Source organism: Talaromyces atroroseus (assembly GCF_001907595.1).
Source record: "Talaromyces atroroseus strain IBT 11181 chromosome Unknown scaffold_23, whole genome shotgun sequence".
NCBI lineage: Eukaryota > Fungi > Ascomycota > Eurotiomycetes > Eurotiales > Trichocomaceae > Talaromyces > Talaromyces atroroseus.
The window spans coordinates 14,865-86,953 of NW_017971455.1; the positions used below are offsets into that span (position 1 = coordinate 14,865).

At 20.3% G+C, this 72,089-nt stretch overlaps 3 protein-coding genes across 3 annotated transcripts, besides 22 other annotated features; 2 read left to right on the plus strand and 1 right to left on the minus strand.

The window, feature by feature from the left end:
* Positions 1-6,717: part of a repeat region (Identified by RepeatMasker using a combination of RepBase library and repeat library created with RepeatScout) that runs on past the window's edge.
* A 111-nt stretch (positions 6,718-6,828) lies between these two features.
* Positions 6,829-8,579: a repeat region (Identified by RepeatMasker using a combination of RepBase library and repeat library created with RepeatScout).
* Positions 8,580-10,115: a repeat region (Identified by RepeatMasker using a combination of RepBase library and repeat library created with RepeatScout).
* A 115-nt stretch (positions 10,116-10,230) lies between these two features.
* On the minus strand, positions 10,231-13,291 carry UA08_09465 (hypothetical protein; the record flags this gene model as incomplete). Its single annotated transcript, XM_020265399.1, has 4 exons — positions 10,231-10,649; positions 10,708-12,271; positions 12,330-12,973; positions 13,045-13,291. 4 exons carry the CDS (start codon positions 13,289-13,291, stop codon positions 10,231-10,233), a joined length of 2,874 nt encoding a protein of 957 aa, XP_020115385.1.
* Positions 13,292-13,990: 699 nt separating this feature from the next.
* Positions 13,991-16,511, plus strand: UA08_09466 (hypothetical protein; the record flags this gene model as incomplete). The annotated part of the gene is made up of 3 exons (XM_020265400.1): positions 13,991-15,159; positions 15,218-16,457; positions 16,494-16,511. 3 exons carry the CDS (start codon positions 13,991-13,993, stop codon positions 16,509-16,511), a joined length of 2,427 nt encoding a protein of 808 aa, XP_020115383.1.
* Positions 16,512-16,619: 108 nt separating this feature from the next.
* Positions 16,620-16,674: a repeat region (Identified by RepeatMasker using a combination of RepBase library and repeat library created with RepeatScout).
* Positions 16,669-17,294: a repeat region (Identified by RepeatMasker using a combination of RepBase library and repeat library created with RepeatScout).
* Positions 17,082-24,611: a repeat region (Identified by RepeatMasker using a combination of RepBase library and repeat library created with RepeatScout).
* Positions 24,611-26,809: a repeat region (Identified by RepeatMasker using a combination of RepBase library and repeat library created with RepeatScout).
* Positions 25,830-35,276: a repeat region (Identified by RepeatMasker using a combination of RepBase library and repeat library created with RepeatScout).
* Positions 35,277-35,466: 190 nt separating this feature from the next.
* On the plus strand, positions 35,467-37,349 carry UA08_09467 (hypothetical protein; the record flags this gene model as incomplete). The annotated part of the gene is made up of 3 exons (XM_020265401.1): positions 35,467-35,557; positions 35,771-36,435; positions 36,486-37,349. The coding sequence occupies 3 exons, from the start codon at positions 35,467-35,469 to the stop codon at positions 37,347-37,349; spliced, it is 1,620 nt and encodes a 539-aa protein (XP_020115384.1).
* A 536-nt stretch (positions 37,350-37,885) lies between these two features.
* Positions 37,886-43,770: a repeat region (Identified by RepeatMasker using a combination of RepBase library and repeat library created with RepeatScout).
* Positions 43,678-44,115: a repeat region (Identified by RepeatMasker using a combination of RepBase library and repeat library created with RepeatScout).
* A 224-nt stretch (positions 44,116-44,339) lies between these two features.
* Positions 44,340-44,454: a repeat region (Identified by RepeatMasker using a combination of RepBase library and repeat library created with RepeatScout).
* Positions 44,455-45,502: a repeat region (Identified by RepeatMasker using a combination of RepBase library and repeat library created with RepeatScout).
* Positions 45,503-51,275: a repeat region (Identified by RepeatMasker using a combination of RepBase library and repeat library created with RepeatScout).
* Positions 51,146-52,520: a repeat region (Identified by RepeatMasker using a combination of RepBase library and repeat library created with RepeatScout).
* Positions 52,288-52,580: a repeat region (Identified by RepeatMasker using a combination of RepBase library and repeat library created with RepeatScout).
* Positions 52,581-52,680: 100 nt separating this feature from the next.
* Positions 52,681-52,716: a repeat region (Identified by RepeatMasker using a combination of RepBase library and repeat library created with RepeatScout).
* Positions 52,717-53,073: 357 nt separating this feature from the next.
* Positions 53,074-53,500: a repeat region (Identified by RepeatMasker using a combination of RepBase library and repeat library created with RepeatScout).
* Positions 53,499-54,507: a repeat region (Identified by RepeatMasker using a combination of RepBase library and repeat library created with RepeatScout).
* Positions 54,497-55,658: a repeat region (Identified by RepeatMasker using a combination of RepBase library and repeat library created with RepeatScout).
* Positions 55,413-60,932: a repeat region (Identified by RepeatMasker using a combination of RepBase library and repeat library created with RepeatScout).
* Positions 60,933-70,204: a repeat region (Identified by RepeatMasker using a combination of RepBase library and repeat library created with RepeatScout).
* Positions 70,196-72,089: part of a repeat region (Identified by RepeatMasker using a combination of RepBase library and repeat library created with RepeatScout) that runs on past the window's edge.

A 72,089-nucleotide genomic window follows, 5' to 3' on the forward strand; every position in this document is an offset into this window, starting at 1 on the left:
TATAATTAATACTAAAAAAAGACTAAGCCAAGTATTTTAAGAAATTAAGATTAGAATAGTAACTTTATTTAAAGAAGAATATAGAATCCTTAAGATATATCTTACTTAAATATAACTTTATTTTATATATAATAGTAAATAAATTGTAAATAAATCTAATAAAATACTAGTAGTATTAAACTTTCTTAATAAAGAAATTATAAAGTGATTTGCTCTATATATTATTAATTAATATTATATATATAGTAATGAAGAATAAAGGAACCCTAAAATAATTATAATATTTTCTAGTTATTAATACTACAAAGAAAAACTTAATTAATTATAAGAAACTATTAATAAGAAAATTAAAGTTATTAATAAGATTTAATATATTAAATAATAAACCTTAGTTGAAGAATATATTTTAAATTCTTATAAATATTAGAAGGACTTTTATAGAATAATTAAAGATTTAGAGATTAGTTCTATGAAGGACTAAAGAATAATATTAAAAATTAAATCTTAATAATAATATTATAACTAGAAATATTTTAAGTAATAATAAAAGTAGTATCTTAGATTAATTTAATTATATATACCTAATAAATAGAAAAAAAAGAGTTTAAATAAAATAAAGTAAACTTATATTAGAAATAGACTAAAGATAAGGATGGAGATATAATAATATAATTAAATATAACCTTATTTAAAGAAAAGAAAGATAAATTAAGAAAAAATAAAGCTTATTTTAACTATAAAAAATTAGATTATTTTATAAATTAATACTAAAAGTTAAGAAAGAACTAGAAATTGGTTACTTTAAATTTAAAAGAGCAAATTATAATAATAATTCTACTAATTATAATTAATAATAATAAAACTAGTAGAATAGCTGATGATAAAATTAATTTTAATAAAGATTTAAAGCAATCAGTTAAAGATGAAGAATAATAATTAGAATAAATAATGAACTATGAATAAATTTGAGTAGAATAGATATAATAAATTAAAAAGTAGGAAATTTTAGAATAATTAAAGAAAATGTTTAAAAAATTAAGTAATAAAGATAAAAAATAAAAATAGAAAAGATTTAGTCTTAGAAGAAGTATTAAATAAATAAGATGAGTTAGTACTAATATAAAGAAGGGACATTAATCTTATAATTTAAAAAAAGAATTAATTAGCTAGGCATTTCTTATATATTATTTTAAAAATATTAAAGATTTATTAGAAAGATATAGTAAAGATATTGATTTAAAAAAAATTAATATAAAAGACTTTAATATAAAGGATATTTAAGTAAAATCTTTATTAGAAGAGTTACTTTATACTTAATTAATGTTGCAGGATAATAAGTTAATAATAATAATTTATAAGGACTTATATTAAGAATTAGATAAAAATTCTATTGAGAAAGAATTAAATAAAGTATAAAATAATATTATTTGGCCTTAAGAGAATAATTAGTATAGTTATATATTAGTAAATGTAACTTATTAAAAGAGATTTTAAAAGAAATAGAAAGATTATATTAAAGAATGTGAGCACTGTAAAGAATAGATATATTATATATACTAATAATATAGATAAATGCATATATCTCTAGTAAATATATATAAATATATATTATATAAGCGAGAATAATGCTTTTATAATAGAATAATTAAATATATAAAGAATTATTCTTATTATTACTATCTAGTATTAGGAGGAAATCTATATTAGAAAGTATATTAAATAATGTGTTATAACTTATTATGTGAAATATATCTTGTGGAAAAAAAATAAAAGAAATAGTTTCTAAAGATTTTAGAAATGATTAAAGAATTAAGACTTAAATATTTATAAGAAAGGATAAAATACTAGTGTATTTATTAAGAATCTATATATTCTTATTATAATGATATTATAATTACTAAATATGAAGTAGAAAGATTATATAAGTAGTATTATTATAGTATTAAGGAATATTTTAAATATTAATAAAAGTATTAAGAAAGGCATATAATTATAATGGAATTTATTATAATAACTATAGAATTAAAAGTAATTAGTTAAATAGTAATAATATTAGCAAAAATTAATAGAAAAAATATAAAAATCTTATTAGATTTAGAAGCAGTCTATAACTATATTAAAAAAGAATTTATAAAAGAAGTAGAACTGTTTATAATCTAGACTGATAAATAGATAATAATTATCTCTATTAATAAAGAAATAATCAATCAAGGCTATAAAAGGTAGATATTAAATGTTATTATAAAATCAAGATAATATATTATAATAATTATATTTAATATTATACTAGTATTAAAAGAATACTATAATACTATATTTGGAATGATATAGTTATAAACTCAAAATCTAATAATCAACTAGACTAAGAAAATAATAATTGTTAATAAAATAGTACTAAAGATATAAATAATTAAAAAGAATATTAAGGAGATTGTATAGTTATAAGAGGAATTAAAAAAAATTCTTAGTATATTATTAGAAGTTAAAAGAATAATATAAAAGATAAAAGAATAAAAATAGAAGATAATATTTATTAAAGATATTAAATATATTAATAAAAAAAATAAAGTATAAAATATAAAAAAGATATAAAATAGTTAGAGGGATTAAAGTAAAAAAAAAAAAAAAAAAATTAGAAATAATAATATAAAAGAAATTAAGATAATTTAATAAGTATAAATAATTAATAAGATAAGGATTACTAAAAAGATATAAAAAATAAAGCTAAAACTAAAAGAATTATATGAAAAGGAACTTATAAAAGTTTTAATAAAGTTATTTAAAAAGTACTATAAGTTTATTAAACTATTTATAAAAAAGGAATGGTGATTATTAATATATAATAAAAAATTTGAAGTATAAATTGAATTAAAAGAAGAATTTATACTATTATTAGTTAAGTAATATTATAAATTAAGAGATAAACTAAAACTTAAGAATAAATTTATTAATAAATTTTATAAAGTAATATATATATAATTAGAATATAAAAAAGCATTAGTATAATTAATATTTATTAATAAAAAAGATATAATTAAATGAATAATTATTAATTATAGAGCATTGAATAATAAAATAGTAAATAATATAAATAAGGCATCTTATTAAGAACAAAAAAGAGATCTATTATAGAGAGTAAAGATCATAATAGTTTTTAATATTTAATAAGGTTATTACAACCTATAAATAGCTAAAAATAATATTTAGAAAATAGCTTTCCTTATAGATAAAGAACTATTTGAATAGATAGTTATATTAATAGATTTAAAGAATCTACTAATATAATTTGCATAATACATAACATATATTCTATGGAAATATTTAAATAAGTTTATTGTAGTTTACTTTAATAATATTATTATATATTTATAAAATCCAGAAGAATATAAAGAATATATATAATTAGTTATGATAGTATTTATAAATAAAGAATTAACATTTAAAATTAAGAAATATAAATTTAATACTATAACTATTAATTACTTAGGAATAGTTTATATGCTAAAAAGATTAAAAATCTAACCTAAAAAGAAAAATATAATATTTAACTAGCCTATTCTAATAAATATTAATAAAATATAGTAATTTTTAAATGTAATAAGATATATCAGAAGATACTTAAAGAATTATATATAAATAATATAACTAATTATAAAGTTATTATGAAAAAATTAAGATTTTAATTAAATAAAATAATAATAATAAGTATTTAAGAAAGTTAAAAAATTAATTAGAGAAGTATTAATTCTTATGCTTTATAATCTAAAGAAATTAAATATGATTTAATTAAATATATTAAAATATATATTAGAGATTGTTTTAAAATAATTAGAAAATAATAAATAATTATAATTTATTATCTTCTACTCTAGGTAATTTATTATTATAGAAAAAAACTATAATATTTATAATAAAGAATTATTTGTAGTAGTTAAAATATTTAAATAATGAAGATATTACTTGCAAGAAGTTAAAGAAGAAATAGTTGTAAAAAGTAATTATTATAATCTAAAATACTTTATAATAATAAAAGAGCTTATTAATAGATAAGTTAGATAATTAAAGTATCTATTAAGATTTAAATTTTGAATTAAATATATTAAAAGAAAAGAAAATGTTATTGCTAATATATTAAGTAGAAGGATAAATTATATAATTAGAATATAATAACTATAAATAAATATACTAATAAAAAATAAAGATAAAATTTACTATAATAATAAAGTAATACTAGTAATAATAATTATAATAGAAAATAAAGGTTTTTATAAAAAGATGGTAAAAGCTATTAGAAATAATAAAATATTGTAGATAGCACTATATAATAATAAAGTAGTAATTAAGAATGGATTAATTATCTAAAAAGGATTAATATTAATATTATTTTTAATAATTATAGAAGTTATTTAAATAAATTATAATTTATTAATTAAAAGATATTATAGAATTAATTAAATAGTGAAAAAGATATAATGAATATATTATTTTCTAAGAATAAGAAAATTGGTTGAAAATTATATTAGGAAATGTAATAGTTATAATTATAATAAATTAATTAATTATTAATCTTATAAAAGGATGTAGATTCTAGAGATATTAATAAAAGTATAATAGAAAATTATAATAGATTTTATATAAGGCTTACTAGAGTTAAAAGATCTTATTTTAGGAATTATATATACTAAAGCTATTATTATTATGGATAAGCTTATAAAATATATTATTTTAAAGCTAATATTAAAGAATTTAATAGTATAATAATATATAATACTAATATTATAAGAAGTATTTATAATATTTAGATTATTAAGTAAAATTATATCTAATAAAAATAAGTTATTTATGTCTAAATTTTGGCAAATAATTATAAAAAATTATAAAATAGAATATAATTTATTAATTATATATTATTAATAGACTAATAATTAGACTAAAAGAATAATTTAAGTAATTAAATAATATCTAAGATATTACTTAGATTAGAATTAAAATAATTAGATAGAGTTACTATTAATTACTTAGTTTATAATAAATAATATTATAAATATATTAATAAGATAAGTATTATATTTTGTTAATCTAAAAAAAATTCCAAGAATAAGTTAAGAAAATATTAAATAAGAAAGAGTATTTAATAAAGCAAATATCTAAATAATATATATGTAATTAATGCATAGCAATTTATTAAAAGACATTAAATAAGTAGAAATAAAAATAAAGAGATATTATAATAAGAAATATAAAAATATACTAATATTTAAAAAGAGAAAGAGAGTTTATTTTTTATAATAAATATTAGAATTAAAAAGTTTTAATATTAAAAGTATAAGACTAAATAATAAATTTAATATAATTAAATTTAAACTATTTATTATTAAAGAAAAACTTATAAATAATAATTATAAACTTTAGCTATTAATAAAAATATAAATATATTTAATATTTTATATTTTATTATTGGAATTAACTACTAATCTAATAAATAAAGATAAAGTAATAGATAATAAGGAATATAAAGTTAAAAGAATATTATAGTATAAGTTAAAGAAAAAATATATCTACTATCTTATAAGATGGAAAGGATATAAATCTAAAAAAAATATATAAGAATCTATTAAACACTTAAATTACTCTAAAAAGATTTAAGAATAAAAATAAAAATATAATTAAAAAAGACAGAAGGATTAAAGTTAGTATTAAAAATAAAATTATTATTTTATAAAATAAAAATAATAATTAAAAGCTTTTTAGTCTCTTATTATTCTTTTATTTATTTTACTTTTATCTTTTCTTTTACTTTTTCTAATTTTTTTAACTTTTTAATATTCTTTATATTCTTTTAAAGAAATTCTCCAGCTTATTCTTTTAATAGTTTTTGCTATTTTTATAAGTAAAAAATCTTAATTAAAGCTTATTCTTTTTCTTCTTAAAAATACTCTTAAGCCTTAGAAAGGCACTTCTATACTATCTTAGATATAAGTATATTAATATAGTAATAGTTATTCACATAAATATATTTATTATAATATTTAAAGAACTCTACTTTAATATAAGTCTTTCTTAAATTATTATATTAATTATATAAAAAGTAATAAGTAATACTAAATTATTTAATATATAAGAGAAAAAAGTTTCTTAAGATTATTTTCTTTAAAGATATAATTAATATAAAATTATAAAATTACATATTTAAAATATTTAGAAAATTAAGATTAGTTATTTATATTTTAAGAAATATAAGCTATTTATTAAGCTATTAAGATGCTAGTTTTTAAAGAAAAAGATTATTAGAGAATTAGAATATTATAATTAATAGATTAGATTAGTCACTATAGGACTAATATATATTAGAATAAAAAATTATTTATAAAATCTTAGAGTTAGGGCATCAGAGAAATTAAAGGATTTTTATAATAACTATAATCTATATATCAAAGAAATCAAAGGATTTTTATAAAAGCTATAATAAAGGAAAGCTATATAAGGATACTTATTTATTATGTATTTAGTTTTCTTCTATTATCTTAAATTAACTATAATAACTTAAGTATATAATCTTTTATTAATTAGGATATTTATAGCCTTATTCTTATTTCTTTCATCTATCAAGATCTTTCAACCTTAGAAGCCTATTAACTTCGCCCGTTAATAGCTATCCTAGCTATACTCGACGGTAAACAAACCGAAGTTTCCGACAATAATTAATTATTATTATATAAATATATTATTCTCTAATTTTACTTAGAAGAAGTTAAGATATAAAATAAGATCTATCTTTAATAGAAAGAGGCTTATTTGAAATTCTTAAAAATAATAACTTAATTAAAGTATTTTAAGAAGTAAGATAATCTTCTTTAAAAGTATATAGATAAATTTATCTAGATAGATATTAAAGATATTAAAGAGTTAGAGAGATTAAAAAAAATAAAAGAAAAAATAAAAATAAAATAAATAAGAGAATAATAAGAGATTAAAGAACTTTTTATTACTATATTTACTTTATAAAATAATAACCTCATTCTTAATACTAACTTTAATCCTTTTATTTTTCTTAATTATACTTCTATCTTTATTTCTGAATTTTTTTAGAGCAATTTAAGTATCTAATAAATTTCTATATATCTTTTTTAGATTTATATTCTTTCTATATTATAAAATAATAAATATATCCTTTTTTTAATTTATATTATAATATTTTTTTAACTTTATATTTTTTATTATCTGCTGTTTTATTTTTATTTATTAGATTAATTATTAGTTTTGATAATAAGATATAAAATATTAAATATATTTATATTCTTACTAATAGCTGAAGTTTATAATTATTATTTATAAATTTTTCTTTAATAATAAATAATCTAAATTTAACTATATTAAATTTATTACTTAATCTTATATTTTTAATATTAAAATTTTTTAATCTTAGTATTTATTATAAAAAGTAAATTCTCTTCTTCTTTTTAAATACTAGTATATCCTTACACTTCTTATTATAATATCTCTTTATACTTATTTCTACTTATTTAATGTCTTTTAATAAATTGTTATGCATTAATTATATATATATTATTTAAATATTTACTTTATTTAATATTTCTTCTTATTTAATATTTTTTTAACTTATTCTTAGAATTCTTTCTAGATTAGTAAAATATAGTACTTATTTTATTAATATATTTATTATATTATTTATTATAAACTAAGTAAATAATAATAACTTTACTTAATTATCTTAATTTTAATCTAAGTAATATCTTAGATATTATTTAACTACTTATATTATTTTTTTAGTCTAGTTATTAGTCTATTAATAATATATTATTAATAGATTATATTCTATTTTATAATTTTTTATAATTATTTATTAAAATTTAGATATAAATAATTTATTTTTATTAGATATAATTTTACTTAATAATCTAAATATTGTAAATATTTCTTATAATATTAATATTATATAGTATTATGCTGTTAAATTCTTTAGTATTAGTTTTAGGATAATATATTTAATAAGTTTATCTATAATAATAATAGCTTCAGTGTATATGATTTCTAAAATAAGATCTTTTAATTTTAGTAAGTCTTATATAAAATCTATTATAATCTTTTATTATATTTTTATTAATATTTCTAGAATCTATATTCTTCTATATAATTAATAATTAATTAATTTATTGCAATTGTAATTATTATATTTCTTAATATAGTCTTTAACTGATTTCTTTATTCTTAGAAAATAATATATTTATTATATCTTTTTTATTGTTTAGTTAATTCTATAATGTTCTTTAATTAGTAAATTATAGTTTATTTAAATAACTTCTATAATTATTAAAAATAGTATTAATATTGATTCTCTTTAAATAGCTAATCTATTCTTAATTACTGCTTTATTATTATATAGTGCTGTTTGTAGTATTTTATTATTCTTAATAATTTCTATTATTTTCTTATGAAAATCTTTGCTTTTTATTATAATTATTGTTGCTAATATTATCTTATTATTATAGTGAATTCTATCTTTATCTTTTGTTAGTATATTTGTTTGTGGCTGCTATATTTTAATTGTATAATCTGCTTGTTACGAAATCAACCTGCATGACACTAGCATAGACTAGCGACTATTACGGAAAGGTGTTCTGATGGAACAGCACACATTACAACCAATCATTATCATGCACTACTATGAAGACAGAATCAAGGGATATAGGATTATATGATTAGTATATAATCTAGGTGATAATTAGATTATAGAAAGATTATATATAAAGAAAGAAATAATTATTAGATATATACTAAATATATACTGAGAGTATATATAAGATTATAGAAAAATAGATCTATATAAATATACTTTTTTCTTATATATTTAGAAATCTTCTATAGCTCTTTAATCTAAGTTATTTGATTATATATTAAAAAGATTAGTAAGGTAAATCTACTTAAAATATTATAATATTTTAAGGCGCTTTTTCTATTCTAATTATAATTAATTAATCTTTATTATTAATAAATCTAAATTATATCTAATCTGATTAACAAGTTAATTCTTAAGAACCTTTATATGATTTAATTATTATATTATACCTTAATATAGCTAGTAATAATTAAAATAGATCTAGATATATAACAAAAAAGCTATTATTTTAATCTTAAGAAATGATATCGGATAAGTACTATTATAAGAAGATAAGAAAGTTTAAATAAGAAGAAAGAATATTTATAAATTAATTTAAAATAATAAGAAATATAATTATTTTAAATATTAGATTAATAGCAACTTCTATTAATAAAGAAATATTTTAAAAATATATTAAGAAATTAGAAGCAATTATAGTAATAAAATAATTTAAGATACTAAAATTATAAGTCTTTAGTAGGAAATAAATAGAATTAAAGAATTTTCTTATATAAATAAATATATATATTATAATTAAAAATATAATATTAGAAATAGAAGAATCTAAGATAATCTTTATAATAACTTGCTTAATAGAAGAAGTCTTTTAATAGATTAAACTAATATTTTGTAAATACTATAATAAGGAAAAGAAAAATTAGAGTATTAATATTATAGAAGTATTAGGTTCTTATAAATAATTTAAAGAAAAATTTAAGCTAGTATTTAGAAATATAGATAAGATATAAAATATTAAAAGATAATTATAATAACTATATTAGATTAGATTAGTATAATAATTAGTAGTATAATTTAAGTAAATTATAATGATATTAAATTATAATAATGAAGTTTTTATTATAGTATTTAAGAATATGTTAAAAGAAGAAATATAAATAGAATTTATTAAGATAGATTAATTAAATAATATTAATAAGTTTATTAAATAAGCTATTAAAATTAATAATAAATTCTATAAGATAAGATAAAAAAGAAAGAAGATATAAGAATAATAAAGATATAAGATAAAGTTTATCTTTAGATATTAGAATTAGATAAATAAAAGATCTAAGTATTAAGATTCTTATAGATTATAATTAATAGAACTTAATATAATAATTAATAAGAAATTAAAGAGATAATTTGATAAAAGCAAGATAGAATATTTTAACTATAAAAAGAAAGAATACTATAAATAAGAATATAGAAGTTAATTTGAAGATGAAAGTGTAGGGATCTCCCACAAACTTTTTATTTAGCTATTCCGGTCAAATCCTTGTAAATCCTAGCCGAACGAACTTGCGGCGATAATCATTCTGCTCCCTGTCACCTCACAGCGCGATGTCCTGATACAGCCGCGTTGCAAATGTATTACAGTTGTTGGTCCAATATACGTACGGTCCCATGGTGTTCGCCAGCACTTGCCCTCTGGCCTGGATTTGGGCAAAATCCAGTCCCTGGCGTATAGGTCCCAGGTCGGAATACACCACCGTGAACGGTCCATACGTTCTCTTCGCATTATCTCCGTCCCAGGTGGCTGCTGAAGCCGTGCGGATCATGAAAATAACCCTACCGCCCTGAGCTCGAATATCGTAGGCATACCCCTGCCAGTCACGGTTGAGCGTGACGACCACGCGTTTGGTATTGCCGCACGAGTCGACATCTTCGGTCTGACGGCGCGCAACGGTGACATAGCCGGCAATGAGCTGGTAGTGCTCAGGGAGCGCAATCACGCCAGTGGGTGGCCATTCTGCCAAGGTTAGCCTGTATATTTAGAATATAGTCGAGTGGAGTGTTGCATGACTTACGAGCTTTGATGGCCCATCCCTGTCCATCGACCCAGTCGGTGTTTTTCTTGCTATGCACCGTGCTGGAAAGAATCTTGAACTTATTGCTGTCGACATAGTGGGTATTGGTCGGCACGGGGGCATCCGCGCGTTTCGCCTTGGCCTGGCAGGTTGGTTCGTCCTTGTCCCCTGTCTTGGTTGGAGTATCAGACTTGCTGGGAGGCCGATCCGGAACATCGGTCGGTTTTGTCGTGGGCTCACTGAAACTCAGCGTGTGCTTCTTTCCAAACACCTTGAATTCGGCCTTGCCCTCCTTTTCGATCCCCTTAACACACCCGTCGATGATGGCGGGAGTAGCAGCGATCTCGATAGCATCTGCAATTTCACCGAAAATGGGAATCAGGTCTTCAACCAGCTCCAGCGGCGCCAGCAGCGCGGGCACAGCAATACGACAGAATGCCTTTGCTGCTATATCTAATGCTGCCTGCTCCGCGGCAGCCTCTGCTGCAGCCTTTGCTGCATCCTCCAGGTCATCCTGGAGACTTGAGCTGGTCGGCTGAAAGTTGGCACAACAGAAGCTCTGCAACCCACCATGGCAGTTTTTGTCACCGGCTTTACTGTCATGCGAATTGGTATTGGTTGTCAGTTCCGTTTCGCCATCCGCACAGCCCCCAATGCAGCTCAGCCCGGCTCCGCGATACCCTCGCCATTGACAGGTGCCAACGTTGGTCTTGGAGTCGCAGCATAAGCTGCGGTAGGACTTGGAGGCGCAGCGGTTCGAGGTGCTGAGCTGGCCCGGCTGCCCATTGAATTGAGCCACCTCCCCAGTTCCTGGCTTACAGGTCTGTCCGCAGTCCGCAACGTAGCATGTCAACCCGGCCAGGCTATCCTTGGATGACTGGTCCGCGTCCGCCTGCTGGCTAGGCGTCACGCTCGTACCAGCCGCCGCAGCAGACCCGCCAAAGCCATTGTCAGCCGTTTGCGAAACCTGATCGACGGCCCAGACCATCAGGCCGCCGAGACAGCGGCTGTTGGCAAAGTCGCGCTTTTGCTTAAAGGTATCTCCATCGTCGTATGACACCCATTGATTATCGGCCCAGCTGATCCACTTCACCGCCGCGGTCTTGTCCCACACAGGCTGCACGCCATATTCGGTGATCACGTCGCTGATTTCCTCATAGTTTAGGATGCCGGAAGCCTGGGAGCAAGGGCCTGCATCTCCGCCGCCGGAGAACTGGCAGACACCGTTCGGCGTGTTGCAGTTTGGGTCTTCCAGCGTGAAGGATCGACCGTACCACCCCTGGCCCATGACAACCTTGCTTGAATCAACCCCGGCGCGCCAGAGGAGATCCAGCGCAAGATCGATCTCGGTAATATTGGTGTGGGGTGCGATGTACGGTCCGACATATATCGACTGCGCATCCCAGACGCCGTGCAAATCATAGGCCATCAGGTTGAACCAGTCGACTGAATCTTGAATACCCGGGAGGTCGAAGTGCTGGAGATACCAGTACGATGTGGGAAGGGTCACCGTGAGGCCATACTTCGTGCCAAATGCGGCGCGGATCTCATGGCAAAGTGTGACCTGGTGTCAATCATCAGTCTTCCTCTCTCCTCCGACTCGGCTATCACGAGTGGCTTACGAAGTTCTCTGTATCCGCGGGGACACCACCGCGATCATCCGCCCCGGGATATTCCCAGTCAAGATCCAGTCCGTCAAACCCGTATGTGTTCATGAATTGAATTACGCCATTGATAAACGCCTGGCGATTTGCGGCAGAGCTCGCCATATCGCTAAATGCTCTCTGTGTCGAACCTGGATCAGTGAATGACCAACCCCCTACCGAAATCCACGTTTCCAAACCGGGTTTATTGCCCTTCAAGGCCGTGAACCGGCTGTATAGCGACGCGGCGTTACCATCCATCGGGCTGATCTGGAAAGAGGTCGGGTCAAAAAAGGCGAAGGCGAAATTGATTGAGGTAAACCCATCCAAGTTAAGATCTTCCGGAGCAACCTGGTCACATGTGCGAGTATTTGCCCATGATTCATAGTAACCGATATTGCGCTTGCCCACGCTATTGCCCCCTGTTGAACAAGCCGGTCGTTTCACGCTGCCACAGCCACCATATTCCGTGGAGCAGGTCGAATATTCCGGATCATCTGGGTTGGACCAAACACAAAACTCGGTGGTAGATCCGCAGAAGCCGAATTCAGAGCAGCAGACGTTGAGAGGGCATGTCTGCTGGCCTTCAACAGCATACGGTCCGCATTCTGCCTTGGCGTCGCCTACAGTCGGTGTCAGAAGAAGAAGCAGACATGGGAAGCGAGAGAGAGAGTTAGCTCTTCTGGCAGCTCACAGTTAGATTGGCAACCTGTCCCGCAGAACGCAGCCGAATAACCGCACAGATTGTCACTGCCACAACAAGCTCCATTTGCGCAAGGCGTGGCGGCGTTGCAGGTTCCAGTAGGCAGATCTCGCGAGTGGAGGAGACCATGCTGATAGGAATGGTTTAGGGAACTACCGTGATTCACTTCGAAACGGGATTTTGCAGAAGTCAGCGACGCCTGGCCGGCGAGGACCGCTAACCAGACACTGGACCGCATGATTGAGTAGAAATCGGGATTGAATTGGAGGCAGCACGAAGAGATGAGAGTAAATACCACGAAGTTATGATTACTTCCAAGGTTGCATTCTCATTGAGGTATATTACTAGTAGTTAATAGCCAACCCGGCCGAAAAAGCTGAAATTGTCATTCCTTGGATGTACTAATTATATGCAAGACCATCATCTAGCCTCTGTGAGTTGCATAAGACGTACGTACTAGGCCCAGTAGTTAGATTAATGTAATTTAAATAGATCTAGCACTGTGGTCTAATGGGGCCGATTCTCGTATCGCCGCACACCTCGTGATAATTGCAGGAGTGCATTGGCTAAACAAGACCACAATGTAAGGAGTATTGCCACCACAAAAACAAATACATCCTGGCTGAATGGTGAGGCTGAATGGTGAGATTAACGGGCACGTGGTTTACGGTTACATTGAGGGGAGAGCTGAAGAGCAATCTTGCATTAGTAGTATCATAGCCCACTTCTTGAAGACGCCACCATCCATCTCACCGGTCAATAATACTTCTTCATTTGCTCGGGTACTCAGTAGGATCCCAGTGATGTGTATTTTATTGCTGTCTTGTTATCTTAGGGCAACGACTACCTAGGTAGGCGTCCATAATCCAAATTTCCTGCTCGAATCTACAACTTCTGTCTGCATCTACACACAGCCCAACTGCTACAGCTTCATACAATGCAGCACATTGTTCTGCTGACAACCGCTCTTCTGTTAGCAGCAGAGTGCACGGCTCAATCCAGTCTCTATCCGGCTGTGGATCCCACTGCTCTTGCGAATGCCTTCAATATCAGTCTGGCGTGTCTTGACGCCCTTAATGAGACCGTCGTTTGCGATGGAACCTTGCTCCAGATGGCTGGAGATGTCGACAACTACCTCTGGGACATTGACAATGTTACTGCCCTGTGCACCACGGATTGTCTCTCTTCCGCCGCCACCTGGTTTGCGGATGTACGTACCGAATGTGCAAATGATGCCATTGCTGTCAATGGCCGGCTAATCCCTCCTATGACAATCCCTGGGCGAGTTTTGGATGGCATGAACATTGCCTGTCTTTCACCAGACACGGACGTTCTCATGGATCCAGGAGTCAATGGCACCTTGTTAACCTCGGTTCTGCTTTCTGAGACCAATTCAACTGTGACAGCCGACTCAACGGTTCCCACCCCGACTCCATCAACCCAAGGAACGGTATCCAGCCGCAAACGGCAAGCCAGCCCTTCATATTGTCTGATAGAGTCCTACTCGTGGGTTGGGTCGGACATCATCCGCCCTCTCTGTCCTGATGGCGCAGCAACAACGGGTAACGACACCTCTCAATGCGTGGATCCTACCGACGTCCCACCAGAAAACGAGCGACTGGCCAATCTGTACCCTGATTCCCTCCTTTGCAGCGATTGCTTCATCAAGATGTTCTATCTTCGCGTAGCATCTCCATATCTACCAGATCTAGATTACTCTGATTATCTGGTGGGCCAGTTCTATGACATTGTCAGTGTCTGTAACAACACAGACATGCCGGACTTGCTCGTTCGACCGCCACCGTACTACGACTCTACGCTGGATATTTCATCTAATGCCACTGACACGACAAACCAGACCACCACAACGGCAACTGTGGCATGCAATCAGACACTGGGGTTGGCCGAGTTAGGCAATCTGACTGTCCCCGATCCGTCAGCTAATGGTACTATCTGGTGTGACGCGATATCGACTCTCTACAATGTTACCACTGGCGATCTCATCCTGGAATTCGGAAATGCCTTCTGTTTGCCAGACGTAAATTTCACTTCGGCCTGCGTTCCTGCGGGTTGCACCATGGCACAGGTTCCCCTGAATGCAACTTGGTCAGTTATCATCCGTCTACTTGTTTGCTTGCCCCTAACTGATGACTTGCTCGAGTAGCGACTCCATGTCCTCCCTTATCTCCACAGCAAACAACTCCATCACCTCGACACAATTCCAGACCTGGAACCCCAATCTCCTTGGCTTCTGCGACGATCTTGCCGCTGATCAGTACGTCTGCATCAGCGCCCCCGGCGGCTCGTATATCTCTCCCCCCGCGTCGAATGAAACGAGTAGCGATTCGTCTCAGGCACGAGGCGGCGGAGACGGCACTGGGACGGCAACGGGCAGCGGAAGTGTGGCCGGGGGTGGGCGCAACGCAACCTTCGTGTCCGCCGGCGAATCCCCTCCAACCCCAACACAATCCGGCATCACTCCATTGTGCACGGAGTACGCACAGGCGCAGTCCGGAGACGGATGCTGGTCTCTAACGACGTTGTGGCAAATCTCCGAGAGCGACTTCTATGCCTGGAATCCTGTTCTTGGGACTGCTGGCGAGAATTGCTCAACGGCGCTTTTAGCTGGTGACTGGTACTGCATTGGTGTGCAGGGAGCGACAACCAGCTCATCTGCACCATCTACCGCGACGACTACTCCACCAGCAGCAACTCCCTCCCCAGTACAACCAGGGATTGATCCTCAATGCACGGCATATGCGGAAGCTCAGTCTGGTGATTACTGTTCCGCTTTCGCTACAGAGTACAACATCACAACCGCCGAGCTGTACGAATGGAACCCTGTCCTCGGAGCCAATGGCCAAAACTGTTCACTGCAATTTCAAGAAAACACGTACTATTGCATTGGAGCAGCGTCTACCTCGCCGTCCACAACCGCCTCTACAATCGCTTCTACAACATCTACTTCCAGTCCCACCACAACGCTGGCAGTACCATCTCCCGCCCAAACCGGGATTGACCCTGACTGTACCGCATATGCTGAAGCAGTATCGGGTGACTACTGCTCCGAATTTGCAACCGCCAACAACATTACCCCGGCTCAACTGTATGCATGGAATCCTATCCTTGGAACCGATGGGGCCGGGTGTTCAACCGAATTCCAGGCGGATACATGGTACTGCGTAGGCGTGCCTTCCAGCTCGCCAGTCTCCGTTCCCAGTCCGGTGCAGAGTGGGATCGCAAGTAACTGCGACCAGTATGCGGAAGCTGTGAGCGGTGATACATGTTCTGGGTTTGCTGTGGCACATGATATCACCACAGCCCAATTTTATTCATGGAATACTATCTTGGGCACGGAGGGAGCTAATTGCGCTTTGGAGTTCCAGGCGAACACATATTATTGTGTAGGTGTTAGTTCGTGAGGGGTACTTGAATAATAGATAGTAGCAGTGGTGTAGAGATAGGAGATGGACAGTGACAAAGAATGAAACGATAGTATATGTTCATTTTAGTGCTGGATTATTAGGGCTTTAGCCTTCCCGTGATTGGAGATGTATTTAAACTTTTGACAGCGGATTATGACCGCTATTCCGAATACAGCATGTAATCCACAACTGTCACGCGCCTGGATCCACCCTAGTTGTCACTGGTTGTGTCGAGGTACAATACAATAAATGAACCACACAAAGGTTCATGAGAGTAACTTATTAATAAGATTAGACGTAGTTTAGACTTGTTAATAATAAAGATTAGTTATTTATAATTAAGATAGAAGAAGCACCTTAAGATATTATAATACTTTAAGTAGATTTGCCTTATTAATCCTCTTAATATATAACCAAGTAATTTAGATTAAAGAGTTATACTAAGTAAAAACTAAGTATAGAAATAAATATATTTATATAGTATTTCTAGTATATATTTTAATATATATCCTGGATATATATTAATATACACTCTAGTATATAGCTATAGTATATATTAGTATATACTATATATCTTCTTAGCAAGTATATACTTATTATATTTTTTTTTATATTAATTATAAGTCTATATATTTAGTGACTATCTTGCATATTAGTATATATAAATAATTAATTATAGTGTTAGCTATTTTAATTAAGTATTTTCTTCTAATAGTATTAGTTTCTATTTAATATTATATAAATTAATTTTATAATATTATTTTTCTCTTCTTAGGACCTTTATTTTTAAAGATATAAATAAAAAAACTTACTCTTTGTCGGAAACTTCGGTTTGATTACCGTCGAGTATAGCTAGGATAGCTATTAATAGGCAAAATTAATAAGCTTCTAAGATCGAAAGATCTCAATAGATAAAAGAAATAAGAATAAGGCTATAAATATCCTAATTAATAAAAGATTATATATTTAAATTATTATAGTTAATTCAAGATAATAGAAGAAAATTAAATATATAATAAATAAGCATCCTTATATAGCTTTCCTTTATTATAGCTAATATAATAATAGTTCTGCTTGCTCTATCTTAATTAATATAATTAATATAATAATAGTTTTGCTAGTTCTATTATTTTAATTCTAAGACTTTATAGATAATTCTTTATTCTAATATATATTAGTTCTATAATAACTAATCTAATCTATTAGCTATAATATTTTGATTTTTTAATAATTCTTTTCTCTAAAAACTGATATCTTAACAGTTTAATAAATAACTTATATCCTTTAAAGTGTAAATAATTAATTCTAACTTCTTAAATATTTTAAATATACAATTTTATAGTTTTGTGCTAATTATATCTTTAAAGTAAAATATTAATAAGAATAATCTTGCACTATATATTAAGTAATCTAATATAGAATTATTTTTATTTTATTTTTATTATTTCTTACTGAATAAGATTTATATAAAATCAGAAATATTATTACACTATAATAAGTATATATAAAACAATCATTATAAGTATATTTTAATAGCTTTATCTAATCTTATATAGAAAAAATTTCTTTATACTTAGAAATACTTAAAAGAAAATAGAGACAGGATAAATATTAAAATTAAAATTCTCTTAGTAAAACACACTTATTTTAATAAATAGCAAAAACTATTACAAAAGCATGCTAATTAATTTATTTAATTAGATATAAAAGATATTAAAGAGTTAAAAAGATTAGAAAAAATAGAAGAAAAGATAAAAGTAAAATAAATAAAAGAATAATAAAAGACTAAAAAGCTTCTAATTACTACTTTTATTTTATAAAATAATAATCTTATTCTTAATATTAACTTTAATCCTTTTATTTTTTTTAATTATACTTCTATCTCTATTCTTAAATCTTTTTAAAGTAATTTAAATACTTAATAGATTCTTATATATCTTCTTCAAGTCTATATCCTTTTTATTTTATAAAATAATAGATGTATCCTTTTTCTAATTTATATTATAATATTCTTTTAACTTTATATTTTTTATTATCTGCTGCTTTATTTTTATTTATTAAATTAATAATTAATTCTAATAATAAGATATAAAATATTAAGTATATTTATATTTTTATTAATAACTAGAATTTATAATTATTATTTATAAGTTTTTCTTTAATAATAAATAGTTTAAATTTAATTATATTAAATTTATCACTTAATCTTATACTTTTAATGTTAAAATTTTTTAATTCTAGTATTTATTATAAAAGATAAACTCTCTCTTTCTTTTTAAGTACTAATACGTCCTTGCGCTTCTTATTATAATATCTTTTTATTCTTATTTCTATCTATTTAATATCTTTTAACAAATTACTATACAATAATTATATATATATTATTTAGATATTTACTTTATTAAATGCTTCTTCTTATTTAATATTTTCTTAACTTATTCTTAGAATTCTTTCTAGATTAGTAAAATATAATACTTATCCTATTAATATATTTATAGTATTATTTATTGCAAATTAAGTAATTAATAATAATTTTATCTAATTATCTTAATTCTAATCTAAATAATATCTTAGATATTATTTAACTGCTTAAATTATTTTTTTAATCTAGTCATCAGTTTATTAATAATATATAGTTAATAAATTATATTCTATTTTATAATTTTTTATAATTGTCTGCTAGAATTTAAATCTAAATAGTTTATCTCTATTAAATATAATTTCACTTAATAATTTAAATATTATAAATACTTCTTATAATATTAATATTATATATTATTATGCTATTAAACTTTTTAATATTAATTTTAAGATAATATATTTTATAAGTTTATCTATAATAATAATAACTTTAATATATATAATTCCTAAAATAAGATTCTTTAACTCTAATAAGCCTTATATAAAATCTATTATAATCTTCTACTATACTTTTATCAATGTTTCTAGAATCTATATTCTTTCATAAAATCAATGATTAATTAATTTATTACAATTATAACTATCATATTTCTTAATATAATTTTTAACTAATTTTCTCATTCTTAAGAAATAATATATTTGTTATATTTTTTCTATTATTCAGTCAATTTTATAATATCCTTTAATTAGTAAATTATAGTTCATTTAAATAACTTCTATAATTATTAAAAATAATATTAATATTAATCTTCTCTAAATAGCTAATCTATTCTTAATTACTGCTTTATTATTATATAGTACTATCTATAGTATTTTATTATTTCTAATAACTTCTATTATCTTTTTATAAAAATCTTTACTTTTTATCATAATTATTATTACTAGTATTGCTTTATCATTATAGTAAATTCTATCTTTATTTTCTATTAATATATTTGTTTATAGCTATTATATTTTAATTATATAATCTACTCTTTTACTTAATACATCAGTAATAATATTTTCTTTTCTTTTAATATGTTTAATTTAAAACTTAAATCTTAATAAATACTCTGATTATTTAATTTATTTATTAATAAGCTTTTTAATTATTATAAAATACTTTAGATTATAGTGATTACTTTTTATAATTATTTCTTCTTTAACTTCTTATAAGTAATATCTTTATTACTTAAATATTTTAACTATTATGAGTAGCTCTCTATTATAAATATTATAATTTCTTTCTATGATGATAAATTATCTAAAATAGAAAATAATAGATCATAATTATTTATTATCTCCTAATTATTTTAAAACAATCTTTAATATATATCCTAATATATCTAGTTAAATTATATTTAATTTTTCTAGATTATAAAGTATAAGAATCGGTGCTTTTTTAATTAATTCCTTAATTTTCTTAAATGCTTATTGTTATTATTCTATTTAATTAAAATCTTAATCTTTTTATAGTAATTCTATAATTAGTTATATTATTTCTATATAATTCTTTAAGTATTTTTTAATATATTTTATTACACTTAAGAATTGCTATATTTTATTAATATTTATTAGAATAGATTAATTAAGTATTATATCTTTCTTTTCTAATTAGATCTTTAATCTTTCTAGTATATAAACTATTCTTAAGTAATTAATAGTTATAATATTAAATTCATACTTCTTAATCTTAAATGTTAATCTTTCATTTATGAGTACTGTTATAACTAATTATATATATTCTTTATATTCTTCTAAGTTTTATAAGTATATAATAATATTATCAAAATAGATTATAATAAACTTATTTAAATATTTCTACAGAACATATGTTATATATTGCGTAAATTATACTAGTAGGTTCTTTAAATCTATTAATATAATTATTTATTTAAATAGTCCTTTATCTATAAGAAAAGCTGTTTTTTAAATATTATCTTTAGCTATTTATAGATTATAATAACCTCATTAAATATTAAAGACTGTTATGATCTTTACTTTTTATAAGAAATCTTTTTTTTATTTTTAATAAGGCATCTTATTTATATTATCTACTATTCTATTATTTAGTGCTCTATAATTAATAATTATTTATTTAATTATATCTTTTTTATTAATAAATATTAATTATGCTAATACTTTTCTATATTCTAGTTATATATACATTACTTTATAAAATTTATTAATAAATTTATTCTTAAATTCTAATTTATCTCTTAACTTATAATATTATTTAACTGATAATAATGTAAATTCTTTTTTTAATTTAATTTATACTTTAAATTCTTTATTATATATTAGTAATTACTATTCTTTTTTTATAAATAGTTTAATAAACTTATAGTACTTTTTTAATAATTTTGCTAAAACTTCTATAAGTTCCTTTTTATATAATTTTTTTAGTTTTGGTTTTATTTTCTATATTTTTTTAATGATTTTTATCTTATCAATTATTTATACTTATTAGATTATCTTAATTTCTTTTATATTATTATTTCTAATTCTTTTCTTTTTTCTTTTACTTTAATTCTTCTGACTATTTTATAACTTTTTTATATTTTATACTTTATTTTCCTTATTAATGTATTTAATATTTTTAGTAAACATTATCTTCCATTCTTATTTTATTATTTTTTATGCTGTTCTTTCAGCTTCTAGTAATATACTAAGGATTTTCTTTAATTCCTTATATAGCTATGCAATTTTTTTAATATTTTTTTTAATTATTTGTGTCTTCAATGCTATTTTATTAATAATTATTATTTTTTTGGTCTAGTTAATTATTAGATTTTAGGTTTATAATTATATTATTCTAAATATAGTGTTATAATATTTTCTTAATACTAATGCAATATTAAGTATAATTATTATAGCATATTATCTTGATTTTATAATAATATTTAATATTTATCTTTTGTAGCCTTAACTGATTATTTTTCTATTAATAAAGATAATTATTGTTTATTTGTTGGTTTAGGTTATAAATAGTCTTGCTTTTTTTATAAATTCTTTTTTAATATAATTATAGGCTGCTTTTAAATCTAATAAGATTTTTATATCTTTTCTATTAATTTTTACTAATATTACTACTATTTAGCTGACTACTTTTAGTTTTATAGTTATTATAATAAATTCTGTTATAATTATATGCTTTTTTTAATATTTTTATTAATATTTAAAATATTTCTTAATATTATAATAATACTATTTATATAATCCTTCTACTTTATATTTAGTGATTATAATATTATTATAATAAGGGTATGTAGGTTCTTAATAGATATACTAATATTCTATTTATTCCTATAGATATTTAAGTCTTAATTCTTCAATTATTTCTAAGATCCTTAGAAATCATCTCTTTTTTTCTTTTTCTATAAGATATATTTTACATAATGAGTTATAATATATTATCTAATATACTTTCTAATATAAATTTTCTCCTAATACTAGATAGTGATGATAAGAGTAATTTCTTATATATTTAATTATTCTATTATAAAAGTGTCGTCCTTGCTTATATAATATATATTTATATATATTAACTAAAGATGTATATTTTTGTCTATATTATTAATATATATAATATATTTATTCTTTATAATATTTACATTTTTTAATATAATCTTTCTATTTTTATTAAGACCTCTCCTAGTAAGTTATATTTACTAATATATAACTACACTAGTTATTCTCTTAAAGCTAAATAGTATTATCTTATATTTTATTTAATTCTTTCTTAATAAGATTTTTATCTAATTCTCAATATAGGTCCTTATAAGTTATTATTATTAGCTTATCATCCTATAATATTAATTAAGTATAAAGTAATTTTTCTAATAAAGATTTTACTTAGATATTCTTTATACTAAAGTCTTCTATATTAATTTCTTTTAAATTAATATCTTTACTATATCTTTCTACTAAGTCTTTAATATTTTTAAGATAATATATAAAAAATATCTAGCCAATTAATTCTTCTCTTAAATTATAAGATTAGTGTCCTTTTTTTATATTAATATTAACTTATTTTATTTATTTAATACTTTTTCTAAGACTAGATCTTTTCTATTTTTATTTTTTATCTTTATTACTTAAATTACTAAGTATTTTCTTTAATTATTCTAAAGCTTCCTACTTTTTAATTTATTATATCTATTTTACTTAAATTTATTTATAATTTATTATCTATTCTAATTATTATTCTTTATCTTTAACTAATTACTTCAAGTCTTTATTAGAATCAATCTCATTATTAGCTATCCCGCCAGCTTTATTATTATTAATTAAAATTAATAGAATCATTATTATGATTTACTCTTTTAAACCTAAAATAACCAGTTTCTAGTTCTTTTTTAACTTTCAATATTAATTCACAAAATGATTTAGTTTTCCATAATTAAAATAAGCTTTATTTTTTCTTAATTTATCTTTTTCTTCTTTAAATAAGATTATATTTAATTATATTATTATATCTCCATCCTTATTTTTAATTTATTTCTAATATAAGTTTATTTTATTCCTTCTAAACTCTCCTTTTTCCATTTATTATATATATATAGTTAAATTAATCTAGAATATTATTTCTATTATTACTTAAGATATTTCTAGTTATAATGTTATTATTAAGATTTAATCTTTAATATTATCTTTTAATTCTTTATAAAACTAGTCTTTAAATCCTTAATTATTCCATAAAAATCTTTTTAATATCTATAAGAATTTCAAAATATATTCTTTAACTAAGATTTATTATTTAATATATTAAATCTTATTAATAGCTTTAATTATCTTATTAATAATTCTCTATAACTAGTTAAGTTTTTCTTTATAGTACTAATAACTAAAAAATATTATAATTATCTTAGGATTTCTTTATTTTTTATTATTATATACTTAGTATTAATTAGTAATATATAAAGTAAATTATTTTATAATCTCTCTATTAAGGAAGCTTGATACTACTAGTACTTTATTAGATTTATTTATAATTTATTTACTATTATATATAAAATAAAATTATATTCAAGTAAGATATATTTTAAGAATTCTATATTCTCTCTTAAATAAAATTATTATTTTAATCTTAATTTTTTAAAATATTTAACTTAATCTTTCTTTATTATTAATTATAGCTTATTTTAATTCTTTAATATATTATAATAATACTACTATCTCTCTATTATTAATAGTTATAGTATTCCTATTATTAGTATTAGGAATTTACAAATTAAAATTTAGAGTTACTAAAACTAGGATTTAAGATATTATTATTATTTATTTTTAAGACTTTTCTTTTAACTAAGGGTCTTAAATTGTTAGAAATTTTAGTTTGATTATTATTAAGTATAGTTAAGATAACTATTAATAGATAAAGTTAATAGATTTTTAGGATTAAAAGATCTTAATAAATAAAAGAAATAAAAATAAGACTATAAATATCCTAATTAATAGAAGATTATATACTTAAGTTATTATAGTTAATTTAAAATAATAGAAAAAAATTAAATATATAATAAATAAGCATCCCTATATAGCTTTTCTTTATTATAGCTAATATAGTAATAACTCTACTTACTTTATTCTAATTAATATAATTAATATAATAATAGCTCTACTGGCTCTGTTACCTTAATTCTAAGGCTTTGCAGGTAATCCTTTGTTCTGATGTGCATTAGTCCCATAGTGACTAACCTGATCCATTGGCTGTGATGTTCTGATTCTCTGACACTCTTATTTTTAGCATAATCCTACTTTCTTTATAGGTAAGTGTTTAAAATATATTAATATATTTAAGCTAAGTCTTTAAATTTATCAGTATTATTATTAAGTTAATTATATTCTTAAAAATAGTTTTTCTATAAATAATCTATGTTTTTATTATAATCATTTAAATTAATTTTATTTTATAGATTTAAAGAATTAAAATTATGCCTTTTATATTTAGAATAATTAAAAATATAAATATTATTTTTATAATAATTATAAATAGTCTTAGTTTAAGAAAGAAAAAAATAAGATTAAGTCTAATCTTAAGTCTATTAAGTTTTAGTTAGAAAAAACTATAAAGATTTAATATAAATTATTTATTTAAATTTATTAGCTTTATAAATAATAAAAACTTTTTAAAAAATGTAATGATAAAATATTAAATTGTAATATAAATATTATAAATATTCTTAATAAAGAAGATTCTAAAGATCCTATTTTAACTCCTTTAAATAAATAGTATCTTAATATTATTATATCCTTCTTAGATATTAAAATATTACTTATTAATCCTAAATTATTTCTACTAGATATACTCTTATCTTAGGATTTTCTTCCTTTAGATTTTAATATTAATAAAACTTCTTAATTACCTTTTTTATCTTAATAAGATTTTTAATAATTTTCTAGATATTTTCTAATTTATTATATCCTTTCTATTATATTAAATAGTTTTTATAGTTTTCTGACATTCTAGTTGCTAATATTTTTTTAATCTTATAAATTTCTTATCTAATAATAATATTAATTTATATTTTTATATTTTATAGTACTAGTTTTAATAATAATATATAGAATATAAGATAAATTTTTATAAAGTCTAATAATTTAAGTTTATAATTAATTTTTTTTAATTTTTTCTTTAATTTTAAATAGTTCTAGTTATAGATGATTAAGTTTATTACTTTTTTATAATATTTGTAAATTTTTTTAAGAGAGATAGACCTTCTTTTTTTTCTTAAAATTAAGTCCTTTCTAATTCTTATAATTGTATCTTTCTATATTGATTTATTCTTTATATTTTATTTCTTATTATAGGTAAAGATATATAACTTTTATATTATTAACTATTTTTTTTATAGTTTCTACTATTAGCTAGTTATAGTATAATTATCCTAGTATTCTTGCTTCTCTTTTAGTATATATTATAAATAATGTTATCTTTATTATAGATTACTTACTTATATTATATACTAGTTATATTATTAGAAATAATTCTGTCTAATTATCTTATTAATAGTTTATATAGTTTTATAAGTATTATTTAAATATCTAATTTATTTATTCTATTTTTGTAATTCTTAGCTTTACTAACCCCCTTTTTAGTTTAATAGTTTTTATAATCTAGGTTTTATAGTTATATCTTATTAGATTTAATTAATCCTATTTCTAGTAAATCTTTAGATTATATTTTCTTAACTAAAGTATATTAAGAATTATATTATCCCTTTCTAATTTTATAATATTAAAGTTAATATATTTATAATATATTCTAATATTTATTATAAGCTATTTACTTTTATTTTTAATAGTATTATTATTTATGAATTATTCTCTATTTAGTCCTATTAATAATAGTAATTTACACTTCTTAACTCTTAATATTCCTAGTTTTTATTTATTAATAGATTTATATAATTTTTAATTGCTTTTAAATTAATTATTACTTAAATATATTATTCTAATATATTAATTCTAATTCTTAAATACTTTTTATATACTATTATTTTTAATATTTTCTTTTCTTCTAGAATAATAATAAGTAATTATAATTAATTAATTTCTTATTCTAATTCTTTATTTTTTAATATTGTCTATTTTTTTAAAAGTCTATAGAGATTATTATAAAAGTCTAAATCTTTTCTTTTAAATATAACTTATTTATAGAATTTTATTTTGCTATTTTAATTATTAATTTTTTCTTTAATTTCTTTTTATTTTCTTTAATATTTTTTATTTAATATATCTTATTTTTTAGAGATTTTTTTTTCTTTAATTAATTCCTATTAAGTTTAATTTAAGCTTAATATAGATTTCTAATCTTTCTAATCTCTAATCTCTATTAATTATTAAAGATTAAAATATATCTTTTTTATTTTATCTCTTAACTTTTCTATAATTAATAATTCTTTTTGTTTATTTTCTTTTCTTATCTAATAATAGTTTTTTAGAGACTTAATTTTCTTTTTTTCCTTAGGAAATTATATAGTATTAATTTTAGTATCTTAATATATTAAATAATCATTATTATAATAAGCTGTTTATAATAATCCTTAATATCTAGGATGATCTACTTTATTATATTAATATTAATAATCACTTATATATTCTAAGATACTATTTTCTTATTTATCTTTAATATTAATCTTTTTATATAATTTTAGTATCTTATTCTATTAAGTATTTTAGATTCTATCTTTATCTTCTTAAATATCTTAATCTCTTTCTAGATTATATATATATTTAGAATATATTATTTTTTTATATAGCCACCTAGTTTCTTCTATCTCTAAGAAACTACTATAGATATTATTATATTTATAAATATTATATTCTTTATTAGTTATAACTTCACTATTATATTCCTTATTATACTTTATAATTTTAAATTATCTTTTCTTAATTACTTTAAATTATTGTTCTTTAATTACTTTAAATTATTATTTTAATTAATTTTTATATTTTTATTTATAATATCCCTTCTTTTTATAATTAAAATATTCTATCTTACTTTTATTAAATTATCTTTTTAATTTCTTATTAATTATTATATTAAATTCTATTAATTATAATCTATAAAAATCTTAATACTTAAATCCTTTATTTATCTAATTTTAATATCTAAAGATTAATTTTATCTTATATCTCTATTATCCTTATATTTCTTTTCTTTTTTATCTTATCTCATAGAATTTATTATTAATTTTAATAGCTTATTTAATAAATTTATTAATATTATCTAATTAATTTATCTTAATAAATTTTATTTATATTTTTTCTTTTAATATATTTTTAAATACTATAATAAGGACTTTATTATTATAATTTAATATTATTACAATTTACTTAAATTATACTATTAATTACTATACTAATCTAGTCTAATATAATTATTATAATTATTTTTTAATATTTTATATTTTATCTATATTCTTAAATACTAGCTTAAACTTTTTCTTAAATTATTTATAAGATCCTAGTATTTTTATAATATTAATACTTTAATTTTTCTTTTCCTTATTATAGTATTTATGAAGTACTAGTTTAATCTATTAAAAAGCTTCTTCTATTAGATAAATTATTACAAAAACTATCTTAGATTCTTTTATTTTTAATATTATGCTATTAATTATAATATATATATTTATTTATATAAAAAAGTTCTTTAATTTTATTTATTTCTTACTAAAGACTTATAGTTTTAATATTTTAGATTATTTTATTATTATAATTGCTTTTAATTCTTTAATATATTTTTAAAATGTTTCTTTATTAATAAAAGTTATTATTAATCTAATATTTAAAATAATTATATTTCCTATTATCTTAGATTAGTCTATAGATATTCTTTTCTTTTATCTAAACTTTCTTATCTCTTATAATAGTACTTGTCCTATATTATTCTTTAAAATCAAGATAATAGCTCTTTTATCATACACCTAAATCTATTCTAATTATTACTGATTATATTAAGGTATAATATAATAAATAAATCATGTAAAGATTTATAAAGGTAATTTATTAATAAGATTAAATATAATTTAGATTTATCAGTAATAAAGGTTAGTTAATTATAATTAAGATAGAAGAAGTGTGACGGCCTAGTATGATTTGGCTTGGCGGCACACGGTTACTGTGGAAGTACCCGCGGGCCGCCTCCCATGGACGAATCACATGCAGGGAAGATATGGGGCTAGATATGTCTTATGGGGATTATTCTGTGTTTTAATTTATGCTGTAGATTGCTGGAGGATTTATGTGATATTAAGAAGGGTAAATGGTCTTTGCTAGTTAGTATTCTATATTGTTAGAATTTTTTAGAAATCTAGATTATTAGGTACTAGCATATAATAGAGATAGTTTATAGGTATCTAGAATGAAAGAAAGTATAAGTAGGAGAAAAAGGACTAGTAGTTATTCTTTTCTTTTTTTCTTTTCTTTAATTTAGTCTCTTTGTATTTAGTGATTAAATAAATTTAGTATTATATTATTATATTAGATTAAATTTTTATTTATTTATTAATATTAATTCTTATAAATTTATAAGTAGATTAATATCTTAATCTTAGATAATTTAATATATTTGATTTAAGATTACTTTTTTTCTTATTTTATTATCTTTAAACTAAGATCTAGATTCTAGATTTAAAAACTAAAATAATTTAACTGCTTGAGCTAGTATTAAAGAAGTTAGATAAATACTATTTATTATATTTTTTTTAGAAGTAAAAGATAATAAAGAATAAAAATCTTAGAATATTAAATATAAGATATTTAAGAAATATATAGATAAGAATCTAGTTATATTATTTAGTTAATTAATATAAGAATAGTATAAGAATCTATATTAAATTAATATATTAAAGAAATAATAAGATATTTATAAAGAGATTATTATAAATTAATATAAAGTAATAAAAGAATTAATAGAAAAATAAGATCTTTTATAATATTAATTTATTAAATTAAACCTTAAAGAACCTTCTTTTATTACTAAAAATAATAATAAAAAGACTATTAAATTTTTTAATAGATTAATCTTAACTAATAAAAAAGATCTTTCTTTTAAATTCTAACTTATTGGAGTTAAAAATAAATTAAAGATTAATATTAATTATTATCTAGATTTTTTAATTTATATAGTATATATATAATATATATACTATAAAAAAGCAGTAAACTATATTTTTTTCTAATTCTAAGATAATACTACTAAACTATATAAGAATATTAAAGATATTTTTAAATATTTTAAAACTATCTACTATAATATAAACTAAATTATTAATATAAAGACTATATTTTATTATCTAATTATAAAGCTAAGCAACTAATTTTAGATCTTTCTATTAATATTTATATATTATATCTAAGAATCAGAGACTTTATATATATAATAAAAGGATAAATTATATAATAAGCTAAATCCTAAGTTAATAAAATTAATAATTAAAAAGATAAATAATAATAATATTTTTTACTCTAAATTTATAATTTAGTATACTTAGATAGTCAATTACTTAGAATAGATTTAGAAAATTAAAAAGTATATTTATTTATATAATAATAGAAGAAGTTAAATTATAGAAATATTATATAATTAATTTAATGCTAATACTAATAGTAGCTCTAATAATAATAATAAAGAAGCATAATATAACTATTTAAGTAAAAAAGAATATATTAAACTCTTTAAAAAAAAAATATTATTATTATAAGATTTAAGAATATTAAGCTAGTAATTATTCTCTTAAAAATAATCAATCTAAAAATAATATTACTAGGCAACTTAAGATAATAGATAAAAATAAGTAGACTGCTATCTAGGAAAAAGATTTTAATTCAGAAAATAATAATATTTAGGAAAAGTCTCTATCCTAAATAAAGTTTATATCAATCTATATAAATTAAATGTTAGATAGTTAATAGAATCTAATAAAAAAAATTTTATTATATCTATATAATTTATTTAAAAAATATACTTAATATTTATTAAAGTATTAATTAATACTAGAGTAAATAAATTAGTATTTATTAATACTTATTTAACTATATTATTAGTAAGATTTTTTAATCTTAAGATAATACTCTTAAAAGAGCTAGTAAGGGTGAAAGAATATAATAAGAAAAAATAAAATAGAATCTCTCACACACTTAAGTTAATATTAATTATTAATAGAAGATATTATATTAAAATGCTATTTCTAATTCTTAATATTAAAATACATAATATAATATTAGATAAAATATAGCTTGCTAAGTATAATATCTTAATAGATTACTAGAACTGATAATTAATTTAGTCTAAAGATATCTTTTTAAAAGATTAAGCTATAAAGACTAATTATTATATAATTCTTAGGGTTATTTTGTAATAGTCAAGAGATATTAATCTATAATATTAAAAGAATATAATATACTATAATTATTTTATAGAAATAGAGGACTAGATGATAAAAAAACTTAATCTAAGCTGCTTTTAGGCCTAAGGCTTAGAAGCAAAGAATCTCACCAACTAATTAGAAGCCTTAAAATTTGATTTCTTATATATAAAGAAATTAGTTAATTAATTAGAAGAGAAAAAAGTCTAATTAAATATTCTTTTATTTCTATTTAGAAAGGCCACTCTAATTATATAGAGCTATATATATTAGCAAAATCATTAAGAATCACTTAAAAAGATAAGAAAGATCTTAACTAAAGTTTTAAAAGAAGAAATAAAGAATAAGTTAAAAAAAGAATTCTTAGATGTAAAGTAAGAATAAATATGTTAAAAGAAAGTCTAAGAAATATTAAAGGAAATAGATATAATATTTATTAGTATAGTAAGATTTAGTATAAATACTAGGATAAAGAATTTAGTCTTATTAATAATAAATCTCTATAAGATTAATAATGTTATTAAGGTAAGGAAGGATCTACTGAAATCTGTGGTGCTTAATATTAAAGAAATCTAGAAATAATTACTAGAGATATATAAGGATTATATAGATATATTCTTAAAGGATCTATTAGATTAGTTACTAACTTCTAAATCTTATAACTATAAGATTGAACTGATTAGAAAGAATATATTAGGATATAGCCCTTTTTATAAGATAATTTTAGAAGAATTAGAAGTGGTGTATAAATATATTCTTAATAACCTTTATAAAAGATTTATTAAATTAAGTAATATTCCCTTTATATTATTAATTTTAATAATTAGTAAATCTAGAGGGGGAATATAATTCTATATTAATTACTGAAAATTGAATATTATAATTAAGAAGGACTAATATCCTCTGTCTTTAATTAATAAGATTCTTAATTAAATTAATAAAGCATAGGTTTTTATTAAACTAGATATTTAATAAGATTTTTATTAAATAAGAATATATCCTGACTTAGAAGATTTAATTATCTTTTATATATAATATAGTATGTATAAATACAAAGTAATACCTTTTAAAGTAATAAATAAATTAGTAATATTTTAATATATAATTAATGACATTTTTATAGATATACTTAATAGATTTATGATAGCCTTTGTAAATAACTTATTAATTTATAATAAAAATAAACTTAAGTATTAAGTATATATTAAGAAGATGTTTTAATATCTTTAAAAGATAAAATTATAAGTGGCACTCTATAAGTATAAATTCTATATCAAGTGAATCAAGTTTCTTAGATTTATTATTATATTAAATAGTATTGAAGTTAACTCTAAAAAGATTAAAATTATTTAAAGATAGAAGTCTCTAATAAATATAAAGAAAGTATAATTATTTCTAGGATTTTATAATTTCTATTATATTTTTATTAAATGCTATAGTAAGATATTATAATCATTTAATTAACTAACTCAGAAAGAAATATTCTTTATATAAAATAATACTTATAAAGCAGTATTTCAGGAACTTAAAAAAAAACTAATATTAATCCTAATTCTTAAGTATTATTAGTATAATTTAGAAATATAATTAAAAACTAATATCTTAAAGGAAGTTATTACAGCAGTATTATTTTAATAATATATTAATAATAAATAGCATCTAATAGCTTATTTCTCTAAAATAATAGACTTTATATAAGCTAAATATAATATTTATAATTAAAAAATACTAGTAATAATATAAGCCTTAGAGATATAATAAGCTAAGCTTTAAGAATTAACTAAAAATAAATTTATCTAAATTCTTATTAATTACTAAGCCTTAGAATATTTTATAATAATAAAGAAATTTAATAATAGATAAGTATAATAATTAGAAACTTTTTCTAGATATAGTTTTTATATTAAATATTAACCTAGACTCTTAAATAAGAGAGCTAATACTTTAACCTAATATATAAAGAACAACTAATAATCTAAGGAAAAAAATCTTTTATTATTACTTTCTAATTAACTTAACTCTCAGATTATAAAGGAACTCTAAGAATAGGATTATATATAAAAAATAGAATCTAAGTTAGAAATCTTAATTATTATAGATAACACACTATATATTATTACTAGAATCCTGAAAAGTAATTAAGAGAGTTAGAAGGTTATAAAATATTATAAAATAGCTAGGGATCTTAGATCTAACTAAGATTTAACTAATAATTAATTAATATTTAAAAAGAGACTTTATATGCTAGATAAGAGAGATCTTAAAGTATAATTATTAAATAAGATATATTAATAATCTATTATTACTTACCCTAGAAAAAATAAGATAAAAAAACTATTAAAAAAATAATATTATTGAAAGATATAGAACTAGGATATTAAGTAGTATATTAATAACTATCTTATATATAAGAGAATAAATATATATAGACTTACTACCAGGATTGTTAAAGCTACTATCTATATTTATTTAATTATAATAATATATATTAATAGACTTTATATCTTACTTAGAGGATAAGTGCAATTTTAATGCAGTCTTTATAATAATAGACTAATTAAATAAAAGACTAAGATTAATTCTTTATACTAAGAATATTATAGCTAGAAAAATAGCTAGACTATAGATCTAATATATATTCTCTAAGACTAATCTACTAGATTTAATAATATTAGATTAAGAGAGATAATTTATATTAGAATTTTAAATAGAGATATGCTATATCTTAAAGATTAAACTAAAGCTATTAATAGCATATTATATATTTATAAATAAATAAATCAAAATTATAAATTAATATCTTTTAGTTTATCTACAATCTTATATTAGCTTCTATCAAGATAATTAATCTAAATAATTACTAATAGTAGACTTTACTGTAGTATTCTTATCTTAAGAATTAACTAGACTATTATTATTTAAGATTAAGAGAGGTTTTATACTAAGGATATTATTTGATTAATTACTACTAAATGATAAGAATTTTATATAGAATTAGAAACAAGCCTAAATCTAGATAAAACACTTATAATAGATATAGGATTATATAAGACAGAATATAATATAAGTATAAGAATAGTAGAAAATATAGATAAATAAATATTAATAAGAGATAGATTTTAATATTAAGAATAAAGTTATATTGATAATTGAGTATCTTAATAATAGATAATCTAGTTAGAAGCTTTCTTATTAGAACTTAAACCTATTTAAGATTATTATAAAAAAAGGAAATATATTTAAGTTAAAGCTCCCTAAATATTTTTAAATATATTTAGTTTTCTTACTAGATAAACTTTAAAAGGTATACTTAATAGAACTGTTATTAGGGTAGATTAAGAACTCTTTATTATCAGTTAAAATCAATGATTATGATGAATGGGAAATCAAATAGATTCTTGATATATAGATGTATTACTGAAAACTGCAGTACTATATTTAATAATAAGATTATAATAATAATATAATGTAGTACCTGGTAGGAAATTTTAAGAATATATTAAATATTATAAAGATATTCTATAATTCTTATCTAGAAAAATCTAGATTACTATTATATTTGAAGAATTAGCTATATATAACTAAGAAGGATAAATTTTTATCTAATTATAATGAGAATAATATACTATTATTAACTTAATATTTAGAGCAAATATTATTTAGAATAAGAGGTAATATAATAGCCTAATATAATTTAGCTTAGTAGCACATGATTACTATGGAAATACCTATAAGTTATCTTTTATAGATAAATTATATATAGAAAAGATGTGGGGCTAGATATATCTTATAAGGATTATCCTATATTTTAATTTATACTATAGATTACCAAAGGATTTATATAATATCAAGAAAGGTAAATAGCCTTTACTAGCCAGTATTCTATATTGTTAAAACCTTTCAGAAATCTAGATTACTAGGCACCAGCACACAACAGAGATAGCTTATAGGTATTTAGAATGGAAAGAAGTATAAGTAGGAGAAAGGGGGCTAGTAGTTATTCTTTCCTCTTCTTCTTCTCTCCAGTTTAGTCTCTTCGTGTTTAGCGACCAAATAGATTTGGCATTGCATCGTCACAGAAGTGCTTTAAAGTATTATAATACTTTAAGTAAGTTTATCTTACTGACCCTTTTAGTATATAATTAAGTAATTTAGATTAAAGAGCTATAAAGAATTAAATATATAATAATAAATAAGTATTTATATATATTTAGTCCTTTTTATTCTATATATTATATATTATATACTTCTAAAATAGATAATAAAAAATATATAATTCCTTTTTAATAAGTATTGAGTATTCTATATATTCTTATCTTATCTAAGATAAGAATATATTTTTTATATCTTTATATAATATTAATATATATACTATTATTACTTTATATGCTTTATATATTGATAATCCCTTATATACTATTGCCAGTGACTGGCTTCTAGTTAATCCAGTATAAGCCCATACCAAATCACTCTATCCTTCTTCTGGAGTAGTTCCTCCTAGTGTCATGCATGTCGTTTCATAACAGAATCCGTTGTTAACTTTTTACCCACTAATGCCAAGGCGCTAAAGTGAACAGGATCATTGCCCCACTTATCTAGTAGGACCCAGTTACGGTTACATTACCTATAATTAATAATCGCAAGGCATCTATCTCTTCGTTTCTTGTGTTCATCCACCACTCTGTCCATGAAGCTTTCCTCTCGATGTCATCAAAATGTTGGACGCACTCAATAAAATCTTGTATAATCTCCAGTTCGGCAATCATCAGGCCAAAGTGGAGAAGTATCTCAACGAAGCAACCACGGGTGAGTGACGACGAGCATATCCAGTGAATATCAGACTGACAGCGGGAGTTCAGATTCGGTGTTGAATGATATTGGGCAAGTTCTAAAATCAACATTATCAGACACCCGGGGTTTGCGGTCAATATTTGAAGCACACTGTTTTACTGATGGCGGCGAAGAACGATGTCAGTATTGCAATTATGTTTGTTCGCAATGGTAACTAATTGAAAATAGTCTGGACTAAAGCAAGTCTAAAGCACCATATTAAGAGTAACCATCCTAGTATTATCATCACTGAACCCACAATCAACCTCCTCTGGCGATGCTTTCAGTTCCATGCCTACCACCCATTCCCACGGCACGACGTGCATCAAATCCATGAAAGTGCCTTTCAGCGTGCGTTTATGCTTCTTGCTCTGCGAGGGACAGACATCCTAGGCACCGAGGACGGAGGAGATTACTTTTGGCGGAACGATACTGATTTCTTCCATGATGCCGACTTCAGACGAATTCTAAGAAGTATTAGCCATGCATCTGCTCAGAATGAGTCTCGTCCGGGAATCTCTATGTCTGTTATTAATGATGCTATGGACGTACTAGCTACGACACAGCCTCACATGGTGACTTTGGCACCGTCGCCAGATTTACTGGAATCTGCAGCTGGGAGGCTTCTTGAGAGCGTTCCGGTGCGGGACGAGTTACGGGCCGACGATTTCTCAATCCTTCTAGCCTTGCTATTGCAATTGAGAGTGCATAAACAAACATGGAGGATGAACCTTCATTTTGGCGAGTTTGATCAGGGGCCGAGGTGTGAGGAGCTTGCTAGAACTATAACGACTGGGATCTTTGTGCAGGGGAATCTCAACTCTGACACGTATTACAAAGTGATAGATGTCTTGGTTAGTGGGCCGATATTTTATAATTACTAAGGGTCTAACTTCTCTTCCAGCCAAGCCTGCGGGCACAATTCTACCAACTGTGGGCAGTACTCTTTCAACCGGCAAAGCGTAAAGAAGAATCGCAGTCCAACGCATCTCTAGCGGCTGATGTTATACCAAATGTGATCCTCCAGACCATCTCACTACTTACACCTCAGCCATCAGTATCGCGCCACTCGCCTTCAATATCTAACGATGAGGGTAGTGTTTTTCACATTTCTACCCAGCAACTCACGGCACCGGGTGATGTGACAATAACCCATCTCCTGAAATATCTTATGGATGACACGAAACATCCACATGTTGTCCTTTTCGTAAACAACGCATCGTCTAGCGTATTTGGTGCATACTTTCCCGTCCCGTTGTCGCAAAAAGGCAAGATTGGACGTGGCCATTTCCTCTTTCAACTAGCACCACAATTTCGTCTCCTTCAATGGACCAGCCAACCTATTCCTCTTGCTGATCTCATTACCGTTCATGGTTCCAATTCCGTGCTGCTAGATACAATTCGGGCAGGTGAGATGCTGCCATCTACACCATATAGAATTGGCGATCCGGGAGAGCAAGGCAACAGTGGTAGTCTATGGATAAATCCTGGTACCAGGTCTATTCAACTAACTAGACAATTTCCAAACAGTGGCAGATACAAGGCTCTGTGTGGTACGGGAAGGGAGGTCAGTGTAGATGGGAAGGAGTCGAGCACGGAAATCGATCGTCTTTATATTCTCCGCATGTCCACTTTTGGGATAGATAAAGATTTTGCTTTCCAAAACGACATTGACAATAAGTACCGTGCCCCCTCTGCTCAAGCAGGTCAATTCATTCGAGGAGCGGAGCTGAAGACGAGAATTCAGGGCTTTGGGTCGCCGCTGTAGGGGTGCGAATCTCTCTGCGGGTTAAAATTGTGTATAGTTAACTATGTTGGTTTCTCGTTTTCTGCGATTTCTACTTGCCTAACAACCATCTGCCACCGATTCCTGTTGATCTACACCTCGGACACTTGACCTGATATTGGATCGACGACGGATTTAATGTCTAAACATAAGCTAGGCTTACACAAACGCTTGCACATCAGTTTATGTCTACCCGTCACGTTGCTTCCCCTGAGGTCAGCCCTGGCAAAATTCTCAAGGTAACTTTTCTTAGTAAATACTAACAAGAATATTCACAGTAAACCTAGGTTCAGCGGAGATATGGTCGGGGTGGATTGTAAGTTATAGAGGGACTGTAGTAGAAAACCATCTATTCTAATCAGGCTCCGGAGATGAAGACAGAGAACTATAGGCATTAGGTTGATACAGCTTGGACAGAGACTAGAGACAGTAGATTAAGGGCCACCGCTAGAGAGCCTTCGGGGCTATAGGATTCTAGCTATATAGTTTAGTCTGCTAACTGGCTGTAGATATGCCTTTGTCGGAAACTTCGGTTTGATTACTGTCGAGTATAGCTAGGATAGCTATTAATGGGCGAAGTTAATAGGCTTTTAAGGTTAAAAGGTCTTGGTAAATGAAAGAAATAAGAATAAGGCTATAAATATCTTAATTAATAGAAGATTGTATACTTAAGTTATTATAATTAATTTAAGATAATAGAAGAAAATTAAATATATAGTAAATAAGCATTCTTATATAGCTTTTCTCTATTATAGCTTTTATATTTATAGTCTGATAGTTATAAATAGGCCTTTATATCTTTAATAGCTCTAGTATATCTCTTATTATACCTTTATCTTAATAGATATAATAGTAATTTTATCTTATCTTATTTTAGTGTCTATAGTATAGTATATATTTTATTTTATAAATATTATCTTATTAATTAGCTATAATATTTTAATTCTTTGATAATTCTTTTCTCTAAAGGCTGGCATTTTAATAGCTTAATAAATAGCTTATATCCTCTAAAATATAGATAACTAATCTTAATTTTTTAAATATTCTAAATATATAATCTTATGGTTTTATGCTAACTATATCTTTAAAGTGAAATAAAATTATTAAAAATTATAATCTTATTAATAAAATTAAAAGATTTAAAATTATTCTTCTTTTTTCTTATAATTATTATTATTAATTAAATTATACTTATATAAAAACTAACGATTTTTTTTATTGCAATAACTATATTTATATAAGTAACTATAAGTATATTAAGATAATAAATTCTAAATTTTTATAAAAATAATTAATTACAGCTTAAGATAAAATTAAAATAAATAAGAAAAAGACTTAATAAGAAGTTATAGTCTTTATAGCTTATCTTTTTTATTTATAAAAATAAAAAAGGCTTCTCTAAAAATATGTAGATAAATTTCTTTAAATAGATATAAAGAATATTAAAGAGTTAGAAAGATTAAAAAAAGTAAAAAAAAAAATAAAAGTAAAATAAGTAAAAAAATAATAAAAAATTAAAAAGCTTTTAGTTATTATTTTTATTTTATAAAATAATAATCTTATTTTTAATATTAATTTTAATTCTTTTATCTTTTTTAATTATATTTTTATTTCTATTCTTAAATCTTCTTAGAGTAATTTAAGTATCTAATAAATTTCTATATATTTTTTTTAGATTTATATTCTTTCTATCTTATAATAGATATGTTCTTTTTTTAACTTATATTATAATATTCTTTTGACTTTATATTTCTTATTATCTACTATTTTATTTTTATTTATTAGATTAGTGATTAATTCTAATAATAAGATATAAAATATTAAGTATATTTGTATTCTTACTAATAGCTAGAGTTTATAATTATTATTTATAAGTTTTTTCTTAATAGTGAATAGTTTAAATTTAATTATATTAAATTTATTACTTAGTCTTATACTTTTAATATTAAAATTTTTTAATCTTAATATTTATTATAGAAGATAAATTCTCTTCTTTTTTTTAAATACTAATATATTCTTATACTTCTTATTATAATATCTCTTTATTCTTATTTCTACTTATTTAATGTTTTTTAATAAATTATTATATATTAATTGTATATATATTATTTAGATATTTATTTTATTAGATGCTTCTTTTTATTTAATATTTTTTTAATTTATTCTTAGAATTCTTCCTAGATTAGTAAAATATAATACTTATCTTATTAATATATTTATAGTATTATTTATTATAAATTAAATAATTAGTAGTAATTCTATTTAATTATTTTAATTTTAATCTAAATAATATTTTAGATATTATTTAATTGCTTAAATTATTCTTTTAATCTAATTATTAGTTTATTAATAATATATAGTTAATAGATTATATTTTATTTTATAATTTTTTATAATTATTTATTAAAATTTAGATATAAATAACTTATCTCTATTAGATATAATTTCACTTAATAGTTTAAATATTATAAATACTTTTTGTAATATTAATATTGTGTATTATTATACTATTAAATTCTTTAGTATTAGCTTTAAGATAATATATTTTGTAAGTTTATTTATAATAATAATAACTTTAATATATATAATTTCTAAAATAAGATCTTTTAATTCTAATAAGCTTTATATAAAATCTATTATAATTTTCTACTATGTTTTTATTAATATTTCTAGAATCTATATTCTTTTATAAGGTTGATAATTAATTAATTTATTATAATTATAACTATTATATTTCTTAATATAATTTTTAACTAATTTTCTTATTCTTAAGAAATAATATATTTATTATATCTTTTTTACTGTTTAATTAATTCTATAATGTTCTTTAATTGGTAAATTATAATTTATTTAAATAACTTTTATAATTATTAAAAATAGTATTAATATTAATTCTTTTTAAATAGCTAATCTATTTTTAATTACTGTTTTATTATTATATAGTACTATCTATAGTATTTTGTTATTCCTGGTAGCTTTTATTATTTTTTTATGAAAATCTTTGCTTTTTATTATAATTATTGTTGCTAGTATTACTTTATTATTATAATAAATTCTATTTTTATCTTCTATTAATATATTTATTTGTGGTTATTATATTCTAATTATATAATTTACTCTTCTATTTAATATATTAATAATAATATTTTCTTTTTCTTTAATATATTCAATTTGAAACTTAAATCTTGATAGATATTTTAATTATCTAATTTATTTACTAATAAGCTTTTTTGTTGTTATAAAGTACTTTAGATTATAATAATTACTTTTTATAATTATCTTTTCTTTAACTTCTTATAAGTAGTGTCTTTATTATTTAAATATTTTAACTATTATAAGTAGCTCTCTATTATAAATATTATAATTTCTTTTTATGATAGTAAATTGTTTAGAGTAGAAGATAATAGATTATAATTATTTATTATCTTCTAGTTATTTTAAAATAATCTTTAATATATATTCTAATATATTTACTTAAATTATATTTAGTTTTTTTTAATTATAAAGTATAAGAATTAGTGCTTTTTTAATTAATTCTTTAATTTTTTTAAATGCTTATTATTGTTATCCTATCTAATTAAAATCTTAATTTTTTTATAGTAACTTTATAATTAGTTATATTGTTTCTATATAGTTCTTTAAGTATCTTTTGATATATCTTATTATATCTAAGAATTATTATATTTTATTAATATTTATTAAGATAAGCTAGTTAAGTATTACATTTTTCTTTTTAAATTAGATCTTTAATTTTTCTAGCATATAAACTATTCCTAAATAATTGATAGTTATAATATTAAACTTATACTTTTTAATTTTAAGTGTTAATTCTTTATTCATAAGTACTATTATAATTAATTATATATGTTTTTCATATTTTTCTAGATTTTATGAGTATATAATAATATTATTAAAATAGACTATGATAAACTTATTTAAATATTTTTATAAAATATATATTATATATTATATAAATTATGCTAGTAAGTTTTTTAAATTTATTAGTATAATTACTTATTAAAATAATCTTTTATCTATAAGAAAAGCTATTTTCTAAATATTATCTTTAATTATTTATAGATTATAATAATCCTATTAAATATTAAAGATTATCATAATCTTTACTCTTTATAAAAGATCTTTTTTCTATTCTTAATAAGATATCTTATTTATATTATCTATTATTTTATTATTTAGTGCTTTATAATTAATAATTATCTATTTAATTATATCTTTTTTATTAATAAATATTAATTATATTGATGTTTTTCTATATTCTGGTTATATATATATTACTTTATAAAACTTATTAATAAATTTATTCTTAAGTTCTAGTTTATCTCTTAACTTATAATATTATTTAATTAATAGTAGTATAAATTCTTCTTTTAATTTGATTTATACTTTGAATTCTTTATTATATATTAATAATTACTATTCTTTTTTTATAAATAATTCAATAAACTTATAGTACTTTTTTAATAATTTTACTAAAACTTCTATAAATTCTTTTTTATATAATTCTTTTAGTTTTAGTTTTATTTTTTATATTTTTTTAGTGATTCTTATCTTATTAATTATTTATACTTATTAGATTATTTTAATTTTTTTTATTTTATTATTTTTTATTTTTTTTTTTCTTTTTATTACTTAGATTTCTTTAATTATTTTATAACTTTTTTATATTTTATACTTTATTTTTTTTATTAATATATTTAATATTTTTAGTAAATATTATCTTCTATTTTTATTCTTTTACTTTTTATACTATTCTTTCAGCTTCTAGTAATATACTAAAGATTTTCTTTAATTTTTTATATAGCTATATAATTTCTTTGATACTTTTTTTAATTATTTATATTTTTAATACTATTTTATTAATAATCATTACTTTCTTAATCTAATTAATTATTAGATTTTAAGTTTATAATTATATCATTTTAAATATAATATTATAATATTCTTTTAATATTAGTATGATATCAAGCATAATTATTATAGTATATTATTTTGATTTTATAATAATATTTAGTGCCTATCTTTTATAGCCTTAACTAATTATTTTTTTATTAATAAAGATAATTATTATTTATTTATTAATCTAGATTATAAATAATCCTATTTCTTTCATAAATTCTTTTTTAATATAATTATAAACTACTCCTAAATTTAATAAGATTTTTATATTTTTTTTATTAATTTTTATTAGTATTATTACTATTTAGCTAACTGCTTTTAGTTTCATAGTTATTATAATAAATTTTATTATAATTATATATCTTTCTTAATACTTTTATTAATATTTAAAGTATTTCTTAATATTATAATAATATTATTTATATGATCCTTTTACTTTGCATTTAATAATTATAATATTATTATAATAGGGATATATAAGTTCTTAATAGATATACTAACATTTTATCTATTCTTATAGATATTTAAGTTTTAATTCTTTAATTACTTTTAAGATTCTTAGAAATTATCTTTTTTATTCTTTTTTTATAAGATATATTTTATATAATAAGTTATAATATATTATCTAATATACTTTCTAATATAAATTTTTTTTAATACTAGATAATAATAATAAGAGTAATTTCTTATATATCTAATTATTTTATTATAAAAGTATTATTCTTATTTATATAATATATATTTATATATATTTACTAAAGATATATATATTTATTTATATTATTAGTATATATAATATATCTATTCTTTATAATATCTATATTCTTTAATATAATCTTTCTATTTTTATTAAAACCTCTTCTAGTAAGTTATATTTATTAATATATAATTATATTAGTTATTCTCTTAAAATTAAATAATATTATTTTATATTTTATTTAATTCTTTTTTAATAAGATTTTTATCTAATTCTTAGTATAGATCTTTATAAGTTATTATTATTAGCTCATTATCTTATAATATTGATTAAGTATAAAATAATTTTTTTAATAGAAATTTTATTTAGGTATTCTTTATATTAAAATCTTCTATATTAATTTTTTTTAAATTAATATCTTTATTATATTCTTCTAATAAATCTTTATTATTTCTAAGATAATATATAAGAAATATTTAACTAATTAATTTTTTTTTTAAATTATAAGATTAATATCTTTTCTTTATATTAATATTAACTTATTTTATTTATTTAATACTTCTTTTAAAGCTAAATCTTTTTTATTTTTATTTTTTATCTTTATTACTTAAATTACTAAGTATTTTTTTTAATTATTCTAAAACTTCCTGCCTTTTAGTTTATTATATTTATTTTATTTAAATTTATTTATAGTTTTGTCAGAGAATCAGAACGTCACAGCCAATGGATCAGGTTAGTCACTACGAGACTAATGCACATCGGAACAAAGGATTACCCGCGAAGCCTTAGGGTTAGGGTAATAGAGCTAGTAGAGTCGTCACTATGTTGACTATGTTGGTCAGAATAGAGTGGATAGAGTTATTGCTATGTTGGCTATAATAGAGGAAAATTATATAAGGATATTTATTTATTATATATTTAGTTTTCTTTTATTATTTTAAATTAATTAAGATAATTTAAGTATATAATCTTTTATTAATTAGGATATTTTATCTTATTTAAAGACTTTATTTATTTTTTTATAACTTTTGTATACTAGAAGCCTATTAACTTTATCTATTAATAGCTATTCTAGCTATATTTAATAATAATTAACTAAAGTTTCTGATAATTTAAGATCCTTAATATAAAAGATAAAGTCTTTATCTAAATGTTTAAGATAATAGATAATAATAGTTTATCTATTTTAGAGTAATAATTGCAATAAATAGTCTAAGTTATAGTAAGATAGTAATAATATATAGCAGTAGCATATTATGACAAGGATGATAAGATATTAGCCCACTATATTACTCTTAAAGAATGGTTTAATCAGATAGTTAAATATATATAATAATTTAAAAATAAGCTAAGGGTTAAAAATAACTAAATAAATTAATTTAGGGAATACTCTGAATAACTTAAATAAGAAAAAATTAAATAAAAGGATTATATTAAATAATTAAAAGCTTAAATAATATTAAGTTTATTATTAATTATTAATAAGATTAAATTATCTAAATTAATAAAATTTGATAGAATATACTTTAAACTCAAGTTATTTTTAATAAATATAAGTATATATATAGAAGTTAATAAGATTAAATAAAACTATAATAAGATAATTTTTATTGTAATTTACCTCATTAATAATATAGCTGATTAAATATAGCTAATAATAGATAACTTTTATAATTTAATATAAGAAGATTAGAATATAATTATTATTAAGATATTTATAAGTTATGCTAGCTTTAAGAAATAACTTATACAGTTATTTAGAAATATTAATAAAATATATATTACTAAATAAAAATTAAGATATCTATAATAAACCAGATCAGCCCAGAAACTAGCAACAGAATTTTAAAAGATAATAGCACTATTAAAATATAATAATAAAATACAGATCACTATATTTAAAAATATACTAAAGAAAGAAATTCAAATAGAATTAATCAAAATAGATTAATTAATAAATATTAATAACTTTATTAAGATAGCAGTCAAGATTAATAATAAATTATTTAAGATTAAATAGAAGAAACAAGAGTTTTAATAATAGAAAAAGTATAAAGGATTTCTATAATTTAAAATAAATCAGATAATATAACAAAATCCATCATAAGACTATAATAGAGATATAATTATATAGCTAAATATAATCTTATTTAAAGAAGAAAAGGATAAGCTAAAAAAAGATAAAGCTTATTTTAATTATAGAAAACTAGATTATTTTATAAATAAATATTAAAAGCTAAAAAAGAACTAGAAATTAGTTATTTTAGATTTAAAGAAGTAGATCATAATTATAATCTTATTAATTTTAATTAATACTAGTAAAATTAATAGAATAGCTGATGATAAGATTAATTCCAATAAAGAGTTAAAATAGTTAGTTAAAGATGAAGAATGATAATTAGAATGAATAATGAACTATAAAAGAATTTAAATAGAATAGATAAGACAAACAGATAAAAAAAATATATTAATATAGCTAAAAAGAATGCTTAATAATTTAAGTAAAAATAAGATATAATATTAAAGTATATAAGAAGAAAAATAAGAGAGATTCAGTCTTAAAAGAAGTATTAAACAGATAAAATAAATAAGTATTAATGTAAGAACAAGATATTAATCTTATAATTATAAGGAACAAACTAATTAGATAAGCTATACTTAAGAATCATCTAGAAGAGAAGGTTATCCTAGTAAAGAAGAGATAGAAAGAGAATTTAGTGTAGAAGATATTAGAAAAGATTCCCTTTTAGAAGAGTTGCTTCATACTTAACCAATATTATAGGATAATAGATCAAAGATGATAACCTATAAGAACCTATATTGAGAATAAATAAAAAACCCTATTAAGGATAAAATAGAAATAGAAGTATGAGAGAATATTATAAATCCTTGGAGAAATAACTTATATAGTTGCATGTCTGCCAATACAACCTGCTAGAAAGAGTCTTAATAGAAATAGAAGAACTATATTAGGGAATATAAGAAATACAATAAATGGATATATTATATATATTAAAAGCATAAATAAATATATTTACCTCTAATAATAATATATAAGCATATTTTGTATAAAAGAAGAATATACTTTTGTAATAGATAAAATAGATATATAAGGAATTGTTCTTGTTATCACTATCCATCAACTGGAGGAAATTTGTATTATAAAGTTTACTAGATGATGTGCTATAATGATTCATATAAACTTTATATTGGACTAAAGATAATATTAAGATAATTTCTAAACGCCTTATCTATTATCCTGGAACTAAAACTGGAATATCTATAAGAGTGGTTAGAATATTAATATATTTATAAAGAACTAATATATTCTTATTATAATAATCTTATAATAATAAAATGCTAGATAAAAAGATTATATAAATAATATATAACTAGTATAAAAGAATTTTTTAAATAGAGATAATAATTTTAAGAAAGACATATGATTATAGGAGAATTTATTATAATAACTATAGAATTAAAAGCAGTTAGTTAAATAGTTATGATACTAGTAAAAATTAATAAAAAAGATGTAAGAATCTTATTAGATTTAAGAATAGCCTACAACTATATTAAAGAAGAATTTGCAAAAGAAGCTGAAATATCTATTATATAGATAAATAAATGGGTAATAATTATCTTAATTAGTAGAGAAATAATTAATTAAGACTATAAGAAATAAGTATTAAATATTATTATGAGATTAGGATAATATGCTATAATAGTTATATTTAATATTGTATTGGTATTAAGAGAATACTATGACGCTGTATTTAGAATGATATAGTTATGAATATAGAACCTGGTAATTGACTGGACAAATAGAATGGTGGTAGTTAATAATATAGTATTATAAATAAGGATTATCAAGAAGAAGATTGAAGAAATTGCTTAGCTATATAAGGAATTAAGGTAAAGCCTTAGTATACTATCAGTCACTAAAGGATTAGGATGGAAAGCAGGCAAATAGAAATAGAAGGTGATATTTACTGAAGATGTTGTATATATCAATAATAAAAATAAAGTAAAAGAGAAGCTATAAAATAGTTAGAATAATTTAAATAATAAAAATAAAATAAAAATTAGAAATAATAAAATAAAAAAAACTAGGATAATCTAATAAATATAAATAATTGAAAAAATAAGAATCATAGAAAAAATATAGAAAATAAAACTAAAACTAAAGGAGTTATATAAAAAGGAACTTATAGAAGTTTTAATAAAGTTATCTAAGAAATACTATGAGTTTATTAAACTATTTATAAAAAAAGAATAACGATTATTAACATACAACAAAGAATTTAAAGTATAAATTGAACTGAAAGAAGGATTTATACTATCTTTAATTAAGTAATACTATAAATTAAGAAACAAACTAAAACTCAAGAATAAGTTTACTAATAAATTTTATAAAGCAATATATATATAACTAGGACACAGAAAAACATCAGTATAATTAATATTTATTAATAAGAAAGATATAACTAAGCAAATAGTTATTAATTATAAAGTACTAAATAATAAAATAATAGATAATACAAATAAGACATTTTATTAAAAACAAAAAAGAGATCTTTTATAGAGAGCAAAGATTATAATAGTTTTTAATATTTAATAAGATTATTATAACCTACAAATAGCTAAAAATAATATTTAGAAAACAGCTTTTCTTATAAATAAAGAACTATTTAAATAGATAGTTATACTTATAAATTTAAAGAATCTACTAATATAATTTGTATAATACATAATATATATTCTATAGAAATATTTAAATAAATTTATTATAGTCTACTTTAATAATATCATTATATACTCACAAAACCCAGAGAAACATAAAGGATATATATAACTAGTCATAACAGCACTTATGAATAAAGGATTGACACTCAAGATTAAGAAGTGTAAGTTCAACATTATAACTATTAATTATCTAGGAATGGTTTATACACCAGAAGGATTAAAGATTCAACCAGAAAAGAAAAATATAATACTTAACTAGTCTATTCTAATAAATATTAATGAAATATAGTAGTTTCTAGGCGTAATAGAATATGTTAAAAGATACTTAAAAAATTATATAAAAATAATATAACTAATTACTAAACTATTAAGAAAAGATTAAGAATTTAATTAGATAGAATGATAATAGTAAACATTTAAGAAAGTTAAAGAATTAGTTAAAAAAGCATTGATTCTTATATTTTATAATTAGGAAAAGCTAAATATAATTTAACTAGATGTATTAAGATATATATTAGGAATTGTTTTAGAATAATTAGAAAATAATAGAAAATTGAGATCTATTGCCTTTTACTTTAGATAATTTATTACTGCAAAAAGGAATTATGATATTTATAATAAAGAACTATTTATAGTAGTTAAAGTATTTAAGTAATAAAGATACTACTTACAAGAAGTCAAAGAAAAAACAGTTATAAAAAGTAACTATTATAATCTAAAATATTTTATAATAATAAAAAAGCTTACTGGCAGATAAATTAGATAATTAGAATACTTATTAAGATTTAAGTTTTAAATTGAACATATCAAAGGAAAAGAAAATATTATTGCTAATATACTAAGTAGAAGAGCTAATTATATAATTAGAATATAACAGCCATAAACAAATATATTAGTAGAAGATAAAAATAGAATTCACTATAACAATAAAGCAATACTAGTAATAATGATTATAATAGAAAGCATAGGTTTTTATAAAAAGATAATAGAAGCTACTAGAAATAATAAGATACTGCAGATGACACTATATAATAACAAAGCAGTAATTAAGAATGGATTAACCATCTAGAGAGGATCAATATTGGTATTATTTTTAATAATTACAGAAGTTATTCAAATGAACCATGATTTACCAATTAAAGGACATTATAAAATTAACTGAATAGTAGAAAAGATATAGTAAATATATTATTTTCCAAGAATGAGAAAATTAATTAAAAACTATATTAAGAAATATAATAGTTATAATTGTAATAAACCAATCAACCACCAATCATATAAAAAAATACAGATTCTAGAAACACCGACAAAAGCATAGCAGAAGATTATAATAGATTTTATATAAGGCTTACCAGAGTTAAAGGATCCTATTTCAAGAATTATGTACACTGAAGCTATTATTATTATAGATAAGCTTATAAAATATATTATCCTAAAACCAATATTAAAGAATTTAATAGTATAATAATATATAATACTAATATTATAAGAAGTATTTATAATATTTAGATTATTAAGTAAAATTATATTTAATAGAGACAAGTTATTTATATTTAAATTTTAGCAGATAATTATAAAAAATTATAAAATAAAATACAATCTATCAATCACATATTATTAATAAATTAATAGCTAGACTAAATAAATAATTTAAGTAATTAAACAATATCTAAGACATTACTTAGATTAGAATCAAGATAATTAGATAGAATTACTACTAATTGCCTAGTTTACAATAAATAATACTATAAATGTATTAACAGGACAAATATTATATTTTATTAATTTAGGAAGAATTCCAAGGATGAATTAGGAAAATATTAAATAAGAAAAAGCATTAAATAAAGCAAATATCTAAGCAACATATATATAATTAATGTATAGCAACCTATTAAAAGATATTAAATAGATAGAAATAAGAATAAAGAAATATTATAATAAGAAATATGAGGATGCGCTAGCATTTAAAAGAAGAGAGAGAGTTTACCTTTTATAATGAATATTAGAATTAAAAAATTTTAATATTAAAAGTATAAGATTAAGTAATAAATTTAATATAGTTAAATTTAAGCTATTTACTATTAAAGAAAAACTCACTAATAATAATTATAAATTTTAGCTACTAATAAGAATGCAAATACACCTGATATTTTATATCTTATTATTAGAATTAACTATTAATTTAATAAATGAAGATAAAGCGGCAGATAATAAGAAATATGAAGTTAAAAGAATACTGTAATATAAGTTAGAAAAAGGACATATCTACTATCTTATAAGATAGAAAGAATATAGATTTGAAGAAGATATATAGGAACTTATTAGGTATTTGAATTACTTTAAGAAGATTTAGGAATAAAGATAGAAGTATGATTAAGAAAGATAGAAGGATTGAAGTTGGTATTAAGAATAAGATTATTATTTTATAAAATAGTAGCTAGAAGCTCTTTAGTCTCTTGTTATTCTTTTACTTATTTTGCTTTTGTCTCTTCTTTTACCTTTTTTAATCTTTCTAATTCTTTAATATCTTTAATGTCAGATTAAATAAATTAATTAATATGCTTTTATAATAACTTCTATTGTTTGTTAAGACAGGCATGTTTTATTAGAAGAGTCTTAATTTTAGTATTTATTTTATTACTATCTTCTTCTAAATACTTTTAAATATAAAAAAGCTTTTTCTATGTAAGATCTAATAAAGCTATTAAAATGTACTTATAATAATTATTTTATATATACTTACTATAATATAATAATATTTCTGATTTTATGCAAATCTTATTTAATAAAGAGTAATAAAAATAAGATAAAGATAGTTCTATATTAGATTACTTAATTTATAGTGTAAGATTATTCTTATTAATGTTTTGCTTTAAAGATATAGTTAGTATAAAATCACAAAATTATATATTTAGAATATTTAGGAAGTTAGAATTAATTACTTATACTTTAAGGGATATAAGCTATTTATTAAGTTATTAAGATACTAGCTTTTAGAGGAGAGGATTATTAAAAAATTAAAATGTTATAGCTAATAGATTAGATTAGTTATTATAAGATTAATATATATTAAAATAAAGGATTACCTATAAAGCCTTAAGGTTAGGGTAATAAAGCCAATAGAGCTGTTGCTATATTGATTATATTAGTTAGAACAGAGTGGATAGAGCTATTGCTATATTAGTTATAATAGAGGAAAGCTATATAAGAATACTTATTTACTATATATTTAGTTTTCTTCTACTGTTTTGAATTAACTGAGATAATTTAAGTATATAATTTTCTATTAATTAGAATATTCTATCTTGTTTAAAGATTTTATTTGTTTCTTTATAACTTTCGTATATTAGAAGTCTATTAACTTCGCTCGTTAATAGCTATCCTAGCTATACTCGACGGTAATTAACCGAAGTTTCCGACAAGTTTATTATCTATTCTAATCATTATTCTTTATTTTTAATTGATTATTTTAAGTCTTTATTAAAATTAATCTTATTATTAGCTATTTTATTAATTTTGTTATTATTAATTAAAATTAATAAAATTATTATTACAACTTACTCTTTTAAATCTAAAGTAGTTAGTTTCTAATTCTTTTTTAATTTTTAGTATTAATTTATAAAATAATTTAATCTTTTATAATTAAAATAAGCTTTATTTTTTTTAATTTATTTTTTTCTTCTTTAAATAAAATTATATTTAATTGTATTATTATATCTCTATTTTTATTTTTAGTTTATTTTTAATATAAGTTTATTTTATTCTTTCTAAATTCTTTCTTTTTCATTTATTAAGTATATATAATTAAATCAATCTAGGATACTACTTTTATTATTACTTAAAATATTTCTAGTTATAATATTATTATTAAGATTTAATCTTTAATATTATTATTTAATTTTTTATAGAACTAATCTTTAAATCCTTAATTATTTTATAAAAGTCTTTTTAATATTTATAAGAATTTTAAAATATATTCTCTAACTAAGATTTATTATTTAATATATTAGATTTTATTAACAACTTTAATTTTCTTATTAATAGTTTTTTATAACTAGTTAAGTTTTTCTTTATAGTATTAATAATTAGAAAATATTATAATTATTTTAAGATTTTTTATTCTTTATTACTATTTATATAATATTAGTTAATAATATACAAGATAAATTATTTTATAGCCTCTTTATTAAAAAAGCTTAATACTACTAATATTTTATTAAATTTATTTATAATTTACTTATTATTATATATAAAATAAAGTTATATTTAAGTAAAATATATCTTAAAAATTCTATATTCTCTTTTAAATAAAGTTATTATTCTAATCTTAATTTTTTAAAATATTTAACTTAATCTTTCTTTATTATTAATTATAGCTTATTTTAGTTTTTTAATATATTATAATAGTACTGCTATATCCCTATTATTAGTAATTATAATATTTCTATTACTAGTATTAGTAGTTCACAAATTAGAACTTAGAATTACTAGAACTAAGATTTAAAATACTATTATTATTTATTCTTAAGACTTCTCTTTCAACTGAGGGTCTTAAATTATTAAAAATTTTAATTTAATTATTATTAAGTATAATTAGAATAGCTATTAATAAATAAAGTTAATAGGCTTTTAAGATTAAAAGATCTTAATAAATAAAAGAAATAAAAATAAGATTATAAATATTCTAATTAATAAAAGATTATATACTCAAATTATCATAATTAATTTAAAATGATAGAAGAAAACTAAATATATAGTAAATAAATATCCTTATATAGCTTTCCTTTATTATAGCTTTTATATCTATAGTCTAATAGCTATAAACAGGCCTTCATATTTTTAATAGCTCTAATATACCTCCCATTATATCTTTGTCCTAATAAGTATGATAGTAACCTTATTCTATCTTGTTCTAGCGTCTACAGTATAGTGTATATTCCATTCCGTGAGTGTTGTCTTATCGATTGGCTGTGATGTTCTAATTCTCTGACAGCCTTTTTATGGTCATGCTATTTAGGGAGCTATTGAGATATGGGTTCTAGCCCTAGGGGATAGTCCAGTCTTATACCAGAGTATATATTCAGTATATTATAATTAGTAGTAGATGGGCTTTAGGACTTATAAACTATAATTTATAAACCTATATAATTAATGGTTTCTTATGGCTTAAGATCCTATGATATTTTCTGTAATTTGTAAAATTACAAGGTTTATATTCTTTTATAGCTCTAGATACCACGATATAGTCTGTAATATATAGAATTATAGGCTTAATAGTACTTAGTAGATTAAGGTATTATAATCTTCTCTTTAATTTGTAAAACTATAGGGTTAATGGTACTATATTAGTGTCGGAAACTTCAGTTCGGTTACCGTCGAGTATAGCTAGGATAGCTATTAACGGGTGAAGTTAATAGGCTTCTAGTATATAAAAGTTGTAGAAATAAATAAAATCTTAAAATAAGATAAAATATCTTAATTGATAGAAAATTATATACTTAAATTATCTTAATTAATTTAAGATAATAAAAGAAAACTAACTATAGGATAAATAAGTATTTTTATATAACTTTCCTTCATTATAATTATTATAAAGAATCCTATAATCTCTATATAATAATTATTACAATTATTATAATCTTTATCCTAATTTTTATAATACTTTAATCTTAGTAGTTATAAATAATTCTTTATTCTATTATATATTAATTTTCCTTATTTATTAGCTATAATATTCTAATTCTCTAATAATCCCCTCCTTTAAAGACTAATATCTATCATTAGTTTGCGTTGAACCAAAGGATAATTTAGGGTTACGGCTAACAAAGTTCTCAGGAGCTAGAATGCATATAGTTAACTCTATTTATAGTTTAAAGAAAATTAGTATTATAGTTTATTTTTATTTAAAGCTCTTTTATAGTTATTATTTTCTAGATTTTTTTATATTAATATATTCTTTTTCTCTTTATAGATGTCTTATTCTTATAATCTAATTAAATCTTTTATATTAGTAAAAAAATCTAATTTTCTATTCTATCTTTATATCCTTATTTAATAGTAGATAATTCTCTATATTAAGTATAGCTTATATTATACTTATTATAGTTTTTTCTAATATCTTCTTCAGAAATATTATATTAGATAATCTTAGTAATAGAATATTAAATAATACTTTTAATATCATAATATTACTAATAGCTTAGATAAAATAATTTAGCCTTTTAATAATATTACTAAGATTTATAATCTTTTTACTAGTTTTAGCTTTCTTTATTATATAGAGTACTATTACTATTATTTCTATAGTATTGGTCACATGTGACAATATTATAATTAGAAATATAGATAAAAGAAGTTTTAAGAATTAATATTTTAATATTATATCTATCTTTAGATTTTATTTTAAGAGAAAAAATAGATCTAATATTTTATTATTATCCTAGCTTACTTAATTATACTATTTATTATCTCTCTACATTCTTATTTACTATATATATATCTATATGCTAATATATCTAAATATTAAACTTTATTTCCTTTTATTATTACTAATTATTTATTATTCCTGGAAGTACTTCTAAATAAGTATTATATAATCTAAAATTAGGATTTCTTCTTATATATCATCTAAGATAGTTAGTATATTTTTAAAATTATATCTTAGTTACAAATCATAGATATTCATATTTATCTCACTAAAATAGATCCTAATATTATTAGAAATCTATATTAACTCCTAGAATTAAAAGAGATATTATTATCACTTATTTATTACTATATAGATGTAAGGCGGAATCCTGGATGGAGAGGGGAATAGCTTCAAAGTACAGCAAGCACATAACCTTGCCCAGCTTCCCACCACTAATTAGACTAATGGCTTAGCATATACCGCCTTATAACTGCGGGTAGTTTTAGGCCTTTATAAAGTAGTAATTAGCTGCTAAGTATATATATATATATATTATATATTTAAATCTATTCTTAGGCCAAAGCTGAATCCTAGCTATATTCTTATAAATCTTATTATAATCTAATTACTTACTTTATAAAAGTCTAGTAATTATTATCTAGAATAGCTCTAAAACATATTTTTTTATATATTTAGAGATAAATCTCTAAGAAACTATCACCTTTAGTTAAATATCTTTTAGATATTAAAAAGATCTTAATAGAGAAAAAAGAAGTAAAAGTTATAGAGATAAAATTAAATAATAAAAAGAAAGATAAAGCTAATATATCTTTAATAATAGCTAATAAAATAAATATTAAGACTATAATTATAAAATTAATAATTATAGAAATTTAGAATAAGATCTTAATATCTATAATTTTATTAAAGTTATTAATAAAATATTTAGAGAAAGATCTTATAATAATAATAATAGATAAATTTATTAAATTTAAAGCTAGAGTAATTAAAATTATAGAAATATAATACTAAAAGATTATAATTTAAATTATACTTTAAAAATTTAAGAAGCTAAAGTAATAACTATTATATTTATTATTAATAAGTTTATTAATATAGGGCTTTAATATATAGAAAGATTTAAACCATCTTAATCTAAAAAAGAAAAAAAAAGAGTAAGAAATAATTAATATTAAAATAATAACTAAGAAAAAGCTACTAAATTAAAAAAGACTATAAGCACCTATAGAAGTTATTCCTTTAAAATAACTAAAACTAGTACTTAACAAGAAATATAATAATACTAATATAAAGGAACTAGAATTTTTTAAGTTTTAACTTAAATATTATTTTATAAAATATAATTACTATTATAACTTTAAAGATATTAATTAATAGAAAATATTAACTATAATTAAAAGATTAAGCTAGAAAGTATTCAACTAATAAAATATATTTATAAAGAATAAGATAAAGATTAATTATATAATATAAAAAAACTTTAAATCCTTTCTAGTAGATATTACTGTCAGAGAATCAGAACGTCACAGCCAATGGATCAGGTTAGTCACTACGGGACTAATGCACATCGGAACAAAGGATTACCCGTGAAGCCTTAGGGTTAGGGTATTAGAGAAATCAGAGGATTTTTATAATAATTATGATCTATATATTAGAGAAATTAGAGGATTTTTATAAAGATTATAATAGAGAAAAGCTATATAAGAATGCTTATTTATTATATATTTAGTTTTCTTCTATTGTTTTAAATTAATTATAATAATTTAAGTATATAATTTTCTATTAATTAGGATATTTATAGCCTTATTTTTATTTCTTTTATTTATTAAGATTTTTTAATCTTAAAAGCCTATTAATTTTACTTATTAATAGCTATCTTAACTATACTTAATAGTAAATAAACTGAAGGTTTTAATAATTTAAGATTCTTAGTTAAAAGAGAAGTCTTAAAAATAAATAATAATAATATTTTAAATCTTAATTCTGATAATCTTAAGACTTAATTTATAAACTATTAATACTAGTAATAGGAATATTATAATTACTAATAATAAGAATATAATAGTGCTATTATAATATATTAAAGAACTAGAATAAATTATAATTAATATTAAAGAAAGACTAAGCTAAGTATTTTAAGAAATTAAGATTAGAATAGTAACTCTATTTAAAAAAGAATATAGAATTTTTAAAATATATCTTACTTAAATATAACTTTATTTTATATATAATAATGAATGAATTATAAGTTTAATAAAATATTAATAATATTAAGCTTTCTTAATAAAGAGATTATAAAGTGATTTACTCTATATATTATTAACTAGTATTATATATATAATAATAAAGAATAAAAGAACTCTAAAATAATTATAATATTTTCTAGTTACTAGTACTATAAAGAAAAACTTAACTAATTATAAAAAACTGTTAATAAGGAAATTAAAGTTATTAATAAAATCTAATATATTAAATAATAAATCTTAGTTAAAGAATATATTTTAAAATTTTTATAAATATTAGGAAGATTTTTATAGAATAATTAAGAATTTAAAGACTAGTTTTATAAAGGACTAAAAGATAATATTAAAGATTAAATCTTAATAATAATATTATAACTAAAAATATTTTAAGTAATAATAGAAATAGTATTCTAGATTAATTTAACTATATATATCTAATAAATAGAAAAAGGAGAGTTCAGATGAAATAAAATAAATTTATATTAAAAATAGACTAAAGATAAAAATAGAGATATAATAATATAATTAAATATAATCTTATTTAAAGAAAAGAAAAATAAATTAAGAAAAAAATAAAGTTTATTTTAACTATATAAAACTAGATTATTTTGTAAATTAATACTAAAAGCTAAGAAAGAATTAGAAACTAGTTATTTTAAGTTTAAAAGAGTAAATTATAATAATAATTTTACTAGTTATAATTGATAATAGTGAAGCTAGTAAAATAATTAATAATGAGATTAATTCTAATAAAGATTTAAAGCAATTAGTTAAAGATAAAGAATAATAATTAAAATAGATAATAAACTATAAATAAATTTAAATAGAATAGATATAATAAATTAAAAAATAAGAAGCTTTAGAATAATTAAAAAAAATACTTAGAGAGCTAAGTAATAAAAATAAAAAATAGAAATAGAAAAGATTTAATCTTAAAAAAAGTATTAAATAAGTAAGATAAATTAGTATTAATATAAGAAAAAGATATTAATCTTATAATTTAGAAGAAGAATTAATTAGTTAGATATTTCTTATATATTATTTTAAAAATATTAAAGACTTATTAAAAAGATATAGTAAAGATACTAATTTAGAAAAAATTAATATAAAAGATTTTAATATAAAGAATATCTAAGTAAAATCTTTATTAAAAGAATTACTTTATACTTAATTAATATTATAGGATAATAAGCCAATAATAATAACTTATAAAGATCTATATTAAGAATTAGATAAAAACCTTATTAAGAAAGAACTAAATGAAGTATAAAATAATATTATTTAATCTTAAAAGAATAATTAGTGTAATTATATATTAGTAAATATAACTTACTAGGAGAAATTTTAAAAAAAATAAAAAGATTATATTAAAGAATATAAGCACTATAAAGAATAGATATATTATATATATTAATAATATAGATAAATATATATACCTCTAGCAAATATATATAAATATATATTATATAAGTAAGAATAATACTTTTATAATAAAATAACTAGATATATAAGAAATTATTTTTATTATTATTATCTAGTACTAGGAGAAAATCTGTATTGAGAAATATATTAGATAATATATTATAACTTATTATGTAAAATATATCTTATAAAAAAAAAATAAAAAAGATGATTTCTAAGAATTTTAGAAATAATTAAAGAATTAAGACTTGAATATCTATAGGAAAGAATAAAATACTAATATATTTATTAAGAACCTGCATATCCTTATTATAATAATATTATAATCACTAAATGTAAAGTAGAAGGAGTATATAAATAATATTATTATAATATTAAGGAATACTTTAAATATTAATAAAAGTATTAAGAAAGGTATATAATTATAATAGAATTTATTATAATAATTATAGAATTAAAAGTAGTTAGTTAAATAGTGATGATATTAATAAAAATCAATAAACAAAATATAAGAATCTTATTAGATTTAAAAGTAGTCTATAACTATATTGAAAAAGAATTTATGAAAGAAGTAGAATTATTTATAATCTAGACTAATAAATAAATAATAATTATTTCTATTAATAAAGAAATAATTAGTTAAAGTTATAAAAGATAAGCATTAAATATTATTATAAAGTTAGGATAATATGCTATAATAATTATATTTAATATTATATTAGTATTAAGAGAATATTATAATATTATATTTAAAATAACATGGTTATAAATCTAAAATCTAATAATTAACTAGATTAAAAAAATAATAATTGTTAATAAAATAGTACTAAAAATATAAATAATTAAAAAGAATATTAAGAAGATTATATAGCTATAAGAGAAATTAGAGAAAATCTTTAATATATTATTAAAAGCTAAAAAAATAGTATAAAAGATAAAAAAATAGAAATAAAAGGTAATATTTATTAAAGATATTAAATATATTAATAAGGAAAATAAAATATAAAATATAAAAAAGATATAAAATAATTAGAGAAATTAAAGTAAAAGAAAAAAGAAAAAAATTAGAAATAATAATATAAAAGAAATTAAGATAATCTGATAAGTATAAATAATTAATAAGATAAGGATTACTAAAAAAATATAGAAAATAAAGTTAAAGTTAAAAGAACTATATAAAAAGAAACTTATAGAAGTTTTAGTAAAATTATTTAAAAAGTATTATAAGTTTATTAAATTATTTATAAAAAAAGAATAGTGATTATTAATATATAATAAAGAATTTGAAGTATAAATTGAACTAAAAAAAGAATTTATATTATTATTAATTAAGTAATATTATAAGTTAAGAGATGAATTAGAACTTGAGAATAAATTTACTAATAAGTTTTATAAAGTAATATATATATAATTAGGATATAGAAAAATATTAGCATAATTAATATTTATTAATAAAAAAGATATAATTAAATAAATAATTATTAATTATAGAGCACTAAATAATAGAATAGTAGATAATATAAATAAGATACTTTATTAAGAATAAAAAAAAGATTTATTATAGAAAGTAAAGATTATGATAGTCTTTAATATTTAATAAGGTTATTATAATCTATGAATAGCTAAAGATGATATTTAAAAAATAGCTTTCCTTATAGATAAAGGACTGTTTAAATAGATAATTATATTAATAAGTTTAAAGAATCTATCAGTATAATTTGCGCAATATATAATATATATTTTATAGAAATATTTGAATAAGTTTGTTATAGTTTATTTTAATAATATTATTATATACTTATAAAATCTAGAAGAATATAAAAAATATATATAACTAATTATAATAGTATTTATAAATAAAAAATTAATACTTAAGATCAAGAAATATAAATTTAATATTATAATTATTAATTATTTAGGAATAATTTATACACCAGAAGGATTAAAGATTTAATCTAAAAAGAAAGATATAATACTTAACTAATTTATCCTAATAAATATTAATAAAATATGTTAGAAGATACTTAAAAAATTATATAAAAATAATATAATTAATTATAAAGTTTCTATAAAAAGATTAAGATTTTAATTAGATAAAACGACAACAACAAACATTTAAGAAAATTAAGAAATTAGTTAGAGAAGCATTGATTTTTATATTTTATAATTTAGAAAAATTAAATATAATTTAACTAGATGTATTAGAATATATATTAAAAATTATTTTAAAATAATTAGAAGATAATAGACAATTATAATCTATTATCTTTTATTCTAAACAATTTACTACTATAGAAAGAAACTATAATATTTATAATAAAAAGCTACTTATAGTAGTTAAAGTATTTAAATAATAAAGACACTACTTATAAAAAGTTAAAAAAGAAATAATTATAAAAAGTAATTATTATAATCTAAAGTACTTTATAATAATAAAAGAGCTTACTAATAGATAAATTAAATAGTTAGAGTATCTATTAAGATTTAAGTTTTAAATTAAACATATTAAAGAGAAAGAAAATATTATTGCTAATATATTAAATAGAAGAATAGATTATGTAATTAAAATACAATAGCTATAAATAAATATACTAGTAGAAGATAAAGATAGAATTTATTATAATAATAAGGCAATACTAGTAATAATAATTATAATAAAAAGTAAAGATTTTTATAAAAAGATAATAGAAGCTACTAGGAATAATAAAATACCGCAGATAGCACTATATAATAATAAAGTAGTAATTAAGAACAGATTAGCTATCTAAAAAAGATTAATATTAGTATTATTTTTAATAATTATAAAAGTTATTTAAATAAACTATAATTTATTAATTAAAGGATATTATAAAATTAACTAAATAGTGGAAAAGATATAATAAATATATTATTTTCTAAGAATGAAAAAATTGGTTAAAAACTATATTAAGAAATATGATAGTTGCAATTATAATAAATTAATTAATTATTAATCTTATAGAAGGATGCAAATTTTAGAGATATTAATAAAAATATAGTAGAAGATTATAATAGATTTTATATAAGGCTTACTAGAGTTAAAAGATTTTATTTCAAGAATCATGTATACTAAAGCTATTATTATTGTAGATAAGTGTCAGAGAATCAGAACGTCACAGCCAATGGATCAGGTTAGTCACTATGGGACTAATGCACATCGGAACAAAGGATTACCTATAAAGCCTTAGGGTTAGAGCATCAAAGAAATCAGAGGATTTCTATGATAGCTATGATCTATAGATTAGAGAAATCAGAAGATTTTTATAAAGATTAAGATAAAGAAAAGCTATATAAGGATGCTTATTTATTATATATTTAATTTTCTTCTATTATCTTAAATTAATTATAATAATTTAAATATATAATCTTTTATTAATTAAGATATTTAAAGCTTTATTTTTATTTTTTTTATCTACTAAGATCTTTTAATCTTAAAAATCTATTAATTTTACTTATTAATAATTATCCTAGCTATACTTAATAATAATTAAATTAAAGTTTCTAATAATTCAAGACTCTTAATTAAAAAAGAAGTTTTAAAAATAAATAATAATAATATTTTAAATCCTAATTCTAGTAATTCTAAATTTTAATTTATAAATTATTAATACTAGTAATAGGAATATTATAATTACTAATAATAAAGATATAATAATACTATTATAATATATTAAAGAACTAGAATAAATTATAATTAATAATAAAAAAAGATTAAACTAAGCATTTTAAGAAATTAAGATTAAAATAGTGATTTTATTTAAAAGAGAATAAGAAATCTTTAAGATATATCTTATTTAAATATAATTCTATTTTATATATAATAATAAATGAATTATAAATAAGTCTAATAAAATACTAATAATATTAAGCTTCTTTAATAGAGAGACTATAAAGTAATTTATTTTATATATTATCAATTAGTACTATATATATAGTAATAAAGAATAAAAAAACCCTAAGATAATTATAATATTTTCTAGTTATTAATACTATAAAGAAAAGCTTAATTAGTTATAGGAAATTATTAATAAGAAAATTAAAGCTATTAATAAGATTTAATATATTAAATAATGAATCTTAGTTAAAGAATATATTTTGAAATTCTTATAGATATTAGAAAAACTTTTATAGAATAATTAAGGATTTAGAGACTAGTTCTATAAAGAATTAAAGGATAATATTAAAAATTAAATCTTAATAATAATATTATAATTAGAAATATTTTAAATAATAATAGAAGTAGTATTCTAGATTAATTTAATTATATATACCTAATAAATAGAAAAAGAAGAGTTTAGAAAGAATAAAATAAACTTATATTAGAAATAAATTAAAGATAAGGATAAAGATATAATAATATAATTAAATATAATTTTATCTAAAAAAGAAAAAGATAAATTAAAAAAAAATAAAACTTATTTTAATTATAAAAAATTAGATTATTTTATAAATTAATATTAAAAGCTAAGAAAGAATTAGAAACTAGCTATTTTAGATTTAAAAAAGCAAGTCATAATAATAATTCTACTAGTTTTAATTAATAATAGCAAAGCTAGCGGAATAGCTGATAATAAAATTAATTCTAATAAAGATTTAAAGCAATTAGTTAAAGATAAAAAATGATGATTAGAATGGATAATGAACTATGAATAAATTTAAGTAGAATAAATATAATAAATTAAAGAGTAAGAAGCTCTAAAATAATTAAAGAAAATACTTAGTAATTTAAGTAATAAAGATAAAAAATAGAAATAAAAAAGATTTAGTCTTAAAAGGAGTGTTAAATAAGTAAAATAAATTAGTATTAATATAAGAAAGAGATACTAATCTTATAATTTAGAGAAAAAATTAATTAGCTAAGTATTTTTTATATATTATCTTAAAAATATTAAAGATTTATTAAAAGAATATAGTAAAGATACTAATTTAAGAGAAATTAATATAAAAGACTTTAATATAAAAGATATTTAAGTAAAATCCTTATTAAAAGAGCTACTTTATATTTAATTAATATTATAAGATAATGAGCTAATAATAATAACTTATAAAGATTTATATTAAGAATTAGATAAAAATCTTATTAAGAAAAAACTAAATAAAATATAAGATAATACTATTTAGCCTTAAGAGAATGATTGATATAATTATATATTAGTAAATATAACTTACTAAGAGAAGTCTTAATAAAAATAAAAAGATTATATTAAAGAATATAAGTATTATAAAGAATAGATATATTATATATATTAATAATATAGATAAATATATATACCTTTAGCAAATATATATAAATATATATTATATAAGTGAGGATAATGTTTTTATAATAGAATAATTAGATATATAAGGAATTATTCTTATTATTACTATTTAATATTAGAAGAAAATTTATATTAGGAAGTATATTAAATAATATATTATAATTTATTATATAAAATATATTTTATAGAAAAAGAATAAAAGAGATGGTTTTTAAGGATTCTAGAAGTGATTAAAGAATTAAGACTTAAATATCTATAGGAATAGATAGAATATTAGTATGTCTATTAAGAATCTATATATTCCTATTATAATAATATTATAATCACTAAATATAAAGTAAAAAGATCATATAAATAATATTATTATAATATTAAGAAATACTTTAAATATTAATAAAAGTATTAAAAAAAGTATATAATTATAATAGAATTTATTATAATAATTATAAAATTAAAAGTAATTAATTAAATAGTAATAATATTAGTAAAGATTAATAGAAAAAATATAAGAATCTTATTAGATTTAGAAGTAGTTTATAATTATATTAAAAAAGAATTTATAAAAAAAGTAAGATTATCTATAACTTAGACTAATAAATAAGTAATAATTATCTCTATTAATAAAGAAATAATTAGTTAAAGCTATAAAAGATAAATATTAAATATTATTATAAAATTAAGATAATATGTTATAATAATTATACTTAATATTATAACGCTGTATTTAGAATAACATAATTATAAATCTAAAATCTAATAATTAACTAGATTAAAGAAATAATAATTATTAATAAAATAGTACTAAAGATATAAATAATTAAAAAAAATATTAAAGAAATTGCATAGCTATATAAGAAATTAAAGAAAATTTTTAGTATATTATTAAAAGCTAAAAGAATAATATAAAAAATAAAAAAATAAAAATAGAAAGTAATATTTGCTAAAAGTATTAAATATATTAATAAGAAAAATAAAGTATAAAATATAAAAAAGATATAAAATAATTAGAGAGATTAAAATAAAAAAAAAAAAAAAAATTAAAAATAATAATATAAAAGAGATTAAGATAATCTAATAAGTATAAATAATTAATAAAATATAAATTACTAAAAGAATATAGAAAATAAAATTAAAATTAAAAGAATTATATAAAAAAGAATTTATAAAAGTATTAACAAAATTACTTAAAAAGTATTATAAGTTTATTAAATTATTTATAAAAAAAGAATAATAATTATTAATATATAATAAAGAATTTGAAGTATAAATTAAACTAAAAGAAGGATTTATATTATTATTAATTAAATAATATCATAAATTAAAAGATAAATTAAAACTTAAGAATAAATTTATTAATAAGTTTTATAAAGCAATATATATACAATCAGAATATAGAAAAGTATCAATATAATTAATAATTATTAATAAAAAGAATATAATTAAATAAATAATTATTAATTATAAAGCACTGAATAATAGAATAATAGATAATATAAATAAAGGATTTTATTAAGAATAAAAAAGAGATCTATTATAAAAAGTAAAGATTATAATAATCTTTAACATTTAATAAGATTATTATAACCTATAAATAGCTGAAGATAATATTTAAAAAATAACTTTTCTTATAGATAAAGAGCTGTTTAAATAAATAGTTATATTAATAAGATTAAAAAACCTATCAATATAATTTGTATGATATATAATATATATTCTATAGAAATACTTAAACAAATTTATTACAATCTACTTTAATAATATCATTATATATTTATAAAATCTAAAAGAATATAAAGAACATATATAATTAATTATAATAGCATTTATAAATAAAGGATTAACACTTAAAATCAAGAAATATAAATTTAATATTATAATTATCAATTACTTAGGAATAATTTATATACCAAAAGGATTAAAGATCTAACCTAAAAAGAAAAATACAATATTTAACTAGCCTATTCTAATAAATATTAATAAAATACAGCAATTTTTAAGCATAATAAAATATATTAAAAGGTACCTAAAGAACTATATAGAAATAATATAACCTATCACAGAACTACTATAAAAAAATCAAGATTTTAATTAGACAGAATAACAATAATAAGCATTTAAGAAAATCAAGAAATTAATTAGAAAAGCATCAATTCTTATACTTTATAATTTAGAAAAATTGAATATAATTTAACTAGATACATTAGAATATATATTAAGGATTATTTTAGAACAACTAGAAGATAATAGATAATTATAATCTATTATCTTCTACTCTAGACAATTTATCACTATAAAAAGGAACTATAATATTCATAATAAAGAGCTACTTATAATAATTAAAATATTTAAGTAATAAAGATACTACTTATAAGAAGTTAGAGAAAAAATAATTATAAAAAATAATTATTATAATCTAAAATATTTTATAATAATAAAAGAGCTTACTAGTAGATAAATTAAATAATTAGAGTATCTATTAAGGTTTAAGTTTCAAATTAAATATATTAAAAAGAAAGAAAATATTATTGCTAATATATTAAGTAGAAGAGTAGATTATATAATTAGAATATAATAGCTATAAGTAAATATATTAGTAGAAAATAAAGATAGAATTTATTATAATAATAAGGTAATACTAGTAATAATAATTATAATAAAAAGCAAAGGTTTTTATAAAAAAATAATAAAGGCTATTAGGAATAATAAAATACTGTAAATAGTATTATATAATAATAAAATAGTAATTGAGAATAGATTAGCTGTTTAGAAAAGATTAATATTAGTATTATTTTTAATAATTATAGAAGTTATTTAAATAAACTATAATTTATTAATTAAAGAACATTATAAAATTAATTAAATAGTAGAAAAGATATAATAAATATATTATTTCTTAAGAATGAGAAAGTTGGTTAAAGACTATATTAAGAAATATAATAGTTGCAATTATAATAAATTAATTAATTATTAACTTTATAAAAAAATATAAATTCTAGAAATACTGATAAAAATATAATAGAAGATTATAATAGATTTTATATAAGGTTTATTAGAATTAAAAGATTCTATTTTAGGAATTATATATATTAAAGTTATTATTATTATAGATAAACTTATAAAATATATTATTTTAAAGTTAATATTAAAGAGTTTAATAGTATAATAATATATAATATTAATAATATAAAAAGTATTTATAATATTTAGATTATTAAGTAAAATTATATTTAATAGAGATAAGTTATTTATATTTAAATTTTAATAAATAATTATAAAAAATTATAAAATAAAATATAATCTATTAATTATATATTATTAATAGACTAATAGCTAGACTAAAAGGATAATTTAAGTAATTAAATAATATTTAAAATATTACTTAGATTAAAATTAAGATAATTAGATAGAATTATTATTAATTGCTTAATTTATAATAAATAATATTATAAATATATTAATAGGACAAGTACTATATTTTATTAATCTAGGAAAGATTCTAAGGATAAATTAAGAAAATATTAAATAAGAAGAAATATTTAATAAAGTAAATATCTAAATAATATATATATAATTAATATATAATAATTTATTAAAAGATATTGAATAAGTAGAAATAAGAATAAAAAGATATTATAATAAGAAATATAAGAATATATTAACACTTAAAAAGAAAGAGAAAGTTTATTTTTTATAATAAATACTAAGATTAAAAAGTTTTAATATTAAAAATATAAGATTAAGTAATAAATTTAATATAATTAAATTTAGACTGTTTACTATTAAAAAAAAACTTATAAATAATAATTATAAATTCTAGTTATTAATAAGAATATGAATATATTAAATATTTTATATCTTATTATTAAAACTAATTATTAATTTAATAAATAAAAATAAAATAGTAAATAATAAGAAATATAAAGTTAAAAGAATACTATAATATAAGTTAGAAAAAAAATATATTTATTATCTTATAAGATAGAAAGAATATAGACTTAAAGAAAATATATTAGAATCTATTAAATACTTAAATTACTCTAAGAAGATTCAAGAATAAAGATAAAAATATAATTAAGAAAGATAAAAGGATTAAAGTTAGTATTAAGAATAAGATTATTATTTTATAAAATAAAAATAATAATTAAAAATTTTTTAATCTTTTATTATTCTTTTATTTATTTTATTTTTATCTCTTCTTTTATTTTTTCTAATCTTTTTAACTTTTTAATATTTTTTATATTCTTTTAGAGAAATTCTCTAGCTTATTTTTTCAATAGTTTTTATTATTTCTATAAGTAAAAAATCTTAGCTAGAACTTACTCTTCTTCTTTTTAAAGATATTTTTAAGCTTTAGAAAGATACTTTTATGCTGTTTTAGATATAAATATATTAATATAGCAACAATTATTTGCATAAATATATTTATTATAATATTTAAAGAACTCTGCTTTAATATAAATCTTTTTTAAATTATTATACTAATTATATAAAAAATAATAAGCAATACTAAATTATTTAATATATAAGAGAAGAAAGTTCTTTAAAATTATTTTCTTTAAAGATATAGTTAATATAAAACTATAAGATTACATATTTAGAATATTTAAGAAGTTAAGATTATTTATCTATATTTTAAAGGATATAAGCTATTTATTAAGCTATTAAGATGCCAGTCTATAGAGGAGAGGATTATTAGAGAATTAGAATATTATATTTAATAGATTAGATTAGTTACTACAGGACTAATATATATTAAAATAAAAGATTATCTATAAAGTCTTAGAATTAGAGTATTAAAGAAATTAGAGGATTTCTATAATAGTTATAATCTATAGATTAGAGAAATTAGAAGATTTCTATAAAAATTAAGATGGAAGAAAGCTATATAAGGATACTTATTTATTATATATTTAGTTTTCTTCTATTATCTTGAATTAATTATAATAACTTAAATATATAATCTTCTATTAATTAGGATATTTAAAGCCTTATTCTTATTTCTTTCATCTACCGAGACCTTTCGATCTTAGAAGCCTATTAACTTCGCCTGTTAATAGCTATCCTAGCTATACTCGACAGTAATCAAACCGAAGTTTCCGACAATAAGCTTATAAAATATATTATCCTAAAATTAATATTAAAGAATTTAATAGCATAATAATATATAATATTAATATTATAAGAAGTATTTATAATATTTAGATTATTAAGTAAAATTATATCTAATAGAGATAAGTTATTTATATTTAAATTTTAGCAAATAATTATGAAAAATTATAAGATAGAATATAATTTATTAATTATATATTATTAATAGACTAATGACTAGACTGAAAGGATAATTTAAGTAGTTAAATAATATTTGAGATATTATTTGGATTAGAATTAAAATAATTAGGTAAAATTACTACTAATTGCTTAGTTTATAATAAATAATATTATAAATAGATTAATAGGATAAGTACTATATTTTATCAATTTAGAAAGAATTCTAAGAATAAGTTAGGAAAATATTAAATAAGAAGAAGTATTTAATAAAGTAAATATCTAAGTAATATATATATAATTAATGTATAGCAATTTATTAAAAGATATTAAATAGGCAGAAATAAGAATAAAGAGATATTATAATAAGAAATATAAAAATATACTAGTACTCAAAAAAAAAGAAAGAATTTATCTTTTATAATAAATATTAAAATTAAAAAGTTTTAATATTAAAAGTATAAGATTAAGTAATAAATTTAATATAGTTAAATTTAGATTATTTACTATTAAAAAAAAACTTATAAATAATAATTATAAACTCTAGCTACTAGTAAAAATGTAAATATACTTAATATTTTATATCTTATTATTAAAACTAATTAATAATCTAATAAATAAAGATAAAGTAGTAGACAATAAGAAATATAAAGTTAAAAAAATATTATAGTATAAGTTAAAAAAAAGATATATCTATTATTTTATAAGATGGAAAGGATATAGACCTAAAGAAGATATATAGAAACCTATTAAATATTTAAATTACTTTAAAAAGATTCAGGAATAGAGATAGAAGTATAATTAAGAAAAATAAAAGGATTAAAGTTAATATTAAGGATAAGGTTATTATTTTATAAAATAAAAATAATAATTAGAAGCTTTTTAATCTTTTATTATTCTTTTACTTATTTTATTTTTATCTCTTTTTTTACTTTTTCTAATTTTTCTAACTCTTTAATATTTTTTATATTCTTTTAAAGAAATTCTTTAGCTTATTTCCTTAATAGTTTTTATTATTTTTATAAGTAAAAAATTTTAATTAAGACCTATTCTTTTTCTTTTTAAAAATACTTTTAAGCCTTAGAAAAGTGCTTTTATATTATCTTAGATATAAATATATTAATATAGTAATAATTGTTCATATAAATATACTTATTATAATATTTAAAGAACTTTACTTTAATATAAATCTTTTCTAGATTATTATATTAATTATATAGAAAATAATAAGTAATACTAAATTATTTAATATATAAGAGAAGAGAGTTTTTTAAGATTGTTTTCTTTAAAGATATAATTAATATAAAACTATAAAATTGTATATTTAGAATATTTAGAAAGTTAGAATTAGTTATCTATATTTTAAAAGATATAAGCTATTTATTAAGCTATTAAAATACTAGTTTTTAGAGAAAAGGATTATCAGAGAATTAAAATATTATAGTTAATAGATTAGGTTAGTTATTATAAGACTAATGTATATCAGAATAAAAGATTATCTGTGAAGCCTTAGAATTAGGGTATTAGAGAAATTAGAGGATTTTTATAATAGCTATAATCTATATATTAAAGAAATTAGAGGATTTCTATAAAAGCTATAATAGAGGAAAGTTATATAAGAATGCTTATTTATTATGTATTTAATTTTCTTCTATTATTTTGAATTAATTATAATAACTTAAATATATAATCTTCTATTAATTAGAATATTTATAGTCTTATTCTTATTTCTTTTATTTATTGAGACCTTTTAACTTTAGAAGCCTATTAACTTTGCCCGTTAATAGCTATCCTAGCTATACTCGACGGTAAACAAACCGAAGTTTCCGACAATTATATATGCTTTAGAACTATTATATTAAGATATAAATAAATAATATTAATAAATATAGTAATAAAAAGACTAAATTATATCTAAATTTAATATCTATATCTAGAGACTAGAATGTCTCTTAGAATAAATATATATAAATAAAAATTAGAAATATTACCTTGAAGATTAAATTATAGAGTTTATATATATTAAGACTATATAATGAGATAACAAATCTAAAGAATATAATAATTATATAATATATCTTTAAAAAATAGAAGATTCTATATTAGAATAAAAGAAGAAATTTTAAGCCATTTAAAAGTAAATTATAAAGCTAAATTTAGATTTAAAAAATAAAGCTTTAAATTAAAAATTAGATTAAAATAATAAATTTAACTAAAAAAATAATTACTATAGTAATTATTATTTCTAGAAGAAGTCTAAAACTAAAGATTCTAGAGATAAATTAAAGGCCTGAAAGTTGCTAATATACATCTATTATAGTAAAAAAGAGTATATAGAGAAGAACTATTACTCTAAGAATTCTAGTAAGAGATTTAAGAGAGATTTGAAATAACTTCTTGATAAGATCTAATATATTATTATAGTATTAGAGCTGCATATTATACAATTAAATTAAGGATTATATATTAGTATATATATTTATATATAAACTCTAAAAGATTATATAAAAATACTTGTCTTAATTAACAAAGCTATTAAAAATAATTTTATAAATTAAGAATAAGTATAAAAGAATATATATTTTCTAGTAAATCTAGTTATAGTTATAAAAATAATTAATAAGTATTTAATATTAATATATAAAAAGACCTTACTGAATATTATTGCTTCTAATTTAGAAGATAGACTAGGAAACATCTAGCAGATCTATAATATTATTAATATAAAAAAATATAATATTATATTTAGATTATTATAATATTTAGCTATAAATCCTAATATCTATTATATTATAAGACAGTAATATTATTATTAACCTATTAAATAGAAGACTAAGCTCATACTTTATTATATAAGTTATAGGGCTATATAGTGATAGGATTCTATAAAAAATAGAAGTAATATATTTATAAAATACATACTAAAATCATATATAGAGTAGATTATAGCCTAAGAACTTTATTAAACTATAAAAAATAGAGAGACCGCTTATATTATAAATCTAAGAAAAGTTATAATAAAAAAAGCTAATTTAGATAAGGAGAAGATTAAGAATCTTTTATAACTAATAACTACTAATATTTTAAAACTGCTAGTATACTTAGAATTATATCTTAATATCTTCTTAGAGAAGCAGATAATAGTATTATCTAAATATATAACTTATAATTATATTATTAATTTAGAGTTTAATAAAGAGTTATTATATTATTCTATTTATTAACTAAGTCTAAAAGAATAAGAAGTACTTTAAAAATATTTAATAGAGAATCTAATTAAAGACTAGATTTATAAATTAAAAAGTTCTATTAAAATATTTATCTTATTTATACCTAAAAAAAATAGTAGCTTATAGCTATATATTAACTATTAAAAGATAAATACTATTATAGTCAAGAATTAATATTTTTTATTATTAATTAAAAAGACTCTAAATTAGCTCTTTAGAATATTAATATTTATATAGCTAAATCTCTAAAATATATATTATTGCATCTAAATCAAGAAGAGAGATAAATAAAAAACTATTTTTTATATTTAATATAAACATTATAAATATACTATTATACCATTTAGACTAGCAAATACCCTAGTAATCTTTTAATTATATATAAACTGAGTACTAAGCAATCTTTTAGATATAAACTATATAATATATCTAGATAATATCATTATATATTCAAAGAATAAAGCCACCTACAAAAAGAATATTTGTAAGATATTAA